General features: G+C 38.5%; 1 protein-coding gene and 1 long non-coding RNA gene across 2 annotated transcripts; both read left to right on the top strand.

The window, feature by feature from the left end:
- The first annotated feature begins 24,671 nt into the window (after positions 1 to 24,671).
- LOC144990470 (uncharacterized) lies at positions 24,672 to 60,594 on the top strand. Its single transcript, XR_013654462.1, has 2 exons — positions 24,672 to 25,239; positions 57,853 to 60,594. It is a non-coding gene; the product is annotated as an uncharacterized LOC144990470 (long non-coding RNA).
- Positions 35,572 to 45,137, top strand: LOC111946307 (general vesicular transport factor p115-like). Its single transcript, XM_023953823.2, has 8 exons — positions 35,572 to 35,912; positions 36,100 to 36,218; positions 36,301 to 36,482; positions 36,555 to 36,676; positions 36,770 to 36,908; positions 38,168 to 38,322; positions 38,597 to 38,659; positions 45,114 to 45,137. The coding sequence occupies exons 1-8, from the start codon at positions 35,835 to 35,837 to the stop codon at positions 45,135 to 45,137; spliced, it is 882 nt and encodes a 293-aa protein (XP_023809591.2). The 5' UTR covers positions 35,572 to 35,834.
- Positions 60,595 to 72,089: the final 11,495 nt, after the last annotated feature.

The raw sequence follows: 72,089 nt of genomic DNA, 5'->3' as shown, positions 1-72,089 counted from the left end.
TTATATCTATTGTAATGATCCGGCCGGACCGTCACTTTAGTGGGGTAGCGAAAGCCAACTGCTCATTTGGATGGCTTCGTTGGAGAGCTGTCCGTGCCCCATACACCGCATGACCCCGGACAGTCTCAAGCAGAATAAACAGGAGGAGAGACAATGTTAGCTTTTAAGCAACAAGCAGTAAGCAGTAAGCAGTAATACCCCCCAACACAAAATCCTCCGGCGGGCGGCCGTGTCGCGCACTCAAGAATGCACGCAGCTTGTAATGGAAATGAATACAATGGAAATGAATAATTAGAACGCAGCAAATTTGTCGTATTTCCTCGCAAGACACAAACTTATGTAGAATGAGGACATGTGTGTTTCTGAAACAGCGCACGTGCCGCGTGCTTCTGAGACAGTGACAGCCGCGGGCGCGCGCAGGCGGGTGCGACGAGGAGAGAAGAAGAGTGATAAAAGGTTTCCCATATAGAAACTATGGAAGCGATTATGTAGCATATATAAAAAGCAAAGTCAAAACCAGAAATGCTTTTTAATTTTCAAAATGAAGCTGCATTTTTTGACTCAAAAATAAAATGAAAAAGCAATATTTCAAAATGCTTTTTCATTTCTTTCCTCAACACAGCTTATTCTGTCACTTAATTAAAATTAAAATGAAAATGGTATTTGACATTTCATTTTCAAGACGTTCTCTGGTAAATGTGTAGCATAATTTATTTAGAAATGTCTAATTTGACAGTTAAAATGGACCTCATTTTGATGACCTCATCACCGCATTGATGCGGTTATCGTCACAGCCCTAGATCTAACATAACTTTTTTAAGCAAAAAATGACAAATGTTTCTATTCAAAAAAATGAAAAATGTTTCTATTTGTACATAAACTCAATTAAAAAGGTGTTCAAATCAGAAATATACATTTCTAATTATTACTGAAACGTCCACATGCAAATTTGTTTTTTAAAAATGAGACAAAAATGTGTGTTTTTGAGTAAATAATAGGAATTCGTTGATTTGAAAAGCCTAGTTTTTCTATTTTTTTCAAATGTGTAATAATTACTGGTGATGGTTTTCTCATGCGTTTATTAATAAATTGTATGAGTATTTGGCAAAAACCTTAAGTTGGTTTCAGGCTTGAAGTATCCAGTAGAAACAAGAAAATCTATCGTTTTTTGACTTAAATAAAATGTTGATTTCTTTAAATGAGCTAATAATATCATAAAAGAGAACAAAAACTGTAGGTCAATCTTTTCTTTGAATTATTATTTAATTATTTTCTATTTTGTTTTTGTTTTGTTTTTAGATTTCTTTTTTTTTAATGCACATTTGATTGAAAAATAACATCACCGACTCATCTGTTCACACAACAAGCAGGAGTCAAACTTACAATTTTAGTTGGAACCGTAAATTCTCAGGAGGCGGCGCCTCTCCTCCTCGTTCCGCGCCAATGGGAGCAGCCTCCTCAGAAGAACCTGACGACAGAATAAAAAACAATATTTGACTTCACAAGGAAAAACTTCAATCTGCGTGTATAAAATTGTTTAAATAAGAAAATGACGTGAAATTTTAAACGTTGGGCCTACACAAAGCATTTCTACATAGGTCAGTGTAATAGACGGGAAAAGTTTAATGATGAAAACTCTAAAAAGGCTAAAATGTGTCTGTTTTCATTTGAAATCAATTTCAAAAGAGTATTTGTAACTATAAATTGTACTTCTTTGAAAAAAAATCGTGGAGAAATGAGGTGTGTCGTATGTGAGAAAGATGACATGTTTTTGAGCAAACACTTTCAACTCACCTGATTTTCCCACGCGATTCTTTGGTCGCGCCTCGCCCGAAGTATGGCGGAGTGCCAGACTAGGGGCCTGGGGACAGGGTTGGGGGCAGGTTGGGGGTTCCTTGGAGGGGGTGAGGGTGGGGGGTTATCTTCCTGGGGGGGTGGGGGTGGTGGTGGGGATTTTGATGTTCCATTTCTTTCTGTTATTCTGCAAAAATGCATGAAACGGTTAACGTTGAAGTATCTACAAGCTGAGTGGTTAGCTTACATTTTATTGTACAATGGGCAAAGAAAAAAAACACTGAAAGCATATTTATCTAACAAACAATGTATCTAACTATAGTTTGTTTCCACACACAACAAATTGTAATATCAAGACAAATGTCTCACCTTGACGGGGTTCTCTTCTGTGATTTGCGTCCGTTAGTTTGAAAAGAAAACAAATATATTGTTAGCATTGTCGTTATTAATTGTAACTATGGATGTCACATCCAGCAAAATTATATCTATTGTAATGATCCGGCCGGACCGTCACTTTAGTGGGGTAGCGAAAGCCAACTGCTCATTTGGATGGCTTCGTTGGAGAGCTGTCCGTGCCCCATACACCGCACGACCCCGGACAGTCTCAAGCAGAATAAACAGGAGGAGAGACAATGTTAGCTTTTAAGCAACACGCAGTAACCAGTAAGCAGTAATACCCCCCAACACAAAATCCTCCGGCGGGCGGCCGTGTCGCGCACTCAAGAATGCACGCAGCTTGTAATGGAAATGAATACAATGGAAATGAATAATTAGAACGCAGCAAATTTGTCGTATTTCCTCGCAAGACACAAACTTATGTAGAATGAGGACATGTGTGTTTCTGAAACAGCGCACGTGCCGCGTGCTTCTGAGACAGTGACAGCCGCGGGCGCGCGCAGGCGGGTGCGACGAGGAGAGAAGAAGAGTGATAAAAGGTTTCCCATATAGAAACTATGGAAGCGATTATGTAGCATATATAAAAAGCAAAGTCAAAACCAGAAATGCTTTTTAATTTTCAAAATGAAGCTGCATTTTTTGACTCAAAAATAAAATGAAAAAGCAATATTTCAAAATGCTTTTTCATTTCTTTCCTCAACACAGCTTATTCTGTCACTTAATTAAAATTAAAATGAAAATGGTATTTGACATTTCATTTTCAAGACGTTCTCTGGTAAATGTGTAGCATAATTTATTTAGAAATGTCTAATTTGACAGTTAAAATGGACCTCATTTTGATGACCTCATCACCGCATTGATGCGGTTATCGTCACAGCCCTAGATCTAACATAACTTTTTTAAGCAAAAAATGACAAATGTTTCTATTCAAAAAAATGAAAAATGTTTCTATTTGTACATAAACTCAATTAAAAAGGTGTTCAAATCAGAAATATACATTTCTAATTATTACTGAAACGTCCACATGCAAATTTGTTTTTTAAAAATGAGACAAAAATGTGTGTTTTTGAGTAAATAATAGGAATTCGTTGATTTGAAAAGCCTAGTTTTTCTATTTTTTTCAAATGTGTAATAATTACTGGTGATGGTTTTCTCATGCGTTTATTAATAAATTGTATGAGTATTTGGCAAAAACCTTAAGTTGGTTTCAGGCTTGAAGTATCCAGTAGAAACAAGAAAATCTATCGTTTTTTGACTTAAATAAAATGTTGATTTCTTTAAATGAGCTAATAATATCATAAAAGAGAACAAAAACTGTAGGTCAATCTTTTCTTTGAATTATTATTTAATTATTTTCTATTTTGTTTTTGTTTTGTTTTTAGATTTCTTTTTTTTTAATGCACATTTGATTGAAAAATAACATCACCGACTCATCTGTTCACACAACAAGCAGGAGTCAAACTTACAATTTTAGTTGGAACCGTAAATTCTCAGGAGGCGGCGCCTCTCCTCCTCGTTCCGCGCCAATGGGAGCAGCCTCCTCAGAAGAACCTGACGACAGAATAAAAAACAATATTTGACTTCACAAGGAAAAACTTCAATCTGCGTGTATAAAATTGTTTAAATAAGAAAATGACGTGAAATTTTAAACGTTGGGCCTACACAAAGCATTTCTACATAGGTCAGTGTAATAGACGGGAAAAGTTTAATGATGAAAACTCTAAAAAGGCTAAAATGTGTCTGTTTTCATTTGAAATCAATTTCAAAAGAGTATTTGTAACTATAAATTGTACTTCTTTGAAAAAAAATCGTGGAGAAATGAGGTGTGTCGTATGTGAGAAAGATGACATGTTTTTGAGCAAACACTTTCAACTCACCTGATTTTCCCACGCGATTCTTTGGTCGCGCCTCGCCCGAAGTATGGCGGAGTGCCAGACTAGGGGCCTGGGGACAGGGTTGGGGGCAGGTTGGGGGTTCCTTGGAGGGGGTGAGGGTGGGGGGTTATCTTCCTGGGGGGGTGGGGGTGGTGGTGGGGATTTTGATGTTCCATTTCTTTCTGTTATTCTGCAAAAATGCATGAAACGGTTAACGTTGAAGTATCTACAAGCTGAGTGGTTAGCTTACATTTTATTGTACAATGGGCAAAGAAAAAAAACACTGAAAGCATATTTATCTAACAAACAATGTATCTAACTATAGTTTGTTTCCACACACAACAAATTGTAATATCAAGACAAATGTCTCACCTTGACGGGGTTCTCTTCTGTGATTTGCGTCCGTTAGTTTGAAAAGAAAACAAATATATTGTTAGCATTGTCGTTATTAATTGTAACTATGGATGTCACATCCAGCAAAATTATATCTATTGTAATGATCCGGCCGGACCGTCACTTTAGTGGGGTAGCGAAAGCCAACTGCTCATTTGGATGGCTTCGTTGGAGAGCTGTCCGTGCCCCATACACCGCACAACCCCGGACAGTCTCAAGCAGAATAAACAGGAGGAGAGACAATGTTAGCTTTTAAGCAACAAGCAGTAAGCAGTAAGCAGTAATACCCCCCAACACAAAATCCTCCGGCGGGCGGCCGTGTCGCGCACTCAAGAATGCACGCAGCTTGTAATGGAAATGAATACAATGGAAATGAATAATTAGAACGCAGCAAATTTGTCGTATTTCCTCGCAAGACACAAACTTATGTAGAATGAGGACATGTGTGTTTCTGAAACAGCGCACGTGCCGCGTGCTTCTGAGACAGTGACAGCCGCGGGCGCGCGCAGGCGGGTGCGACGAGGAGAGAAGAAGAGTGATAAAAGGTTTCCCATATAGAAACTATGGAAGCGATTATGTAGCATATATAAAAAGCAAAGTCAAAACCAGAAATGCTTTTTAATTTTCAAAATGAAGCTGCATTTTTTGACTCAAAAATAAAATGAAAAAGCAATATTTCAAAATGCTTTTTCATTTCTTTCCTCAACACAGCTTATTCTGTCACTTAATTAAAATTAAAATGAAAATGGTATTTGACATTTCATTTTCAAGACGTTCTCTGGTAAATGTGTAGCATAATTTATTTAGAAATGTCTAATTTGACAGTTAAAATGGACCTCATTTTGATGACCTCATCACCGCATTGATGCGGTTATCGTCACAGCCCTAGATCTAACATAACTTTTTTAAGCAAAAAATGACAAATGTTTCTATTCAAAAAAATGAAAAATGTTTCTATTTGTACATAAACTCAATTAAAAAGGTGTTCAAATCAGAAATATACATTTCTAATTATTACTGAAACGTCCACATGCAAATTTGTTTTTTAAAAATGAGACAAAAATGTGTGTTTTTGAGTAAATAATAGGAATTCGTTGATTTGAAAAGCCTAGTTTTTCTATTTTTTTCAAATGTGTAATAATTACTGGTGATGGTTTTCTCATGCGTTTATTAATAAATTGTATGAGTATTTGGCAAAAACCTTAAGTTGGTTTCAGGCTTGAAGTATCCAGTAGAAACAAGAAAATCTATCGTTTTTTGACTTAAATAAAATGTTGATTTCTTTAAATGAGCTAATAATATCATAAAAGAGAACAAAAACTGTAGGTCAATCTTTTCTTTGAATTATTATTTAATTATTTTCTATTTTGTTTTTGTTTTGTTTTTAGATTTCTTTTTTTTTAATGCACATTTGATTGAAAAATAACATCACCGACTCATCTGTTCACACAACAAGCAGGAGTCAAACTTACAATTTTAGTTGGAACCGTAAATTCTCAGGAGGCGGCGCCTCTCCTCCTCGTTCCGCGCCAATGGGAGCAGCCTCCTCAGAAGAACCTGACGACAGAATAAAAAACAATATTTGACTTCACAAGGAAAAACTTCAATCTGCGTGTATAAAATTGTTTAAATAAGAAAATGACGTGAAATTTTAAACGTTGGGCCTACACAAAGCATTTCTACATAGGTCAGTGTAATAGACGGGAAAAGTTTAATGATGAAAACTCTAAAAAGGCTAAAATGTGTCTGTTTTCATTTGAAATCAATTTCAAAAGAGTATTTGTAACTATAAATTGTACTTCTTTGAAAAAAAATCGTGGAGAAATGAGGTGTGTCGTATGTGAGAAAGATGACATGTTTTTGAGCAAACACTTTCAACTCACCTGATTTTCCCACGCGATTCTTTGGTCGCGCCTCGCCCGAAGTATGGCGGAGTGCCAGACTAGGGGCCTGGGGACAGGGTTGGGGGCAGGTTGGGGGTTCCTTGGAGGGGGTGAGGGTGGGGGGTTATCTTCCTGGGGGGGTGGGGGTGGTGGTGGGGATTTTGATGTTCCATTTCTTTCTGTTATTCTGCAAAAATGCATGAAACGGTTAACGTTGAAGTATCTACAAGCTGAGTGGTTAGCTTACATTTTATTGTACAATGGGCAAAGAAAAAAAACACTGAAAGCATATTTATCTAACAAACAATGTATCTAACTATAGTTTGTTTCCACACACAACAAATTGTAATATCAAGACAAATGTCTCACCTTGACGGGGTTCTCTTCTGTGATTTGCGTCCGTTAGTTTGAAAAGAAAACAAATATATTGTTAGCATTGTCGTTATTAATTGTAACTATGGATGTCACATCCAGCAAAATTATATCTATTGTAATGATCCGGCCGGACCGTCACTTTAGTGGGGTAGCGAAAGCCAACTGCTCATTTGGATGGCTTCGTTGGAGAGCTGTCCGTGCCCCATACACCGCACGACCCCGGACAGTCTCAAGCAGAATAAACAGGAGGAGAGACAATGTTAGCTTTTAAGCAACAAGCAGTAAGCAGTAAGCAGTAATACCCCCCAACACAAAATCCTCCGGCGGGCGGCCGTGTCGCGCACTCAAGAATGCACGCAGCTTGTAATGGAAATGAATACAATGGAAATGAATAATTAGAACGCAGCAAATTTGTCGTATTTCCTCGCAAGACACAAACTTATGTAGAATGAGGACATGTGTGTTTCTGAAACAGCGCACGTGCCGCGTGCTTCTGAGACAGTGACAGCCGCGGGCGCGCGCAGGCGGGTGCGACGAGGAGAGAAGAAGAGTGATAAAAGGTTTCCCATATAGAAACTATGGAAGCGATTATGTAGCATATATAAAAAGCAAAGTCAAAACCAGAAATGCTTTTTAATTTTCAAAATGAAGCTGCATTTTTTGACTCAAAAATAAAATGAAAAAGCAATATTTCAAAATGCTTTTTCATTTCTTTCCTCAACACAGCTTATTCTGTCACTTAATTAAAATTAAAATGAAAATGGTATTTGACATTTCATTTTCAAGACGTTCTCTGGTAAATGTGTAGCATAATTTATTTAGAAATGTCTAATTTGACAGTTAAAATGGACCTCATTTTGATGACCTCATCACCGCATTGATGCGGTTATCGTCACAGCCCTAGATCTAACATAACTTTTTTAAGCAAAAAATGACAAATGTTTCTATTCAAAAAAATGAAAAATGTTTCTATTCGTACATAAACTCAATTAAAAAGGTGTTCAAATCAGAAATATACATTTCTAATTATTACTGAAACGTCCACATGCAAATTTGTTTTTTAAAAATGAGACAAAAATGTGTGTTTTTGAGTAAATAATAGGAATTCGTTGATTTGAAAAGCCTAGTTTTTCTATTTTTTTCAAATGTGTAATAATTACTGGTGATGGTTTTCTCATGCGTTTATTAATAAATTGTATGAGTATTTGGCAAAAACCTTAAGTTGGTTTCAGGCTTGAAGTATCCAGTAGAAACAAGAAAATCTATCGTTTTTTGACTTAAATAAAATGTTGATTTCTTTAAATGAGCTAATAATATCATAAAAGAGAACAAAAACTGTAGGTCAATCTTTTCTTTGAATTATTATTTAATTATTTTCTATTTTGTTTTTGTTTTGTTTTTAGATTTCTTTTTTTTTAATGCACATTTGATTGAAAAATAACATCACCGACTCATCTGTTCACACAACAAGCAGGAGTCAAACTTACAATTTTAGTTGGAACCGTAAATTCTCAGGAGGCGGCGCCTCTCCTCCTCGTTCCGCGCCAATGGGAGCAGCCTCCTCAGAAGAACCTGACGACAGAATAAAAAACAATATTTGACTTCACAAGGAAAAACTTCAATCTGCGTGTATAAAATTGTTTAAATAAGAAAATGACGTGAAATTTTAAACGTTGGGCCTACACAAAGCATTTCTACATAGGTCAGTGTAATAGACGGGAAAAGTTTAATGATGAAAACTCTAAAAAGGCTAAAATGTGTCTGTTTTCATTTGAAATCAATTTCAAAAGAGTATTTGTAACTATAAATTGTACTTCTTTGAAAAAAAATCGTGGAGAAATGAGGTGTGTCGTATGTGAGAAAGATGACATGTTTTTGAGCAAACACTTTCAACTCACCTGATTTTCCCACGCGATTCTTTGGTCGCGCCTCGCCCGAAGTATGGCGGAGTGCCAGACTAGGGGCCTGGGGACAGGGTTGGGGGCAGGTTGGGGGTTCCTTGGAGGGGGTGAGGGTGGGGGGTTATCTTCCTGGGGGGGTGGGGGTGGTGGTGGGGATTTTGATGTTCCATTTCTTTCTGTTATTCTGCAAAAATGCATGAAACGGTTAACGTTGAAGTATCTACAAGCTGAGTGGTTAGCTTACATTTTATTGCACAATGGGCAAAGAAAAAAAACACTGAAAGCATATTTATCTAACAAACAATGTATCTAACTATAGTTTGTTTCCACACACAACAAATTGTAATATCAAGACAAATGTCTCACCTTGACGGGGTTCTCTTCTGTGATTTGCGTCCGTTAGTTTGAAAAGAAAACAAATATATTGTTAGCATTGTCGTTATTAATTGTAACTATGGATGTCACATCCAGCAAAATTATATCTATTGTAATGATCCGGCCGGACCGTCACTTTAGTGGGGTAGCGAAAGCCAACTGCTCATTTGGATGGCTTCGTTGGAGAGCTGTCCGTGCCCCATACACCGCACGACCCCGGACAGTCTCAAGCAGAATAAACAGGAGGAGAGACAATGTTAGCTTTTAAGCAACAAGCAGTAAGCAGTAAGCAGTAATACCCCCCAACACAAAATCCTCCGGCGGGCGGCCGTGTCGCGCACTCAAGAATGCACGCAGCTTGTAATGGAAATGAATACAATGGAAATGAATAATTAGAACGCAGCAAATTTGTCGTATTTCCTCGCAAGACACAAACTTATGTAGAATGAGGACATGTGTGTTTCTGAAACAGCGCACGTGCCGCGTGCTTCTGAGACAGTGACAGCCGCGGGCGCGCGCAGGCGGGTGCGACGAGGAGAGAAGAAGAGTGATAAAAGGTTTCCCATATAGAAACTATGGAAGCGATTATGTAGCATATATAAAAAGCAAAGTCAAAACCAGAAATGCTTTTTAATTTTCAAAATGAAGCTGCATTTTTTGACTCAAAAATAAAATGAAAAAGCAATATTTCAAAATGCTTTTTCATTTCTTTCCTCAACACAGCTTATTCTGTCACTTAATTAAAATTAAAATGAAAATGGTATTTGACATTTCATTTTCAAGACGTTCTCTGGTAAATGTGTAGCATAATTTATTTAGAAATGTCTAATTTGACAGTTAAAATGGACCTCATTTTGATGACCTCATCACCGCATTGATGCGGTTATCGTCACAGCCCTAGATCTAACATAACTTTTTTAAGCAAAAAATGACAAATGTTTCTATTCAAAAAAATGAAAAATGTTTCTATTTGTACATAAACTCAATTAAAAAGGTGTTCAAATCAGAAATATACATTTCTAATTATTACTGAAACGTCCACATGCAAATTTGTTTTTTAAAAATGAGACAAAAATGTGTGTTTTTGAGTAAATAATAGGAATTCGTTGATTTGAAAAGCCTAGTTTTTCTATTTTTTTCAAATGTGTAATAATTACTGGTGATGGTTTTCTCATGCGTTTATTAATAAATTGTATGAGTATTTGGCAAAAACCTTAAGTTGGTTTCAGGCTTGAAGTATCCAGTAGAAACAAGAAAATCTATCGTTTTTTGACTTAAATAAAATGTTGATTTCTTTAAATGAGCTAATAATATCATAAAAGAGAACAAAAACTGTAGGTCAATCTTTTCTTTGAATTATTATTTAATTATTTTCTATTTTGTTTTTGTTTTGTTTTTAGATTTCTTTTTTTTTAATGCACATTTGATTGAAAAATAACATCACCGACTCATCTGTTCACACAACAAGCAGGAGTCAAACTTACAATTTTAGTTGGAACCGTAAATTCTCAGGAGGCGGCGCCTCTCCTCCTCGTTCCGCGCCAATGGGAGCAGCCTCCTCAGAAGAACCTGACGACAGAATAAAAAACAATATTTGACTTCACAAGGAAAAACTTCAATCTGCGTGTATAAAATTGTTTAAATAAGAAAATGACGTGAAATTTTAAACGTTGGGCCTACACAAAGCATTTCTACATAGGTCAGTGTAATAGACGGGAAAAGTTTAATGATGAAAACTCTAAAAAGGCTAAAATGTGTCTGTTTTCATTTGAAATCAATTTCAAAAGAGTATTTGTAACTATAAATTGTACTTCTTTGAAAAAAAATCGTGGAGAAATGAGGTGTGTCGTATGTGAGAAAGATGACATGTTTTTGAGCAAACACTTTCAACTCACCTGATTTTCCCACGCGATTCTTTGGTCGCGCCTCGCCCGAAGTATGGCGGAGTGCCAGACTAGGGGCCTGGGGACAGGGTTGGGGGCAGGTTGGGGGTTCCTTGGAGGGGGTGAGGGTGGGGGGTTATCTTCCTGGGGGGGTGGGGGTGGTGGTGGGGATTTTGATGTTCCATTTCTTTCTGTTATTCTGCAAAAATGCATGAAACGGTTAACGTTGAAGTATCTACAAGCTGAGTGGTTAGCTTACATTTTATTGTACAATGGGCAAAGAAAAAAAACACTGAAAGCATATTTATCTAACAAACAATGTATCTAACTATAGTTTGTTTCCACACACAACAAATTGTAATATCAAGACAAATGTCTCACCTTGACGGGGTTCTCTTCTGTGATTTGCGTCCGTTAGTTTGAAAAGAAAACAAATATATTGTTAGCATTGTCGTTATTAATTGTAACTATGGATGTCACATCCAGCAAAATTATATCTATTGTAATGATCCGGCCGGACCGTCACTTTAGTGGGGTAGCGAAAGCCAACTGCTCATTTGGATGGCTTCGTTGGAGAGCTGTCCGTGCCCCATACACCGCACAACCCCGGACAGTCTCAAGCAGAATAAACAGGAGGAGAGACAATGTTAGCTTTTAAGCAACAAGCAGTAAGCAGTAAGCAGTAATACCCCCCAACACAAAATCCTCCGGCGGGCGGCCGTGTCGCGCACTCAAGAATGCACGCAGCTTGTAATGGAAATGAATACAATGGAAATGAATAATTAGAACGCAGCAAATTTGTCGTATTTCCTCGCAAGACACAAACTTATGTAGAATGAGGACATGTGTGTTTCTGAAACAGCGCACGTGCCGCGTGCTTCTGAGACAGTGACAGCCGCGGGCGCGCGCAGGCGGGTGCGACGAGGAGAGAAGAAGAGTGATAAAAGGTTTCCCATATAGAAACTATGGAAGCGATTATGTAGCATATATAAAAAGCAAAGTCAAAACCAGAAATGCTTTTTAATTTTCAAAATGAAGCTGCATTTTTTGACTCAAAAATAAAATGAAAAAGCAATATTTCAAAATGCTTTTTCATTTCTTTCCTCAACACAGCTTATTCTGTCACTTAATTAAAATTAAAATGAAAATGGTATTTGACATTTCATTTTCAAGACGTTCTCTGGTAAATGTGTAGCATAATTTATTTAGAAATGTCTAATTTGACAGTTAAAATGGACCTCATTTTGATGACCTCATCACCGCATTGATGCGGTTATCGTCACAGCCCTAGATCTAACATAACTTTTTTAAGCAAAAAATGACAAATGTTTCTATTCAAAAAAATGAAAAATGTTTCTATTCGTACATAAACTCAATTAAAAAGGTGTTCAAATCAGAAATATACATTTCTAATTATTACTGAAACGTCCACATGCAAATTTGTTTTTTAAAAATGAGACAAAAATGTGTGTTTTTGAGTAAATAATAGGAATTCGTTGATTTGAAAAGCCTAGTTTTTCTATTTTTTTCAAATGTGTAATAATTACTGGTGATGGTTTTCTCATGCGTTTATTAATAAATTGTATGAGTATTTGGCAAAAACCTTAAGTTGGTTTCAGGCTTGAAGTATCCAGTAGAAACAAGAAAATCTATCGTTTTTTGACTTAAATAAAATGTTGATTTCTTTAAATGAGCTAATAATATCATAAAAGAGAACAAAAACTGTAGGTCAATCTTTTCTTTGAATTATTATTTAATTATTTTCTATTTTGTTTTTGTTTTGTTTTTAGATTTCTTTTTTTTTAATGCACATTTGATTGAAAAATAACATCACCGACTCATCTGTTCACACAACAAGCAGGAGTCAAACTTACAATTTTAGTTGGAACCGTAAATTCTCAGGAGGCGGCGCCTCTCCTCCTCGTTCCGCGCCAATGGGAGCAGCCTCCTCAGAAGAACCTGACGACAGAATAAAAAACAATATTTGACTTCACAAGGAAAAACTTCAATCTGCGTGTATAAAATTGTTTAAATAAGAAAATGACGTGAAATTTTAAACGTTGGGCCTACACAAAGCATTTCTACATAGGTCAGTGTAATAGACGGGAAAAGTTTAATGATGAAAACTCTAAAAAGGCTAAAATGTGTCTGTTTTCATTTGAAATCAATTTCAAAAGAGTATTTGTAACTATAAATTGTACTTCTTTGAAAAAAAATCGTGGAGAAATGAGGTGTGTCGTATGTGAGAAAGATGACATGTTTTTGAGCAAACACTTTCAACTCACCTGATTTTCCCACGCGATTCTTTGGTCGCGCCTCGCCCGAAGTATGGCGGAGTGCCAGACTAGGGGCCTGGGGACAGGGTTGGGGGCAGGTTGGGGGTTCCTTGGAGGGGGTGAGGGTGGGGGGTTATCTTCCTGGGGGGGTGGGGGTGGTGGTGGGGATTTTGATGTTCCATTTCTTTCTGTTATTCTGCAAAAATGCATGAAACGGTTAACGTTGAAGTATCTACAAGCTGAGTGGTTAGCTTACATTTTATTGCACAATGGGCAAAGAAAAAAAACACTGAAAGCATATTTATCTAACAAACAATGTATCTAACTATAGTTTGTTTCCACACACAACAAATTGTAATATCAAGACAAATGTCTCACCTTGACGGGGTTCTCTTCTGTGATTTGCGTCCGTTAGTTTGAAAAGAAAACAAATATATTGTTAGCATTGTCGTTATTAATTGTAACTATGGATGTCACATCCAGCAAAATTATATCTATTGTAATGATCCGGCCGGACCGTCACTTTAGTGGGGTAGCGAAAGCCAACTGCTCATTTGGATGGCTTCGTTGGAGAGCTGTCCGTGCCCCATACACCGCACGACCCCGGACAGTCTCAAGCAGAATAAACAGGAGGAGAGACAATGTTAGCTTTTAAGCAACAAGCAGTAAGCAGTAAGCAGTAATACCCCCCAACACAAAATCCTCCGGCGGGCGGCCGTGTCGCGCACTCAAGAATGCACGCAGCTTGTAATGGAAATGAATACAATGGAAATGAATAATTAGAACGCAGCAAATTTGTCGTATTTCCTCGCAAGACACAAACTTATGTAGAATGAGGACATGTGTGTTTCTGAAACAGCGCACGTGCCGCGTGCTTCTGAGACAGTGACAGCCGCGGGCGCGCGCAGGCGGGTGCGACGAGGAGAGAAGAAGAGTGATAAAAGGTTTCCCATATAGAAACTATGGAAGCGATTATGTAGCATATATAAAAAGCAAAGTCAAAACCAGAAATGCTTTTTAATTTTCAAAATGAAGCTGCATTTTTTGACTCAAAAATAAAATGAAAAAGCAATATTTCAAAATGCTTTTTCATTTCTTTCCTCAACACAGCTTATTCTGTCACTTAATTAAAATTAAAATGAAAATGGTATTTGACATTTCATTTTCAAGACGTTCTCTGGTAAATGTGTAGCATAATTTATTTAGAAATGTCTAATTTGACAGTTAAAATGGACCTCATTTTGATGACCTCATCACCGCATTGATGCGGTTATCGTCACAGCCCTAGATCTAACATAACTTTTTTAAGCAAAAAATGACAAATGTTTCTATTCAAAAAAATGAAAAATGTTTCTATTTGTACATAAACTCAATTAAAAAGGTGTTCAAATCAGAAATATACATTTCTAATTATTACTGAAACGTCCACATGCAAATTTGTTTTTTAAAAATGAGACAAAAATGTGTGTTTTTGAGTAAATAATAGGAATTCGTTGATTTGAAAAGCCTAGTTTTTCTATTTTTTTCAAATGTGTAATAATTACTGGTGATGGTTTTCTCATGCGTTTATTAATAAATTGTATGAGTATTTGGCAAAAACCTTAAGTTGGTTTCAGGCTTGAAGTATCCAGTAGAAACAAGAAAATCTATCGTTTTTTGACTTAAATAAAATGTTGATTTCTTTAAATGAGCTAATAATATCATAAAAGAGAACAAAAACTGTAGGTCAATCTTTTCTTTGAATTATTATTTAATTATTTTCTATTTTGTTTTTGTTTTGTTTTTAGATTTCTTTTTTTTTAATGCACATTTGATTGAAAAATAACATCACCGACTCATCTGTTCACACAACAAGCAGGAGTCAAACTTACAATTTTAGTTGGAACCGTAAATTCTCAGGAGGCGGCGCCTCTCCTCCTCGTTCCGCGCCAATGGGAGCAGCCTCCTCAGAAGAACCTGACGACAGAATAAAAAACAATATTTGACTTCACAAGGAAAAACTTCAATCTGCGTGTATAAAATTGTTTAAATAAGAAAATGACGTGAAATTTTAAACGTTGGGCCTACACAAAGCATTTCTACATAGGTCAGTGTAATAGGCGGGAAAAGTTTAATGATGAAAACTCTAAAAAGGCTAAAATGTGTCTGTTTTCATTTGAAATCAATTTCAAAAGAGTATTTGTAACTATAAATTGTACTTCTTTGAAAAAAAATCGTGGAGAAATGAGGTGTGTCGTATGTGAGAAAGATGACATGTTTTTGAGCAAACACTTTCAACTCACCTGATTTTCCCACGCGATTCTTTGGTCGCGCCTCGCCCGAAGTATGGCGGAGTGCCAGACTAGGGGCCTGGGGACAGGGTTGGGGGCAGGTTGGGGGTTCCTTGGAGGGGGTGAGGGTGGGGGGTTATCTTCCTGGGGGGGTGGGGGTGGTGGTGGGGATTTTGATGTTCCATTTCTTTCTGTTATTCTGCAAAAATGCATGAAACGGTTAACGTTGAAGTATCTACAAGCTGAGTGGTTAGCTTACATTTTATTGTACAATGGGCAAAGAAAAAAAACACTGAAAGCATATTTATCTAACAAACAATGTATCTAACTATAGTTTGTTTCCACACACAACAAATTGTAATATCAAGACAAATGTCTCACCTTGACGGGGTTCTCTTCTGTGATTTGCGTCCGTTAGTTTGAAAAGAAAACAAATATATTGTTAGCATTGTCGTTATTAATTGTAACTATGGATGTCACATCCAGCAAAATTATATCTATTGTAATGATCCGGCCGGACCGTCACTTTAGTGGGGTAGCGAAAGCCAACTGCTCATTTGGATGGCTTCGTTGGAGAGCTGTCCGTGCCCCATACACCGCACAACCCCGGACAGTCTCAAGCAGAATAAACAGGAGGAGAGACAATGTTAGCTTTTAAGCAACAAGCAGTAAGCAGTAAGCAGTAATACCCCCCAACACAAAATCCTCCGGCGGGCGGCCGTGTCGCGCACTCAAGAATGCACGCAGCTTGTAATGGAAATGAATACAATGGAAATGAATAATTAGAACGCAGCAAATTTGTCGTATTTCCTCGCAAGACACAAACTTATGTAGAATGAGGACATGTGTGTTTCTGAAACAGCGCACGTGCCGCGTGCTTCTGAGACAGTGACAGCCGCGGGCGCGCGCAGGCGGGTGCGACGAGGAGAGAAGAAGAGTGATAAAAGGTTTCCCATATAGAAACTATGGAAGCGATTATGTAGCATATATAAAAAGCAAAGTCAAAACCAGAAATGCTTTTTAATTTTCAAAATGAAGCTGCATTTTTTGACTCAAAAATAAAATGAAAAAGCAATATTTCAAAATGCTTTTTCATTTCTTTCCTCAACACAGCTTATTCTGTCACTTAATTAAAATTAAAATGAAAATGGTATTTGACATTTCATTTTCAAGACGTTCTCTGGTAAATGTGTAGCATAATTTATTTAGAAATGTCTAATTTGACAGTTAAAATGGACCTCATTTTGATGACCTCATCACCGCATTGATGCGGTTATCGTCACAGCCCTAGATCTAACATAACTTTTTTAAGCAAAAAATGACAAATGTTTCTATTCAAAAAAATGAAAAATGTTTCTATTTGTACATAAACTCAATTAAAAAGGTGTTCAAATCAGAAATATACATTTCTAATTATTACTGAAACGTCCACATGCAAATTTGTTTTTTAAAAATGAGACAAAAATGTGTGTTTTTGAGTAAATAATAGGAATTCGTTGATTTGAAAAGCCTAGTTTTTCTATTTTTTTCAAATGTGTAATAATTACTGGTGATGGTTTTCTCATGCGTTTATTAATAAATTGTATGAGTATTTGGCAAAAACCTTAAGTTGGTTTCAGGCTTGAAGTATCCAGTAGAAACAAGAAAATCTATCGTTTTTTGACTTAAATAAAATGTTGATTTCTTTAAATGAGCTAATAATATCATAAAAGAGAACAAAAACTGTAGGTCAATCTTTTCTTTGAATTATTATTTAATTATTTTCTATTTTGTTTTTGTTTTGTTTTTAGATTTCTTTTTTTTTAATGCACATTTGATTGAAAAATAACATCACCGACTCATCTGTTCACACAACAAGCAGGAGTCAAACTTACAATTTTAGTTGGAACCGTAAATTCTCAGGAGGCGGCGCCTCTCCTCCTCGTTCCGCGCCAATGGGAGCAGCCTCCTCAGAAGAACCTGACGACAGAATAAAAAACAATATTTGACTTCACAAGGAAAAACTTCAATCTGCGTGTATAAAATTGTTTAAATAAGAAAATGACGTGAAATTTTAAACGTTGGGCCTACACAAAGCATTTCTACATAGGTCAGTGTAATAGACGGGAAAAGTTTAATGATGAAAACTCTAAAAAGGCTAAAATGTGTCTGTTTTCATTTGAAATCAATTTCAAAAGAGTATTTGTAACTATAAATTGTACTTCTTTGAAAAAAAATCGTGGAGAAATGAGGTGTGTCGTATGTGAGAAAGATGACATGTTTTTGAGCAAACACTTTCAACTCACCTGATTTTCCCACGCGATTCTTTGGTCGCGCCTCGCCCGAAGTATGGCGGAGTGCCAGACTAGGGGCCTGGGGACAGGGTTGGGGGCAGGTTGGGGGTTCCTTGGAGGGGGTGAGGGGTTATCTTCCTGGGGGGGTGGGGGTGGTGGGGGGGATTTTGATGTTCCATTTCTTTCTGTTATTCTGCAAAAATGCATGAAACGGTTAACGTTGAAGTATCTACAAGCTGAGTGGTTAGCTTACATTTTATTGTACAATGGGCAAAGAAAAAAAACACTGAAAGCATATTTATCTAACAAACAATGTATCTAACTATAGTTTGTTTCCACACACAACAAATTGTAATATCAAGACAAATGTCTCACCTTGACGGGGTTCTCTTCTGTGATTTGCGTCCGTTAGTTTGAAAAGAAAACAAATATATTGTTAGCATTGTCGTTATTAATTGTAACTATGGATGTCACATCCAGCAAAATTATATCTATTGTAATGATCCGGCCGGACCGTCACTTTAGTGGGGTAGCGAAAGCCAACTGCTCATTTGGATGGCTTCGTTGGAGAGCTGTCCGTGCCCCATACACCGCATGACCCCGGACAGTCTCAAGCAGAATAAACAGGAGGAGAGACAATGTTAGCTTTTAAGCAACAAGCAGTAAGCAGTAAGCAGTAATACCCCCCAACACAAAATCCTCCGGCGGGCGGCCGTGTCGCGCACTCAAGAATGCACGCAGCTTGTAATGGAAATGAATACAATGGAAATGAATAATTAGAACGCAGCAAATTTGTCGTATTTCCTCGCAAGACACAAACTTATGTAGAATGAGGACATGTGTGTTTCTGAAACAGCGCACGTGCCGCGTGCTTCTGAGACAGTGACAGCCGCGGGCGCGCGCAGGCGGGTGCGACGAGGAGAGAAGAAGAGTGATAAAAGGTTTCCCATATAGAAACTATGGAAGCGATTATGTAGCATATATAAAAAGCAAAGTCAAAACCAGAAATGCTTTTTAATTTTCAAAATGAAGCTGCATTTTTTGACTCAAAAATAAAATGAAAAAGCAATATTTCAAAATGCTTTTTCATTTCTTTCCTCAACACAGCTTATTCTGTCACTTAATTAAAATTAAAATGAAAATGGTATTTGACATTTCATTTTCAAGACGTTCTCTGGTAAATGTGTAGCATAATTTATTTAGAAATGTCTAATTTGACAGTTAAAATGGACCTCATTTTGATGACCTCATCACCGCATTGATGCGGTTATCGTCACAGCCCTAGATCTAACATAACTTTTTTAAGCAAAAAATGACAAATGTTTCTATTCAAAAAAATGAAAAATGTTTCTATTCGTACATAAACTCAATTAAAAAGGTGTTCAAATCAGAAATATACATTTCTAATTATTACTGAAACGTCCACATGCAAATTTGTTTTTTAAAAATGAGACAAAAATGTGTGTTTTTGAGTAAATAATAGGAATTCGTTGATTTGAAAAGCCTAGTTTTTCTATTTTTTTCAAATGTGTAATAATTACTGGTGATGGTTTTCTCATGCGTTTATTAATAAATTGTATGAGTATTTGGCAAAAACCTTAAGTTGGTTTCAGGCTTGAAGTATCCAGTAGAAACAAGAAAATCTATCGTTTTTTGACTTAAATAAAATGTTGATTTCTTTAAATGAGCTAATAATATCATAAAAGAGAACAAAAACTGTAGGTCAATCTTTTCTTTGAATTATTATTTAATTATTTTCTATTTTGTTTTTGTTTTGTTTTTAGATTTCTTTTTTTTTAATGCACATTTGATTGAAAAATAACATCACCGACTCATCTGTTCACACAACAAGCAGGAGTCAAACTTACAATTTTAGTTGGAACCGTAAATTCTCAGGAGGCGGCGCCTCTCCTCCTCGTTCCGCGCCAATGGGAGCAGCCTCCTCAGAAGAACCTGACGACAGAATAAAAAACAATATTTGACTTCACAAGGAAAAACTTCAATCTGCGTGTATAAAATTGTTTAAATAAGAAAATGACGTGAAATTTTAAACGTTGGGCCTACACAAAGCATTTCTACATAGGTCAGTGTAATAGACGGGAAAAGTTTAATGATGAAAACTCTAAAAAGGCTAAAATGTGTCTGTTTTCATTTGAAATCAATTTCAAAAGAGTATTTGTAACTATAAATTGTACTTCTTTGAAAAAAAATCGTGGAGAAATGAGGTGTGTCGTATGTGAGAAAGATGACATGTTTTTGAGCAAACACTTTCAACTCACCTGATTTTCCCACGCGATTCTTTGGTCGCGCCTCGCCCGAAGTATGGCGGAGTGCCAGACTAGGGGCCTGGGGACAGGGTTGGGGGCAGGTTGGGGGTTCCTTGGAGGGGGTGAGGGTGGGGGGTTATCTTCCTGGGGGGGTGGGGGTGGTGGTGGGGATTTTGATGTTCCATTTCTTTCTGTTATTCTGCAAAAATGCATGAAACGGTTAACGTTGAAGTATCTACAAGCTGAGTGGTTAGCTTACATTTTATTGCACAATGGGCAAAGAAAAAAAACACTGAAAGCATATTTATCTAACAAACAATGTATCTAACTATAGTTTGTTTCCACACACAACAAATTGTAATATCAAGACAAATGTCTCACCTTGACGGGGTTCTCTTCTGTGATTTGCGTCCGTTAGTTTGAAAAGAAAACAAATATATTGTTAGCATTGTCGTTATTAATTGTAACTATGGATGTCACATCCAGCAAAATTATATCTATTGTAATGATCCGGCCGGACCGTCACTTTAGTGGGGTAGCGAAAGCCAACTGCTCATTTGGATGGCTTCGTTGGAGAGCTGTCCGTGCCCCATACACCGCACGACCCCGGACAGTCTCAAGCAGAATAAACAGGAGGAGAGACAATGTTAGCTTTTAAGCAACAAGCAGTAAGCAGTAAGCAGTAATACCCCCCAACACAAAATCCTCCGGCGGGCGGCCGTGTCGCGCACTCAAGAATGCACGCAGCTTGTAATGGAAATGAATACAATGGAAATGAATAATTAGAACGCAGCAAATTTGTCGTATTTCCTCGCAAGACACAAACTTATGTAGAATGAGGACATGTGTGTTTCTGAAACAGCGCACGTGCCGCGTGCTTCTGAGACAGTGACAGCCGCGGGCGCGCGCAGGCGGGTGCGACGAGGAGAGAAGAAGAGTGATAAAAGGTTTCCCATATAGAAACTATGGAAGCGATTATGTAGCATATATAAAAAGCAAAGTCAAAACCAGAAATGCTTTTTAATTTTCAAAATGAAGCTGCATTTTTTGACTCAAAAATAAAATGAAAAAGCAATATTTCAAAATGCTTTTTCATTTCTTTCCTCAACACAGCTTATTCTGTCACTTAATTAAAATTAAAATGAAAATGGTATTTGACATTTCATTTTCAAGACGTTCTCTGGTAAATGTGTAGCATAATTTATTTAGAAATGTCTAATTTGACAGTTAAAATGGACCTCATTTTGATGACCTCATCACCGCATTGATGCGGTTATCGTCACAGCCCTAGATCTAACATAACTTTTTTAAGCAAAAAATGACAAATGTTTCTATTCAAAAAAATGAAAAATGTTTCTATTTGTACATAAACTCAATTAAAAAGGTGTTCAAATCAGAAATATACATTTCTAATTATTACTGAAACGTCCACATGCAAATTTGTTTTTTAAAAATGAGACAAAAATGTGTGTTTTTGAGTAAATAATAGGAATTCGTTGATTTGAAAAGCCTAGTTTTTCTATTTTTTTCAAATGTGTAATAATTACTGGTGATGGTTTTCTCATGCGTTTATTAATAAATTGTATGAGTATTTGGCAAAAACCTTAAGTTGGTTTCAGGCTTGAAGTATCCAGTAGAAACAAGAAAATCTATCGTTTTTTGACTTAAATAAAATGTTGATTTCTTTAAATGAGCTAATAATATCATAAAAGAGAACAAAAACTGTAGGTCAATCTTTTCTTTGAATTATTATTTAATTATTTTCTATTTTGTTTTTGTTTTGTTTTTAGATTTCTTTTTTTTTAATGCACATTTGATTGAAAAATAACATCACCGACTCATCTGTTCACACACAACAAGCAGGAGTCAAACTTACAATTTTAGTTGGAACCGTAAATTCTCAGGAGGCGGCGCCTCTCCTCCTCGTTCCGCGCCAATGGGAGCAGCCTCCTCAGAAGAACCTGACGACAGAATAAAAAACAATATTTGACTTCACAAGGAAAAACTTCAATCTGCGTGTATAAAATTGTTTAAATAAGAAAATGACGTGAAATTTTAAACGTTGGGCCTACACAAAGCATTTCTACATAGGTCAGTGTAATAGACGGGAAAAGTTTAATGATGAAAACTCTAAAAAGGCTAAAATGTGTCTGTTTTCATTTGAAATCAATTTCAAAAGAGTATTTGTAACTATAAATTGTACTTCTTTGAAAAAAAATCGTGGAGAAATGAGGTGTGTCGTATGTGAGAAAGATGACATGTTTTTGAGCAAACACTTTCAACTCACCTGATTTTCCCACGCGATTCTTTGGTCGCGCCTCGCCCGAAGTATGGCGGAGTGCCAGACTAGGGGCCTGGGGACAGGGTTGGGGGCAGGTTGGGGGTTCCTTGGAGGGGGTGAGGGTGGGGGGTTATCTTCCTGGGGGGGTGGGGGTGGTGGTGGGGATTTTGATGTTCCATTTCTTTCTGTTATTCTGCAAAAATGCATGAAACGGTTAACGTTGAAGTATCTACAAGCTGAGTGGTTAGCTTACATTTTATTGTACAATGGGCAAAGAAAAAAAACACTGAAAGCATATTTATCTAACAAACAATGTATCTAACTATAGTTTGTTTCCACACACAACAAATTGTAATATCAAGACAAATGTCTCACCTTGACGGGGTTCTCTTCTGTGATTTGCGTCCGTTAGTTTGAAAAGAAAACAAATATATTGTTAGCATTGTCGTTATTAATTGTAACTATGGATGTCACATCCAGCAAAATTATATCTATTGTAATGATCCGGCCGGACCGTCACTTTAGTGGGGTAGCGAAAGCCAACTGCTCATTTGGATGGCTTCGTTGGAGAGCTGTCCGTGCCCCATACACCGCACGACCCCGGACAGTCTCAAGCAGAATAAACAGGAGGAGAGACAATGTTAGCTTTTAAGCAACAAGCAGTAAGCAGTAAGCAGTAATACCCCCTAACACAAAATCCTCCGGCGGGCGGCCGTGTCGCGCACTCAAGAATGCATGCAGCTTGTAATGGAAATGAATACAATGGAAATGAATAATTAGAACGCAGCAAATTTGTCGTATTTCCTCGCAAGACACAAACTTATGTAGAATGAGGACATGTGTGTTTCTGAAACAGCGCACGTGCCGCGTGCTTCTGAGACAGTGACAGCCGCGGGCGCGCGCAGGCGGGTGCGACGAGGAGAGAAGAAGAGTGATAAAAGGTTTCCCATATAGAAACTATGGAAGCGATTATGTAGCATATATAAAAAGCAAAGTCAAAACCAGAAATGCTTTTTAATTTTCAAAATGAAGCTGCATTTTTTGACTCAAAAATAAAATGAAAAAGCAATATTTCAAAATGCTTTTTCATTTCTTTCCTCAACACAGCTTATTCTGTCACTTAATTAAAATTAAAATGAAAATGGTATTTGACATTTCATTTTCAAGACGTTCTCTGGTAAATGTGTAGCATAATTTATTTAGAAATGTCTAATTTGACAGTTAAAATGGACCTCATTTTGATGACCTCATCACCGCATTGATGCGGTTATCGTCACAGCCCTAGATCTAACATAACTTTTTTAAGCAAAAAATGACAAATGTTTCTATTCAAAAAAATGAAAAATGTTTCTATTTGTACATAAACTCAATTAAAAAGGTGTTCAAATCAGAAATATACATTTCTAATTATTACTGAAACGTCCACATGCAAATTTGTTTTTTAAAAATGAGACAAAAATGTGTTTTTGAGTAAATAATAGGAATTCGTTGATTTGAAAAGCCTAGTTTTTCTATTTTTTTCAAATGTGTAATAATTACTGGTGATGGTTTTCTCATGCGTTTATTAATAAATTGTATGAGTATTTGGCAAAAACCTTAAGTTGGTTTCAGGCTTGAAGTATCCAGTAGAAACAAGAAAATCTATCGTTTTTTGACTTAAATAAAATGTTGATTTCTTTAAATGAGCTAATAATATCATAAAAGAGAACAAAAACTGTAGGTCAATCTTTTCTTTGAATTATTATTTAATTATTTTCTATTTTGTTTTTGTTTTGTTTTTAGATTTCTTTTTTTTTAATGCACATTTGATTGAAAAATAACATCACCGACTCATCTGTTCACACAACAAGCAGGAGTCAAACTTACAATTTTAGTTGGAACCGTAAATTCTCAGGAGGCGGCGCCTCTCCTCCTCGTTCCGCGCCAATGGGAGCAGCCTCCTCAGAAGAACCTGACGACAGAATAAAAAACAATATTTGACTTCACAAGGAAAAACTTCAATCTGCGTGTATAAAATTGTTTAAATAAGAAAATGACGTGAAATTTTAAACGTTGGGCCTACACAAAGCATTTCTACATAGGTCAGTGTAATAGACGGGAAAAGTTTAATGATGAAAACTCTAAAAAGGCTAAAATGTGTCTGTTTTCATTTGAAATCAATTTCAAAAGAGTATTTGTAACTATAAATTGTACTTCTTTGAAAAAAAATCGTGGAGAAATGAGGTGTGTCGTATGTGAGAAAGATGACATGTTTTTGAGCAAACACTTTCAACTCACCTGATTTTCCCACGCGATTCTTTGGTCGCGCCTCGCCCGAAGTATGGCGGAGTGCCAGACTAGGGGCCTGGGGACAGGGTTGGGGGCAGGTTGAGGGTTCCTTGGAGGGGGTGGGGGGTTATCTTCCTGGGGGGGTGGGGGTGGTGGTGGGGATTTTGATGTTCCATTTCTTTCTGTTATTCTGCAAAAATGCATGAAACGGTTAACGTTGAAGTACCTACAAGCTGAGTGGTTAGCTTACATTTTATTGTACAATGGGCAAAGAAAAAAAACACTGAAAGCATATTTATCTAACAAACAATGTATCTAACTATAGTTTGTTTCCACACACAACAAATTGTAATATCAAGACAAATGTCTCACCTTGACGGGGTTCTCTTCTGTGATTTGCGTCCGTTAGTTTGAAAAGAAAACAAATATATTGTTAGCATTGTCGTTATTAATTGTAACTATGGATGTCACATCCAGCAAAATTATATCTATTGTAATGATCCGGCCGGACCGTCACTTTAGTGGGGTAGCGAAAGCCAACTGCTCATTTGGATGGCTTCGTTGGAGAGCTGTCCGTGCCCCATACACCGCACGACCCCGGACAGTCTCAAGCAGAATAAACTGGAGGAGAGACAATGTTAGCTTTTAGGCAACAAGCCTGTTTATTCCAGCACACATACATCCCAAACAGCATGGACGGTCACTTCAGCTTCCAGCCCTCTGACTCAAGGTTTCACCCTTAAGGCCCGTACACACCGGGACGAATATTCGCCAGGCGTTATTCGCCAGCGTTTTTCGCCACGTTTTTTGTGTTCACACCCAGGCGATTTTCGCTGACGATGAGTGGAGTGAACATGCAATTTCATTCCCTGACATTAGATGGCGCTTAATGTAAAACAGAAATACTCCTGTACACAAGGTGGCGCTGCGCAACTTTACGCTTCTGAAAGTCGCTTTTCACTCAGAAGAAGAGAGCAAGTATTTACACGCTTGTCAGAATCAAACAAAGAAAACATGAATATTTCAAGCACCAGTAGCTCCAACTGGTGCTTGGTTCGGGGATATTTTAGAATGTCCGTCATTATTGCTTCGCGGCTGTGTGTAGACGCTACTTGGCGCCTTATCCTTCGCTGGTATGTGTGCTCAGCAAGGCAGTTTTGTGTTTGAGCGCCCCCAAGTTGTGTTTTACTGTAACTTCAGAAGCTCCAGACACGTGAGCAAAAGCGCCATTCTCATTGGTCGAGTAGATTTCGACGCGATGCGTCGAAAAAAAAAAACGAACCCGAGGCGTTTTTTTTTTTTGACGCTTTAACGCCTGGCGTTTTTTCGCGTCGGTGTGCACACTCTCGTTGGTGCCCTTTGTTTAGTCACGAGGCGTTAAACGTCGGCGAAAATCGCCGGCGAAATTCGTCCCGGTGTGAACAGGCCTTTAAGCTCCCCACTTCCCATGAGCCTTTGGGGCTGAAGGCAGCGCTAACCCCCGGGTCGCTACACTATCTATATTTATTAGGGGTGTAACAATAAGCTAAAATTCTCAATAATTTGGTTGGATTCAGAGTTCGGTTCCATGCGGTTCGGTACAGGCCACGGCTGTTAACAAATCCGCTTGATAGAAGTTACTATTTGGGAACCATAAATCTTAACTCTTTCTATTTTCCATCTAACAATCTAAGCATAGTTTACACACACAAAAAATTGTAATCAATGAAACAGAAAAATATAGCTCACCAACTGTATGCCTGGGATGTCAGTCTGACTCTGAATCGTTTTTTCAGCCGTTGGTATTTTATATATAACTGACAAAATACCCGCGTGCCGTTGATTCGGAACATACCATCTGCACGGATATGACTGCTTTGTAACTGTATCTGAAGGATTACAAATCCCGGGTAACATTTCAAATAGTTTAGTTGAAAATTATTACGGAAAACTAATTTGGAATTTGTTGCCCTCTAGTGATAAAAGTCATTAGTAACAGGAAGATTTGTTTTAACCCTTGTGCTATCTTAGATGACCCCACCCTTACATTGACCTGTTCTCCCTACCATGACAAAGGTGGATAAAGGTGGAAAGATTTCATGTAATTCATGGACACCAGTGAAGATCACAAATCATTGAAGAAAAAAGGTTCAGAGCACTGTCCAGTGGGTCTAGAGGCCCACTCCCGATGGTAAAGTGATAGCACAAGGGTACCAAAAACAACTATTTTATTTTTAATTAAATCCAGCTTTCTAGTTTAGCATTACTTTGCCTTTTTTAAGTTCTTGCTGTTTGTTATGCAACAATTGTGATCAAATTAAAGATGTTTTACTTTTCTTGATAGTCAGAGCGCTTCTAGACACACCTGTCCACACTGGAAGTTATGAAAGAAGTCCGACGACCCTGGACTTCTTTTTTTAAACACTGCAGAAGAGAAGAAAATTAAAACGTTTTTGCTATGGAACCGTCCTACATAAATGAATCTTCATAGATAAGCTGCAGTAGAGGTTTCCCCTGGAGGAAGACATTTATTTGAACTTGTTTTAAAAATAAAATACTGTTTATCAGGCCTGACCTTAGTAGATTAATATATTCTTGAATATACCGGTAGTCAGATTCAAGAAAGGCTCTTCAGAAGCATCATAGCTAGAACAAAAGTCTTTTAATGGCGTTTCTCAAAACCTATTACTGGGCCCCCTTTGTATTCATCTACAAACTCATGTAGGTGCTTCAAGTAAGAACTGAAACATTAAACCAATAAAATATTATTTGTTTTATACATAACCCCTTAAAAGAAGACTGGGGCTGGGGGTTAATTTAGACAAAAATGTTTTTACTAAATTAATCAAATCAGATGGAAAAATACCATTATAAAACATGAATGATGTATTAGACATTTTTTAAGTAATCCTTTGAAATACAAATAAAAAATGGAGAGAAAAAACAAACATAAGATGTTCTATTAGATGTATGAACTGCTTTGATAATCTTAAATCAAGATACAGTCAATATAAGTCTCACTTTGGATTTATTAAAATTTAATAAACAAATAATCCTCCATAGGGCCCACATTTAGATTATTTTATTCATTTCAAGGTGGCTCGTAGATTGATAAGTTACACAATATCATACAGAAGCTGGATACCAGTACTGAACAAGAACGCTGCAAAAAGAATCCATTTCTCTGACTGGTGGGTGTTTGCAGCATGTTGCAGAGCGGCTGGCCTGAGCTATGAAGGGGGATTGCAACTCTATGCTTGGAATGCCGACGTCACCCCGACAACGAGGGCGGAGCAATCCAGGATGCAGAGGCGTGGCGTGTCGCAGGTAATCCTCACCGGCGCATCCGTCACTTTTCTAATCTGGGCTCATAAATTGGGCATCATGACGACCCTTCTGTGTTAAAATGAACACTTCTGCTCATTTACTTGATTTTATAATGAACAAAAAACATAATGAATAAAGTCGATGAGATGAAAGCACTGAAATTGCTAAACGGCACAGAAAGTGGAACTGTTGGCAAACTTTAACAGAAAAAACAAGTGCATGTAATGCGCCAAGACAAAGGAAAATGAAGACAGCGCGGCAGCTGGGAAAGAAACTGCTTCCATGACTAGTGTTGAGTTTCTTCTGATGCGTTTCTGCAAAGTCTTTTCTCCCTCCATTCTTTGTTATTAATCATCTTCATCCTCCTCCTCGTCATCATCATCTGACGTCTGGTCCTTGGTGTCGAGGTCGTCTTCATCTTCCACCTGGAAGGAGAGAGTCACGGTCTAACTACAGCAGAGACGACACAAAGCTGAGTGACATCTTTCACCAGCTGAAACAGCTCACTGAAAGTCAGAAGAAAACCTTCAATGGCGCTGCTGAACACTGACGCCGACCTAAAACCACCATGTGCCTTGCCCAAGGGAACTTCGACAGATGGGATGGCAGACCGGGAACTGAACCTGAGGCTCTCCAATCAGAGGTCGACCACTACAAACCGTTTTCAGGAGAAATGATCCGAAGCGACGTTTAAGTTTGGTTTACTGCTCGAGTTAACCAGGAAGTCGACAGAAAAACCGCTGAGTGTGACTTTGTTTCAAGTGACAGATATCTTTATTGTATTTTAAAATCTTTGTGTTTTGCTGATTCTGATCTCCTGTTTTACATTAAGCTATAAATGTTGGTGATTAAATGCTTATTTGCATGAATAATAAAATTCATTTATTTTATTATTTGCATTTATTTTTATTATTATTACATTCTTTTTACTTTGTTTATTATTTTAACCAATATAATATATATATATATATATATATATATATATATATATATATATATATATATATATATATATATATATATATATATATATATATATATATATATATATATATATATATATATATATATATATATATAAATAATCCCAGTGAGAAATTTTGGTGGAGGAGGAATTATGGTGTGGGCCTGTTTTTGCAGGACTACTTAGACTACTTTCCTTCCTCTTTATTGTTTTTTGTCAGAACGGGACGTTTCATCTGGAGGAGGAGGCGTATGTGACAGTCTTTACTTCCGCATTGGTGTTTGGATGACAGGTTCACGACGTAAGGTGACAAGGGTGTGTGAATGAAAAGGAGAATAAAGGCTACACCCAAACACAATGAGTTATATCGCCAGAGGAGACCACGTGGCTCCTCATGGGAGGAGAGCACCGTCATCTTGGAGTTACTGCTGCAGTGCATGCATGGGAACATTGCTCCACCACCTTCAGCCAGGCTTCCCAAGTGGGCGTTTCTCCTCTAGCTCAGTGTTTTTCATCCTTTTTTGAGCCAAGGCACACTTTATCCTTGACAAAAATCCCGTGACACACCAGCATCCAAAAATTAAAAAAGGAGAAACTCTATGGTCTGTATTGATCTAATGTCCCTCCACAATCTCACTTGCATTTTTGTGATAATTGTGGCAGAAAAAACTGGAAGTTTCAGCTGTTTTTTTCTAAAAGATGTAATAAAAGTTAAGTTGGTTTTCAGTAATAATTTTCAACTAAATTATTTGAAATTTTACCCTCTTCCCCGTTCGAACGGTAAAAAACTGAGGGTTCGAACAGGGAAGTGAAACCTGAAGGAAGATCCGCCTTCCACGGTCAGAAAGGTCATTTCAGTTCATGTTCAACTGCTGTTAGGTGACGGAGGTGACAGTGCGTATGTCCACAGAATCAGCATGCCTAAGGCAGACATGAGGTTCCCCCCAGCCCCCCATCTCCTTACGCTCTTTGGATTTGTTGTCATCATCAATGAAGGGAAAAGAGAATTGGATAAGTCGAATGCTGCGTGTCGACATTGTTACACAAAGATAGCGAATGCCACATTAATTTTTTTTCAGGCCAGTGTTAAGTTTTTGATTTCTGGCAGCTAATAGGTTTTCTTATTTTATGAAGCAGATCACCTGAATAAGTCAGTTTTATTCATTTTTATATAAAACCAATAAATGCATTTTGCAAGTAATTTTTTACTGCCTTTTTTGTACTGAAAAATAAAACAAAAATAGATAGAAAAAAGCTTTATTAATCTCCCAAGGGAGAAATTCAGGCGTCCGACAGCAAAACACAGACAATAAATAACAATAAAATAATAGTTCATAAATAGTAGTTCATATCAGATTTGTTAAACAGCCGTACCGAACTAATTACACCCAAATTTGTATACATACATACATACATACATACATACACACACACAATCTATATTAACAGGCTATCATTCTAACGGCAGAAAGATGATAAATTTGTTATTCTGGGAAATGTATATAACTCTGCAGCAAAAACAAAATCACGTTTTCAGACTTTACAAGCTCTGTTAAGGAACTTAACCAAAGATATCCTAACAGTAATCTCATCATTGGAGGTGATTTCAATATGGTGGAAGATGAATACCTTGACAGATTTCCTTCAGCATTTCAAAACCATCATTATAATCCTCTTCTTCATTTATGTAGAGATTTCAATGTTTCTGATGTCTGGCGCCGTGATAATCCTGATGTTCAAGCGTTCCCCTGGTTTAAACCAGACGGATCTGCTAAATCTAGGTTGGATTTTTGGTTGACATGAAAATCAACAGAATTTTACATCAATAGCTAAAACTTCAGCTGCACCATTAACAGACCATTCTATGATCAAGCTCATTATTCAATCTCGCAATAATCCTAAAAGCAAAGGTTACTGGAAGTTCAACGCTAGTCTATTAGAGGAGGAATTTTATTCTCAGGCGATTATAAATGAAATCCAAAGGATAACTAACGACTGACAGTTCACCACTCAGAGGGAGAAATGGGAATTTTTCAAATTCAAAGCAAGACAGATTTCAAAAACTCATAGCAAAAGATTGAGCACAGATGGTAAACAAAAAGAAATGGAAATGATCAGAGATATGAACTCTATTTGTTGTAAATCTCTATTGAGTGAAGTTGAGAAACAGAGAGTTGCATTCCTGCAAACCTCTCTGGATAATATGAACATCTCTAAAGCCAAAGGAGCTTTTATTAGATCCATAGCTAAATCGGTTGAAGAGGGAGAGAAAAGTTCAGCTTACTTTTGTAGACTGGAAAAAAGGGGACAAGAGAAAAATGCTGTTATCAGATTGCTAATTAATGGCAGAGAAAGTACAAATATGGAAAACATGAAGAGAGATATTTTCCAGTTTTACAGTGGGTTGTACTCTTCTTCTTATTCATTTCAGGATGCTGATCGCTTCTTCAACCACATCAAGGGTTTGGCTCCGAAAGTGGATGAAAATTTTAAACAAGTGTGTGAAGCAGAAATCACTATGGAAGAAGCAGAAAAAGCCATGAGAAGTTTAGCTGTAGATAAATCTCCAGGATCTGATGGGCTTATCATGAACTTTTACAGACATTTTTGGGAACACTTGAAAGAGCAGTTTTTGTTGGTCATAAGTTGAGTTGAACATCCTTCCAACTACCATGAAGCAGGGTGTCAGTACCCTGATTCCTAAACCTGGGAAAGACGCCAGACTAATTGATCATTTGAGATCAATATCCCTCCTCAACAGTGATTATAAAATTCTAACCAACATTTATGCATCTAGATTAAAAACAGGACTGAATCAGATCATCGCAGACACACAATCAGGGTTTTTAAAAGGACGTTCAATTCACAATAATAGTTCTTGATTTGATTGACTATAATCAATTAATTGAAGATGATGGCTTCATTTTATTTTTAAATTTCTTTAAAGCCTTTGACACGGTTGAAAATGTTATCAATACTTATAAAAAAAGCTCTGGTTTCTGTAAACTCAATGTCCCGGGAGAACAGTTAGCCATCACTCAGCTGGCAGACGACACGGCCACATTCATGAAGGACAGTCATCAAATACCAGAGATCATTCAGACTGTAGATTTCTTCTCTAAAGCATCTGGTTAAAACTAAATCTCAGCAAATATGAATTGTTGCCAGTTCACTATTCTGATCAGTCAGTTCTTCATAACACAGCTGTTAGGACTGTTGTGAAATATCTTGGTGTTCATATTACCAAAGATAGTCAAACAATGGAGGAAATGAACTTATGGAAAACTTTAGAGGAATGTAATGTCAATTTAAACATGTGGTCACAGCGTGACATTTCTATTTTGGGCAGAGTGTTTCTCACTAAATTAGAATGTTTATCCAGATTCATTTATCCAGCATATTCACTCCCAATTCCCTAAATCTGCAAAGAAAGCAATAAACCAGGCCAAGTTCAACTTAATCTGGAAAAATAAAAGTTATTACAAAAAAAGGAACTATAATTCAGGATTACAGTGAAGGTGGATTTAAAGCCATAGACTTTGAAAGTTTGGATGGTATGATTAAGATAAATTGGCTTAGGTCTTTTCTGCAAAATGGAAGAAATATTTGTTTTCATATTCCTTCAAACATTTTCTCTCATCTAGGGGCCACTGAGTTCCATCTAAAATGTGAAAAAACTTCCTATTAAACTTTCTACTTCTCATCAGCAAGTGTTACTGTACGGCAAACTCACATACAAACATAACTTTAGTCCACATAAAACTCCCACATGGAAGTGTCGGTTTAATTAATGTAGGAACAAATCAACATTTTACAAAAACTGGATTGATAACGGTATTTGGTCAATACTACATATTATGAATGATAATGGAAACATTATCTCATTGGAAACTCTTTCCAGTAACTTTAAAATAAATGATAGAAAACAATAGAACAACGTGATCAAAGCAATCCTTCAGACTTTGATCAAAATGTCCTCAAGTTTGGTTCAAAATGTTCAAGTTCTGCTTTTATCTCTGCTGTTCGATGGTCGACCGCTTAATTCAAAACTTCGAAGCTCATTTATACGATCTTTGTTTGTTAGATAATTGTTTCCAACATCTTACAAAAATCTTTCTATATCACGGCGTTACACAAGAGAGGAAATAAGCAAGTAAAGATCTCAGTTTATTAAATATCGAATTTTCCCAAAATACAAAGAAATCCATTTTAAAATAATGAATGCAGTCTATCCATGCAAGGAACTGCTACACATAAGTTTTGGTTTTCCTGAAAATAACTGTTCTTTCTGTGACATAAATAATAAAACACTTGATAATCTGTTTTTTGAATGTATGCATTTTTACAGTTTTTGGGAGGATTTCTTTTTTTGGTGCTCCTCAAAGTTTCCCTTTGTCAAAGAGATCATGTATTTTTTTGTCTTTCAAGTATGTGTATACAGCTGGCAATGACATGAAGAAAACTGCAGTGTCAATATAAACTACATCTCTATCCTTCCACTAATGAAATAAAGAAAGAAAAAAGACTACATACAAACATTATGTTGTTAACCAGCATAGATGAAGTGGGATTGCCACCAGTTTCTGGTTGATCTATAATCAGGCTTTTCAATTTAAAATATCACCAGGCTGCAAGGTTTGTTGGTTCTCTTTTCCTTCAAGGCTTTGAAATTCTGCAGCGACTGATGAGAAGTCAACACTACATGTTCCTGTTGAACCTTCACACTTGCAGAGCTTTTTTGAGGGAGGCTTAGCACCTTGAAGCTCTCCACTCTTTAGTAAAAGTGAAACCTTTGGGTGAAGTCAAGACATGTTTGTCAAAACATACAACTTCAGCCAATCCCCACCACCAAGTTATACACAGAGATTTCTTATCTAACACAAGTTTATTATCTATGAATTGAGGGGTTTTTTAACCCCGAAGGCAGCACACCTTCAGGAAGCCTTTATTTGCAATACCTCTTTGTGCCACGAGAGGTCCCTCTAACACCAACTACTCAACCTGTTTACAGAATGAAAGGATGTAAGAGCTCCAACATTTTTTCCCCAAAAGTTTTCTTTATTCAGATTCCTTTTTGGGTTTCCCATTTTATTGCAGCAGTAATTTAATCCAGCCATGGGGTTCCTTTGAATAAAACTCCTCTTCTAATCTTGAAAAAGTGTTCAAAAGAACACCCAGACAGACAGAATTCATTCATTCATTTTTCTTAACCGTTTTTTTCCCTCACAGGGTCACGGGTCTGCCGGAGCCCATCCCGGCCACTTGTATATGATATGGCTTTTGTGTATTGTTATGCCATTGGTTAAACATAATTCTGTTAAAGAACTACAGGGTCGCATTGTTATGACGTCACAGCGGTGCGGGGGGCAGCAGGAAGGAGATGCTAAATGTGTTGACAGGGTGCACAAAAGCAGCAGAAAGTTTAAAACCAAATCACATCCAGTCGTCAAACAGAGCAAATCGTGGAGGCCTCAACACAGTAAACCAAATGCACAGTGTCATAAGTGCGGCAGCTCATCACCCCATCCAAAACGTGAGTGTCCAGCTAATGAAACAGTATGTCATGCATGTGGAAAAAAGGGACATTACATGAGAGTGTGTAAAAATAGGAAGACTTTGAGTGAAGTGGAGGAAGATGTCAATGCCTTATTCCTTGGCAGTGTTACCAGCAACGGAGAGCCGCGGATGGTAAACATAATCATAAACAACAAAAGCGTGTCATTCAAAATAGACACAGGAGCTGATGTCACAGTATTGCCACTTCAGGTGTTCAAAGAAATCTTCAGAGACAGTTGCCCACCCACTCTTCAAAAACCAACCAAGCCTCTGTTTGGACCTGGAAGAAAGCCGTTGGAAGTCCTCGGGTTCACAGAGATGAGACTAAGGAAATGAGCTAAAGAAGCAAGAGAGGATGTGTACATCCTGAAACACCTGCACACAGCATTGCTGGGGAGACCTGCTATTCACAAGTTGGAGTTAGTTACTCGAATAGACACTCTCAGCATCGAAACACTAAAAGTCAGCTATCCCAAAGCTGTGCAGCGGTCTTGGTGAAGTGAAGCAGCCATACAACATCAAGTTAAGACCAGATGCTCAGCCCTTCTCATTAAAGACACCTCGGAGAGTTCCATTGCCGCTCATGGACAAAGTGAAGCAGGAACTGTCCCGCATGGAAGACTTAGGTGTGATAACCAAAATAGAGGAGCCAACAGACTGGTGTTGTGGCATGGTGGTGGTACCCAAAAAGAAAACAGACAAGGTGCGTATTTGTGTTGATCTCACACACCTCAACCTTTCTGTGTGTCGAGAAAAATACATCCTGCCATCAGTGGAAGAGACACTAGGCAAATTGGCTGGAGCCAGGATTTTCAGCAAATTGGATGCTAATATGGGATTTTGGCAAATTCCCCTTACAGAAGAGTCAGCCAAATACACCACCTCTATTACACCTTTTGGCCGTTACTATTTTAGGCAGCTACCTTTTGGTATTGCTTCTGCTCCTGAACATTTCCAGAACAGAATATGAAATGTTTTTTTTTTTTGCATGTTTGGTTTTGTTTTATTCTTTAAAACATCCAAACTGTTTGGTGTTGGCTGTAATGGATACTAACACTTGGCATCATTTGACTGCCATAACGATGATTTCAAAACATTTGTTTACATTTATTATTTATAGGTGTGTTTATTATTTTTTGTTTGTTTGTTTGGCCTTCAGATGCTTATTAAGGCTAATTTCTTTCAAATATTTCCTTTTTCTGCTTGTTTTAGGGTTAGTTGTTAGTTGTTTTGTGCTTGAGCGCTTTAAAAAACCGTGGAGTTCATTTTGGGGTGTTCTGTGGTTGTGATTCGGTTGAGGTTTAGATGAACTCTGAACCCGATCGATTTTAACCCTTCTAACTTCCACTCCTGTGTTTAGTTCTTTGGGTCTGAAGTCTCTTTGTGTGAGCTGTCTAACATGCTTTTGATGCCTCTGCTCGCGTGTCAGAAGCTCCTCGTCAGACTCACTCTTTGGTTTTCTGCAGGGCAGCAAAGTCCAGACCAGGGTGGGCCTCCTCATGCTGCTGTGCACATGGATCAGCAACTGTCCCATTGCTGTCACGCACTTCCTGCACAACCAGGATAACGTTCCCTTTGTATCCTTCATCACGACCTTTTTACCTTCTCCCCCCTTTGACCTCTGAGTCTACATTTCTGCTTAAATGCATCTTCACATCAAATCTGACCTCTGAGTGTAAAGAGGACCCATGTGTTTATTGCTGGGGAGGGAGCCCCTGTCCTCCACTGGCTTCTCTGCATGAGCCTTGACTCTGAGTCCTGCAGCTGACGGCTCAGATCTCTGAGAACCTGGGAGAAGACGAGAGGCTGGTGCAGGGCCTTTGTGCGCTGCTGCTCGGCATCTGTATCTATCATAACGATAACTCACTGGAAAACTACACCAAGTACGTGTCTTTGAGTCACTTTAACATTCTGTTAGACTCGATGTTTGAATGAAAACACAGATTTTCTTCCCGTCGTCTTCAGGGAGAAGCTAAAGCAGCTGATTGAGAAGCGCATCGGAAAGGAGAACTTTGTGGAGAAGCTGGGCTTCATCACCAAACATGAACTGTATTCGCGGGCGGCCCTAAAGCCGCAGCCCGTCTTCCCGTCGCCGGAACAGATGCTGTTCGACCACGAGTTCACCAAGCTGGTCAAAGACCTGGAAGGTCAGGGAGGCCGCCGTCCTCATGTGCAAGTGATGGTTTGAGTCCCAGTTGACGTAACGCTGCTCATCACAGGGGTGATCACCAAAGCGGTTCACAAGTCCAGCGAGGAGGACAAAAAGGAGGAAGAGGTGAAGAAGACGTTGGAGCAGCACGACAACATCGTAACTCGATACAAGGAGCTGATCAGAGAACAGGTTTGTCGAACTTGGCTTCTAAAAATGTTGCCCATTAGTCGTGGATTTGCTGTAGTCTCCAGATAACATCAGAGTTTGGACTGTGTGACTCAGGATGCTCAGATCCAGGAGCTGAAGGAGCAGGTAGCAGCTCTGTCCTCCCAGCACGAGCAGATGCAGGCCACTGTCGCACAGCAGCTATCCCAGATCCAGCAGCACAAAGACCAGTACAACATCCTGAAGCTGAAACTAGGTCAGTCCTCGTCCAACACGCAAAAGCTCACTCTGACACTTTTACAGTTTCTATAACCTTTTTGTTGGTTTAGAAATGATGGAGACATTCATGTCTGATCCTTTTTGCGCTAAAGAGCAGCTTATGTTATTAAAGGAAATTCATTTTCTTGTCTCTTATCTGCCTTTGAGGGAAAAGCTTCCACTGTAGCTGAAGACTGGATTTGTAGGGTTTTTATTTACACTTTGAAAGGTTTGAGTCACACGTCCCACAGAAAAAGTCACTTTTCCCTGAGCTTTTTCAGATTTTTAGTTTTTGATGATGGCTTTTGGTATGAAACGTTGCTGATTATTGTAGTCCTTTTTTTCCTGTTTTCCAGAAATGTAAAAGAAAGTCACTTCTTGGTTTTCAAAGCTTAACTTTGTTCCGTCTGTCGTGTTGCAGCAGAAGCTTTTTATTGCAGTTAAGACACAAACATGAATAACAACACAATTTGCCATCAACTCCTGTGACCAATCACCTGCTTCCTGGCCCTTCTAGGCATTCTGGGTAGTGTAGTCATATCACATTACATGATATTTGTTACTGTGCCTGATTGAAAAAAAAAACAGCCAGTAATCTTAAAATATTTTCTTGATTTCCTTTGATGGTAAATAATATTTTCAGTCTGTAAATTCTCCCAATTGTCTTAATGGTGGTGTAGTGGTTAGCACTCTCGCCTCACAGGAGAAGGTTTGAATCCTGGCCGGGTTCTTTCTGTGTGGAGTTGGCATGTTCTCCCATGCATGTGAGGGTTTTGTGGCTTCCTCCCACAGTCCAAAAAGCGTCTTCATAGGTTCACTGATGACTCTAAAATGTCCCCAGGTGTGCTTGTGTGAGTTTGTGTACCTGCAACAGACCGGCGACATGTTCAGGGTTTTAACCGCGCCTTTGGCTTGTGACCCAAAAAAAGGTTTAGCAGCTTCTGATGATGGAAGAAAATTCTCCAAATCAAAGTCTTGTTTAGCCTTTTAGAGTTCAATGAGACAATTTTGAGCAGACATTTTGATTTGAGAGATAAATCTTCATGTCTGCGAACCACAGCAGGTCTATAGTGCTGAATCAGCAGCTTCTATCTGACTCTCCTGTTTGTTTAAACAGAAACGGTGTTCCCGTCAGCCCTCTATAGAAATGAGACTCGTTTTACCTCAGAATTTAATCGATGCTTTAAGAACAGGTGTGTGGTATGTCTGAAGGATTGGAGTGTTTTGGTATGTAATCATGTGTATTGTCATCTTCAGGTAAGGAGAGTCCGAGTCAGGGGGACGGCTCCCAGCAGAACGGACTGCAGACCGAGGAGCTCTCTCAGCTCAGAGAGGAGCTGGACGAGCTCCGCAAGCAGCACGCAGTCCTGCAGACGCAACTCGCCGAGCGAGACGCACTAATCACCACCCTGGTTAGTAGATCAAGAAGATTGAGTGAGTGTGTGAGTGAGTGAGTGAGTGTTTGTATGTGTGCTGGGATGAGGAGGATTCTAAAAACGTCATGAAATAAACCAGTAAATAAAATAATTTCTGCTGATTTGAAAAGTGACATTTTTGTTCAGATCTGAAGAAAAACCATTGCATCCGTTTTTGTCACCAGCTGTAATCTACTTCAATTTGAAGGTTTAAATGTCTTGAAATGTGATTCCTGGTATTTAATGTTTATTTATTTCATTGTAACTGTAGCAGTCGAGCTCCCAGACGACAGAGAGCCCGGCAGGAGGATCAGACAACACAGAGCTGCTGCAGGTGAACTGGGACTTTTTTATGTGCTGATACGAGTTTGCTCCAGTTAGTACATGAGAACAACGCCAAACTGTAAAAAGATCTGGTTCATGTCATGTCTGTCATGGAGACTTTAAAAAAGCACGAATACAGATACGCCACAGGGCAGTGTGCTGAGCCCTCATCTTCTTCACTTTGCTCCCTGTTTTTACTTTGAAAGTCCTAATGGATGTGGACCATCAGAGCAAGTGGTGCTCGGACACAAACCTCATGGAAAAAGCTTTCAAAAGCAGACCTGAAGGATCTCCTGGTTCAGATCATTGCAGATCCAGTCTTGATGGTAGAAAGAAGAGTTTGCTGACTATCACCAGCTGGTTAAGACTTTTCTGCAATCAAGGTGTAAAAAAACACAAACAAACCCCAAACTGCCTCCCTCCATCCTGTGAACATCTGCAGGAGCTCAGTTCCTCTTGACTGTTTGTCTGTCCGCTGCTGAAAGACCAGATCTTTCCCTAGAATTGTTGGAGTTGAGCATTTCAAACAATCTAAAAAGAGACGATCAGAACAGATGAACAGTTTGAACCGTTTCCATCTGGCAAACCGTTCAGAGCGCTAAAGTCTGGGACTAATGCTTTCTAAAGTCATGCATTTTAACATAACTAAAATACTGCAATATTTTTCTCAAGTGATCGTTTTTTGTTAAGTCGCAAAGTCGGTTTGGTGAGATTTTTTTATCATTCTCACTGATCAGCTATCAGCTCAGTTTCAGTTTAGCTGTGTGGGACTTTGATCTCAGAGCTATTTAATACCCCGCCTGTGGTTTTTACACAAACCACCTGGGGCCTGTTTCAGAAAAGAGGCTAAGTGTAAACTCTGAGTGCATTAACCCTGAAATCAGGGAAACCCTGGGTTTTCTGTTTCAGAATGGGAGGTTTGTTAAACCAGAGAAAGCAGATTAAGTCAAACCCGTTTCTGAAAGAGAGGTAACTTATACTCGGAGTCAGTGTCCATGGTTACTTATGCTGTGAACCTAACCTGGTCGGGAGCAGGTTTTACTCTGTAAACTCAAGGTTTCTGCCGGTCCCCTCCCCTTTTTAAAGACGAAGCGGTATGTTTCGCTTTAACCTTCATTGCCCAAATGTCCGTCACACAGAGACGGTCTAAGTGACAAGAATGGCTTGTTCTTTCTTGGAGGACCCAATAGACGAGGAGGCTGCATTAATTCGTAGAGAATTATATTTACCTCGTACGAGGATTTTGAGAAGACTCGATTTTTTGTCATTTCCCCATACGTTTTTGTTTGAGCGTTACCGTTTTTCGTTGCAGTCAATTACATATATACAATGAAAACAACATTAGATATGTATTGCTATGTAGATGTTTCATATGTCAAATATAGTCAACAAAGCCTACATCCATGACATGCTCAAATTTGACCTGATTGAATTATGTTTTTATACTTCATTTTTAGCTGCTGCCATGTTCTTTTAATTCCTGCAGGATTGCATCTACATGAAAATGAAATCAGGGACATTGAATTAGATTAATGTAACAATTACTTTTTGGAAACACAATTTGCTAGTACTACTTACTTTCTTATTCCCATATAAACCTATACCACTTGATCAATACAAGGGTAGTGTTGCAGCGTGTGTGTGCTGAGCGGGGTGCGATCCACGAGAGAGAAGGGGAGGGGCGATTGCAGGTGCAGATGGGGGGGGGGGGGGGGCGTGAGCACGGAGCGGAGGTGTGTGCGTGGTATATATTGTGTGTTCGGAGGACGGAGCACTTAGTTAAATAAAGAGAAGGTGTCATTCCCAGAATAACTGTTTTGGAGTCATTCTTAATCCGCTCTGGAGGTTGAGGGTTTCGAACGGGAAGTGAACCCCGAAGGAGAATTCCCTTCGGCCCTGAAGGAAATCTCCCCTGCGCTTCTGACCACGGTCGGTCGGAAAGACGAGAGAAAAGAAAGGAGAAGTTTTCGCGCAGCGAAAGGTTCAACAGTAGACAACAGTTCACTTTTAAAAACACAATTGCATGTATTAATATTAAACTGACCAACGTTTGCAAGAGGGGAAGGTTAACAAAAAAGTCCTCTAAACATTACCGACGTTAAATGCATTTTCCCCCCAGATTGATTCTGTACACTATGCAGCATTTCATGCATTTACAACAGGAATGACACTTCAAAAGTACACCTAAATATCACCCTTTTTTATTTCACTCCTTACGCTATTTAAAAAGTTATTACAGCCAATATTTTTTAACAATGATTTAAATGCAAACTTAGGCATTAACTTGAGCAGCTATGTTTTCCCACGCTAACTGTCTCTGTTTTGCAGATGCAGCGGTGTTGCTTTTCTTCTGGAATATATGCTCATATTCACTGTAACTCTGCAGCAGCACGTCAAGTTCAGCTGGAGAAAAATACGCAGACCTCTTTTTTTCACGGTTGCCATGGTGACTCGTGATATCTGCGCTCCATTGATAATGGCTTCTTATAGTCGCGGTGCGCACGCTCAACTCCGAATCAGTCCACTCAGAGTTGATTGACCTAACGTGGATCAGCTTCTCTGAAACAGAAAACTCAGAGTTGTTAATCTCCCGATTGACCAACTCAGAGTTCAAGTTCAACCTCAGAGTTGGTTGAACCTCCTTTCTGAAACAGGCCCCTGGTCTGAGAAAGTCTGTAGTTGTTCCAGCAGGAGGAGTAAACTCACCGCCTGTGAGGCATGACTTACAGAGGTACCTTTGGTGCTGAACCTTTATTTAACTCTCAGGAGTCTAAGGTGGAATTCAAAGTTTTTGTCTCCTTTGGAGTTTGATGTTTTCACCTTAAAAACTGTTGGTCATTTTTTTTCAGTACGACTTTACCAGGGTGTTTTAGTTGTCATTTTGCTGTATGGTATTAACGCATTTGACCTGAAATCATACTAAAAGAAACCCAAACTCATGCAGATTTATTTTTTTAGCTTGAAAATACAAATGTTTTGTATAATTTATGATTAACTATGTAGACATTGGGCAAAGCGTTCAATGCAAACAAACTGTCAGACCTTTCAGTACAGATATGGGTTCAACCAACTCTGAGGTTGAACTTGAACTCTGAGTTGGTCAATCGGGAGATTAACAACTCTGAGTTTTCTGTTTCAGAGAAGCTGATCCACGTTAGGTCAATCAACTCAGAGTGGACTGATTCGGAGGTGAGCGTGTGCACCGCGACTATAAGAAGCCATTATCAATGGAGCGCAGATATCACGAGTCACCATGGCAACCGTGAAAAAAAGAGGTCTGCGTATTTTTCTCCAGCTGAACTTGACGTGCTGCTGCAGAGTTACAGTGAATATGAGCACATATTCCAGAAGAAAAGCAACACCGCTGCATCTGCAAAACAGAGACAGTTAGCGTGGGAAAACATAGCTGCTCAAGTTAATGCGAAAGTTTGCATTTAAATCATTGTTATGAAATATTGACTGTAATAACTTTTTAAACAGCGTAAGGAGTGAAATAAAAAATGGCGGTATTTAGGTGTACTTTTGAAGTGTCATTCCTGGTGTAAATGCATGAAATGCTGCATAGTGTACAGAATCAATCTGGGGGGAAAATGCATTTAACGTCGGTAATGTTTAGAGGACTTTTTTGTTAACCTTCCCCTCTTGCAAACGTTGGTCAGTTTAATATTAATACATGCAATTGTGTTTTTAAAAGTGAACTTTTGTCTACTGTTGAACCTTTCGCTGCGCGAAGACTTCTCCTTTCTTTTCTCTCGTCTTTCCGACCGTGGTCAGAAGCGCAGGGGAGATTTCCTTCAGGGACGAAGGGAATTCTCCTTCGGGGTTCACTTCCGTTCGAAACCCTCAACCTCCAGAGCGGATTAAGAATGACTCCAAAACAGATATTCTGGGAATGACACCTTCTCTTTATTTAACTAAGTGCTCCGTCCTCCGAACACACAATATATACCACGCACACACCTCCGCTCCGTGCTCACCCCCCACCCCCCCACCCATCTGCACCTGCAATCGCCCCTCCCCTTCTCTCTCGTGGATCGCACCCCGCTCAGCACACACACGCTGCAACACTACCCTTGTATTGATCAAGTGGTATAGGTTTATATGGGATTAAGAAAGTAAGCAGTACTAGCAAATTGTGTTTCCAAAAAGTAATTGTTACATTAATCTAATTCAATGTCCCTGATTTCATTTTTATGTAGATGCAATCCTGCAGGAATTAAAAGAACATGGCAGCAGCTAAAAATGAAGTATAAAAACATAATTCAATCAGGTCAAATTTGAGCATGTCATGGATGTAGGCTTTGTTGACTATATTTGACATATGAAACATCTACATAGCAATACCCAATGTTGTTTTCATTGTATATATGTAATTGACTGCAACGAAAAACGGTAACGCTCAAACAAAAACGTAAGGGGAAATGACAAAAAATCGAGTCTTCTCAAAATCCTCGTACGAGGTAAATATAATTCTCTACGAATTAATGCAGCCTCCTCGTCTATTGGGTCCTCCAAAAAAGAACAAGCCATTCTTGTCACTTAGACCGTCTTTGTGTGACGGAAATGTGGGCAATGAAGGTTAAAGCGAAACATACCGCTTCGTTTTTAAAAAGGAGAGGGGACCGGCAGAAACTTTGAGTTTGGAGAATAAAACCTGCTCCCGACCAGGTTAGGTTCACAGCATAAGTAACCATGGACACTGACTCCGAGTATAAGTTACCTCTCTTTCAGAAATGGGTTTGACTTAATCTGCTTTCTCCGGTTTAACAAACCTCCCATTCTGAAACAGAAAACCCAGGGTTTCCCTGATTTCAGGGTTAACGCTTAGCCTAGCTAGCAGTGCTAATACGGAGATCGGTGCAGAGTCTCTGGTGCAGCAAATACATTCATTTCTCACATCTAAAGGAATTTCCCTGGATCTCAATACCATCGAGACCTGCCACCTGCTCCCCAGGATAAAGGAGACGGATAAACCAGCGATCCTCATCAGGTTTGTGAATCACAAACACAAGCTAGCTTTGATGAATCAACGCAAAAATCTCAGAGGATCTGCTGTTTATCTGAACGACTATCTGACTAGAAGGAATGCTGCAATCTCAAAACATGCACGGCTTCTCAGGAAGCGTAAGCAGATTGAGAACACTTGGGTTAAAGGCTGCAGGATTCATGTCAAACCACTCGGTCCACTGGACCGGGCCAAGGTTGTGGTTGTGAACATCATGAAGGACTTTGAAAAGTGCTTGATTACGGTTGTATGAAACAACGTGGAGTAATAAATCAAAGAGCCAAATAATTTCAAGAAATATGACGCCTGGATTCCTCACTTTCTCCATACGTCTGACGTCACCTGAATAACAGCAGAGTTCTGACCTGCAGACAACTTGACCTCAACTTTCACCGCAGCTGATATCAGCTGAAGGATATGGACCTGAATCTAATGTCTGCAGACATAGCATCGAAGAGAAATGTAAACTGTTTAAACCCAGAAGATCGGCTGTTATCAGTAAAAGAAGAAATGCCAACCTTGGACAATTCGACAGTTTATGGACCCTTTTTATTTTTTCCCCTACAGCATTACTTTATTATAAAAAAAAATAAAAAAAAACAAAAAAATATATAAAAAGAGTAAAACAAATGATTAATCACTTTTGAAAATTGTTAAATTGATTGACTTTTGATATTACTTCACTAGCTCCTAAAATTGATAAATTGATTCAAAAATCTTTCCTAATGTATCATAACTTTGCACGTTTTTAACTTTTGATACTTGATGAAATTTTGCTATGAAAATTCCTGAAACAGTGTTGTGTCTATTTTACTGATATAGTATTATGTTTTAAAGCATATGAATGACTTTTAAAAGTAACATAATTTGCATATATTTCAGATGACTGATCTGCATTTGTCATGTTGATTTCTAAAATAGTTATTTTTGACGTAGTACTTAAGTAATTCATCTTTGGCATGTGCTTTATTGATACCTTATGATTGTTAATTCTGTCTGATAAAACCTAGGAACCGGATATTGATAAATCATGTAATGAAATGGTTATAGTATAACGGGGTGGGATTATATAAGTTCGCTTCCTTCCACTCCCTTTCAAGCAATATTTATTAATTATGTTTAATTATCCTAAGTTTGATTAGTTACTGTATGAATGTATAACTGATGATTAAATTGCTTTTGTGTATTACTTCTATTTGATTGCTTGAAATAAACCATTTCAAATCAAAAATCTAATCAAAATATTTGGCGAACATTAAAGCCATTTTTAAGCAGCCAGAAATGCCTTCTCAAATTCTCTGAAATTCACAGACTTTTACCCATAATCCTTTCATCAATCCCTTTCCAAGAAAAGACTGGTTAATGCTAGACGTGTCAGGTTTTAGACACAAATAGTTGTATTTCTTTACAGTCACCAAGGCGCTAATGGGAGTTCCTTGTTTGTCTTCTGTTGCTGCAGGAGCTGGAGGCTATTTTTGTTTAAAAGGAGAAATTGTTTTTTTGTCGATAAAGTTTAAGTTTTTTCAAGAGCCCTCCCCAACCTGTGCGGCGCGTAGCGGAGAGATAGGCCTGTTTAGGGCAGAGACAGCAAGCACGCGCAGCAAAGTAGCCATTAGCTGAAAAACTACGGTGAAAAACTAAAATAACGGTGCAAACCTGTTGTCGAGCCAGACCGGAAGAGGGGTGTGAGCCAAATAAGATTTTATGCCATTACGAGACGAGTTTTGGTGAGTTTTGTTTTGTATTTTGCCTACTTTTGTGGCGTGGGTTTTGCCGTGATGAGGCGAGCCCAGTTGAGACCAATTTAAGTTGTGAAAAGACGACAAAACAGTACTTTTGAGTTATTTATAATTTTTTTTGACACTTCGAAACATGAATGTATTTTATTTGATGTATTTTGGGTATATTTTGTGTGAAAAGAAGCTAATTTTGCAAGTAGAGTTGGATGTATGAAAAAGAAAAAAGAGCAGCCGCCATTTTAAGTTCTAAAGAGTCACGTAGCCTTCTAGTGCGGCTCCGCTTTCATTTTGGAGTGGTTTTATTTTGCATATGGACTAAAATTATTTTTATGGCCTGTCCTGCAGGCCAGGTTTTTGATTCCCCCCCGAGAGTAATTGGGAGATGGTTCCGGACCGGATCGTTCTGGACTTCTCCTGATCCATGGATGGCGAGCCTACCCAAGGAGCACAATAATCCGGACTGCCTGTAGAGCATCACGTGGTCCTTTACTTTTCCTCACTACTACAAAATCTCTGCCAAGGTCGCGGTAGGAGATTGAACACTAACTGTGGATCCAATACACTTTAAAGGAGCACTACCAAAAACTGGATACATCTGCTAACAAACTTTAAAGGGTTTTGCTAAGCAATTGGACATTTAGAAAAACAGTTCTTTGTTTGCTTTGCATATTGAATTGTCTTTTGTTTGATATCTGATATTTTGTAACTTTAAAGGATACTTTTGGTGTAAATTTAAAGTGACAAAACTGATTTTAAAAAAAGTGAAAAGGGTAAATACAGTGAACTCAAAAGAAAGCTTAAAACTAAATTTAAGTTAAATAAATTTAGTTCTGTAACTAAAATCCCTTTAAACTAAATGACCGGTCATCTTTAATTAAAATAGATTGAAACTGAAATTAACTTGAACAAAACCTTTTATTTGAACTTTAACTGAAAAAGTAAAGGAACAAAACAACATAAAGGGTGTTTAAGAGGTGTCTTAACATTACTTAAGAACCATATTTGTATGTTTATTGTTGTTTGTCAATTGTTCAGTAAACTGCCGGCTTTTTCTTTTCCATTCTACCTTTTATATTGATTCTTGGCTCTTTTATTCAATACACACCACTCCGTGCGAACCTATATCTGGTCCAGTAGCTTGACTACCTCTGCCTAATAGCATAGGTGCTACAAGTACTTGGCGAGCCAGCCAGGAGTGGTTCGTATATAATTTTCAGAGCTCAAATTTGACTAAGAACTGAACAAAAAAATGGAAGCCGTGCAACGAAGTAATGTTAAGATGCCAAACTCACTTCTTATTACTGGTTTAACTGACACTGAATCTGATGAAGAGCTTTTTGACTTCCTCAAACAATATGGGTCCATTCAGACAATGGTACCTGTAGATCCCCCGTGTCCAGAAAAGGGCAAGCAGTCCTTTCTTGAGTACGCGTCCAGTGCACCAGTGCAGGCATTATCTAGCTTACTGCCATACAGATTCTCACCCAAGAACAAACCTGACATACTTTACCTTGTCGAGGCATTAAGCTCAGTTTACAGCCCCGTAGTTAGCAAGGCAGCTACTCAGACTTACCTGACTGAACTGAGAGACATTGCAAGACTGACAGGTAAAGACTTTGCAGACTTACTGAGAGACGAACTTTCCTCTATAAGCCAAGTAGTTAACCCTGACGAAAATGACTCAGGTGACCGCCAGGACTCACCCCAAGTCCCTGACACGAATGCTCCTCTCAGTCCTCTGCAAGAGAACCCACCAACTCTTGAACCAGTCCACCCACTGATCCAAGCTCCAGTTGAGAATCTCCCACAAGTGCAGGTCAATGTTAAGACACCCACTCTCAAACCTTCTGAAGTAAACCCACCAGAGCTTCAGAAAGTAATAGTGGAACATGTGCTGAGAACTGAAGACTTCAATGCTCAGATGAACACTCCTTTCAGATTGAGACCCTTTTCAGGGCGCTGTCCCCACCCAAACAACGAAGTCGACTATGAGAGCTGGCGCTCGAGTGTGGAACTCCTTTTAAAAGACCCCAGACAGCCTGATTCATGCAAGTCCAGGAGGCTCTACGAAAGTCTCTCTTCACCTGCTGTCGATCTGGTAAAGCACATACCTACCGAGTCACCTCCTTCCACCTACTTGAAAATACTCGACTCTGCCTTCGGTACGGTTGAAGATGGAGACGACCTCTTTGCCAAATACTTGAACACTGTGCAGAATAATGGTGAGGCACCATCGTCTTACCTCCAGCGTCTTCAAGTCATGCTGAACACCACGTTCATAAGAGGTGGTGTTCCTGCTGGTGAACTGGACAAGCAGAAAAGGCAAATTCCACCTAACTTTTCCGAACTTCTTCTCATGCTCCGGACTGCTGAGAAACAGCATGAATTGAATACAACAAAACCAAAAGTGTTTTCCAACTACCAAGGCGCTCAGTCCCAAAGTCCAGAGCGAGATACATCAAAAACTGTTGACCCCCTTTGTGAAATACAAGACCTCAAGAAGCAGATCGCCAATCTGCAGTCCCATCTTGCATCTCTAAAGAACAAAAAAGACTCAAACAGTAAAGTAAAGTCAAAATCCACAAACTCGACCAAGACAAAAGTCCCCCCTGAAAGCCTTAAAACTCCAAAGCCACAGCCTTCAGAACAAAAATCAGAACCTCATCCAAGAAATCGTCCAAAGCCCTGGTACTGCTTCAGATGTGGGGAGGACGGGCACATCAAGCCCCAGTGTGAAAATGAGCCAAACTCTCCCCTAGTTGCTGAAAAAAAGAAACTCTTAAGAGATAAGCAGATAGCATGGGACAAAGTGAATGGACAAGAACCTACTTTTTTAAACTAAAGAGGGCTCCAGTTGTGGGACAAATTGGAGCTGAACCAAAGACAAAGAAAAAGAGAACTTCCACACACAAGCTGAAATGTCACTTTCTCTTCCAAAAGGTCTTGTTGGAGCACTGCCCAACAAGACTGCCCAAGTAGCCATTGACGATCAAATGTGCAGCTGTCAATTTTTTTTTTCAAATTCAACGACAAACGAACAACAAAGATTTTTTTCTTTACATTTTTTTCCGGTTTCAACAACAAAGTTTTTTTTTTTTGTTTTTTCAAAAATAAAAATTTTAATTTCAACAACAAAAGTTTGTTTTTTCAAAACTTTTTTTTTTTTCAAATTCAACAACAAAGATTTTTTTTTCCAATTTTTTTTTTTTCAACTTTAACGACAAACAAAGATTTGTTTTTCAAATGTTTTTTTTCAAATTCAACAACAAACAAACAACAAAGATTTTTTTCTTAACATTTTTTTCCGGTTTCAATAACAAAGATTTGTTTTGTTTTTTCAAAACAATTTTTTTTTCAAATTCAACAACAAACGAACAACAAAGATTTTTTTCTTTACATTTTTTTCCGGTTTCAACAACAATTTTTTTTTCGTTTTTTCAAAAATAAAAATTTTAATTTCAACAAAAAAAGTTTGTTTTTTCAAAACATTTTTTTTTTCAAATTCAACAACAAAGATTTTTTTTGTCCAATTTTTTTCTTAAAGCGGGCTGTGTATTCAAATCGGCGGCGCCTCTCCTTGTTGCTTGTGGCTAAGGCCAGGAGCCTTCGAAGGAGAGCCTGACGACAGAATAAAAAACAAATGACTTCACAAGGAAAAACTGGAAACAATCTGCGTGTATAAAATTGTTTAAATAAGAAAATGACTAGAATTTTTTTGGGGCTTCACACAAAGCATTTCCATTGTATTGATTTCTATCATTCAATTCAAACTTACAGGAAAAAAGTTTCCAATGAGATTATGTTTCCATTATCATTCATAATATGTAATAATGACCAAATACCATTATCGATCTAATTTTTGTAAAAATGTTGATTTGTTCCTACATAAATTATACCGGCAGCTCCATATGGGAGTGTTATGTGGACTAAAGTTATGTTTGAATATGAGTTTGCCGTACAGTAACACCTGCTGATGAGAAGTAGAAAGTTTAATAGGAAGTTTTCTGTAATCAAAATCACATTTTAAAAGGAACTCAGTGGCCCCTAGATGAGAGAAAATGTTGGAACAAATAAGAAACCAAATATTTCTTTCATTTTGCAGAAAGACCTAAGTCAGTTTATCTTAATCATACCATCCAAACTTTCAAAGACTATTAAGTCCACCTTCACTGTAATCCTGAATTATTGTTCCTTTTTTAATATAATGAGTTTTGTTTTTCCAGATGAAGTTAAAATTGGCCTGGTTTATCGCTTCCCTTGCAGATTTAGGAATTGGGAGTAGAACTGTGACTGTGTCTGCGCGTTGCGTCTTGTGTAGGACTAGGAGAAAGAAGCGCGCACACGTGTGTTGGGGGGTGCGTGTTGATTCTTCTGCCCTCTGGCTGCATGTGAGGCTTCGCCTGTGCTCTCTGGTACAGACATCTTCCCAGAATATTAGATATTGCCCAGTAATAAACAGACTGCAGACACTTTGTCACCTCTCCGGTAGTCGTGAAGCCTGACACCCATGAAGAACGCGGGGCAGGAGGCTCCGCCGTTGTTTATTCAAACACGTAACTTTGCTGCAAACAAAATAGTTCCCAACAAGAAAATGAAGTGATATTCACGCAAATCTAACAGCGCGCGTTCATGTTTGGTGTTACAGAGTGACTGAGAACAGTAATGCCCCCCCCCAACACAAAATCCTCCGTTGGGCGGCCGTGTCGCGCACTCAAGAATGCACGCAGCTTGTAATGGAAATGAATACAATGGAAATGAATAATTAGAACGCAGCAAATATGTCGTATTTCCTCGCAAGACACAAACTTATGTAGGATGAGGACATGTGTGTTTCTGAAACAGCGCACGTGCCGCGTGCTTCTCTGAGACAGTGACAGCCGCGGGCGCGCGCAGGCGGGTGCGACGAGGAGAGAAGAAGAGTGATAAAAGGTTTCCCATATAGAAACTATGGAAGCGATTATGTAGCATATATAAAAAGCAAAGTCAAAACCAGAAATGCTTTATAATTTTCAAAATGAAGCTGCATTTTTTGACTCAAAAATAAAATGAAAAAGCAATATTTCAAAATGCTTTTTCATTTCTTTCCTCAACACAGCTTATTCTGTCACTTAATTAAAATTAAAATGAAAATGGTATTTGACATTTCATTTTCAAGACGTTCTCTGGTAAATGTGTAGCATAATTCATTGGACCTCATTTTGATGACCTCATCACCGCGTTGATGCGGTTATCGTCACAGCCCTAGATCTAACATAACTTTTTTTAAGCAAAAAATGACAAATGTTTCTATTTGTACATAAACTCAATTAAAAAGGTGTTCAAATCAGAAATATACATTTCTAATTATTACTGAAACGTCCACATGCAAATTTGTTTTTTAAAAATGAGACAAAAATGTGTTTTTGAGTAAATAATAGGAATTCGTTGATTTGAAAAACCTAGTTTTTCTATTTTTTTCAAATGTGTAATAATTACTGGTGATGGTTTTCTCATGCGTTTATTAATAAATTGTATGAGTATTTGGCAAAAACCTTAAGTTGGTTTCAGGCTTGAAGTATCCAGTAGAAACAAGAAAATCTATCGTTTTTTGACTTAAATAAAATGTTGATTTCTTTAAATGAGCTAATAATATCATAAAAGAGAACAAAAACTGTAGGTCAATCTTTTCTTTGAATTATTATTTAATTATTTTCTATTTTGTTTTTGTTTTGTTTTTAGATTTCTTTTTTTTAATGCACATTTGATTGAAAAATAACATCACCGACTCATCTGTTCACACACAACAAGCAGGAGTCAAACTTACAATTTTAGTTGGAACCGTAAGTTCTCAGGAGGCGGCGCCTCTCCTCCTCGTTCCGCGCCAATGGGAGCAGCCTCCTCAGAAGAACCTGACGACAGAATAAAAAACAATATTTGACTTCACAAGGAAAAACTTCAGACAATCTGCGTGTATAAAATTGTTTAAATAAGAAAATGACGTGAAATTTTAAACGTTGGGCTTACACAAAGCATTTCTACATAGGTCAGTGTAATAGACGGGAAAAGTTTAATGATGAAAACTCTAAAAAGGCTAAAATGTGTCTGTTTTCATTTGAAATCAATTTTAAAAGAGTATTTGTAACTATAAATTGTACTTCTTTGAAAAAAAATCGTGGAGAAATGAGGTGTGTCGTATGTGAGAAAGATGACATGTTTTTGAGCAAACACTTTGAACTCACCCGATTTTCCCACGCGATTCTTTGGTCGCGCCTCGCCCGAAGTATGGCGGAGTGCCAGAATAGGGGCCTGGGGACAGGGTTGGGGGAAGGTTGGGGGTTATCTTCCTGGGGGGGTCGGGGTGGTGGTGGGGGATTTTGATTTTCCATTTCTTCGTTTATTCTGCAAAAATGCATGAAACGGTTAACGTTGAAGTATCTACAAGCTGAGTGGTTAGCTTACATTTTATTGTACAATGGGCAAAGAAAAAAAAACACTGAAAGCATATTTATCTAACAAACAATGTATCTAACTATAGTTTGTTTCCACACACAACAAATTGTAATATCAAGACAAATGTCTCACCTTGACGGGGTTCTCTTCTGTGATTTGCGTCCGTTAGTTTGAAAAGAAAACAAATATATTGTTAGCATTGTCGTTATTAATTGTAACTATGGATGTCACATCCAGCAAAATTATATCTATTGTAATGATCCGGCCGGACCGTCACTTTAGTGGGGTAGCGAAAGCCAACTGCTCATTTGGATGGCTTCGTTGGAGAGCTGTCCGTTCCCCATACACCGCACGACCCCGGACAGTCTCAAGCAGAATAAACAGGAGGAGAGACAATGTTAGCTTTTAAGCAACAAGCCGTAAGCAGTAATACCCCCCCAACACAAAATCCTCCGGCGGGCGGCCGTGTCGCCCACTCAAGAATGCACGCAGCTTGTAATGGAAATGAATACAATGGAAATGAATAATTAGAACACAGCAAATTTGTCGTATTTCCTTGCAAGACACAAACTTATGTAGAATGAGGACATGTGTGTTTCTGAAACAGCGCACGTGCCGCATGCTTCTGAGACAGTGACAGCCGCGGGCGCGCGCAGGCGGGTGCGACGAGGAGAGAAGAAGAGTGATAAAAGGTTTCCCATATAGAAACTATGGAAGCGATTATGTATCATATATAAAACGCAAAGTCAAAACCAGAAATGCTTTTTAATTTTCAAAATGAAGCTGCATTTTTTGACTCAAAAATTAAGTGAAAAAGCAATCCACCAAAATGCTTTTTCATTTCTTTCCTCAACACAGCTTCTGTCACTTAATTAAATTGAAAATGGTATTTGACATTTCATTTTAAAAAAGGTCCATGGTAAATGTGTACCAAAATTCATTTAGAAATGTCTAATTTGACAGTTAAAATGGACCTCATTTTGATGACCTCATCACCGCGGTGATGCGGTTATCGTCACAGCCCTAGATCTAACATAACTTTTTTAAGCAAAAAATGACAAATGTTTCTATTCAAAAAAATGAAAAATGTTTCTATTTGTACATAAACTCAATTAAAAAGGTGTTCAAATCAGAAGTATACATTTCTAATTATTACTGAAACGTCCACATGCATATTTGTTTTTTAAAAATGAGACAAAAATGTGTTTTTGAGTAAATAATAGGAATTCGTTGATTTGAAAAGCCTAGTTTTTCTATTTTTTTCAAATGTGTAATAATTACTGGTGATGGTTTTCTCATGCGTTTATTAATAAACTTACCATTTTAGTTAGGACCGTAAATTCTCAGGAGGCGGCGCCTCTCCTCATTTCTCGCTAAAGGTAACAGCCTCCTTAACAGAAACTGACGACAGAATAAAAAACAATATTTGACTTCACAAGGAAAAACTTCAGACAATCTGCGTGTATCTTCTTCCACTTTCGGCTTCTCCCATCAGGGGTCGCCACAGCGAACAAGTCGCATGGTAAATTTGGCAATGTTTTACGCCGGATGCCCTTCCTGACGCAACCTTCTCAAGCCGGGCTTGGAACCGGCAGAGGTAGAGAAGGGAACAGGGAGCAGCCCAGAGTCGAACCCGGGTTTCACGGACGGAAGGCGCCGCAAACCAGCACGAGCTAAACTGGCTCCCTAATCTGCGTGTATAAAATTGTTTAAATAAGAAAATGACGTGAAATTTTAAACGTTGGGCCTACACAAAGCATTTCTACATAGGTCAGTGTAATAGACGGGAAAAGTTTAATGATGAAAACTCTAAAAAGGCTAAAATGTGTCTGTTTTCATTTGAAATCAATTTTAAAAGAGTATTTGTAACTATAAATTGTACTTCTTTGAAAAAAAATCGTGGAGAAATGAGGTGTGTCGTATGTGAGAATCGTACCTGATTCTCCCAATTGACTCTACGGGCCTCCTTTGCTCTGGCATTTGCTGTGTGCCAGACCAATTGTCCGGGCCCACGATTTGCAGCAGGTTGGGGGTTCCTCTGCCGTGGTTGGGGGTTGTTTTGCTGGGGAGGGGGGGAGGGGGGGTTGTTTTCCTGGGGGGGGGGTTGCTGGGGGGGATTTTCATTGTCCATTTTTTTCTGTTAATTCGGCAAAAATACATGAAACGGTCAACGTTGAAGTACCTACAAGCTGAGTGGTTAGATTACATTTTATTGTACAATGGGCAAAGAAAAAAAACACTGAAAGCATATTTATCTAACAAACAATTTATCTAACTATAGTTTGTTTCCACACACAACAAATTGTAATAATAAAACAAATAGTACCTCACCTGGATGGTTTTCTTCTGTGATTTGCGTCCGTTAGTTTGAAAAGAAAACAAATCTATTGTTAGCATAGCATTGTGGTTATTAATTGTAACTATGGATGTCACATCCAGCAAAATTATATCTATCTATATTTATTAGGGGTGTAACAATAAGCTAAAAATCTCAATAATTTGGTTGGATTCACTTCAGAGTTCGGTTCCATACGGTTCGGTCGGTACGGGCCACGGCTGTTAACAAATCCGCTTGATATAGAAGTTACTATTTGTGAACCATAAATCTTAACTATTTCTATTTTCCATCTAACAATGGTGGAGAAATGAGGTGTGTCGTATGTGAGAAAGATGTGTTTTAAAGCAAACACTTTCAACTGACCTGATTGTCGCTGGCGATTCTGCGGTCCCGCGATTCACATCGGCGTGCCAGACCAGGGGCCTGGGCCCACGGCTGGGTGCAGGTTGGGGGTTCCTTGGGTGGGGTGGGGGTGGGGGATTTTGATTTTCCATTTCTTTGTTAATTCTGCAAAAATACATGAAACGGTTAACGTTGAAGTACCTACAAGCTGAGTGGTTAGCTTACATTTTATTGTACAATGGGCAAAGAAAAAAAACACTGAAAGCATATTTATCTAACAAACAATGTATCTAACTATAGTTTGTTTCCACACACAACAAATTGTAATATCAAGACAAATGTCTCACCTTGACGGGGTTCTCTTCTGTGATTTGCGTCCGTTAGTTTGAAAAGAAAACAAATATATTGTTAGCATTGTCGTTATTAATTGTAACTATGGATGTCACATCCAGCAAAATTATATCTATTTTAATGATCCGGCCGGACCGTCACTTTAGTGGGGTAGCGAAAGCCAACTGCTCATTTGGATGGCTTCGTTGGAGAGCTGTCCGTTCCCCATACACCGCACGACCCCGGACAGTCTCAAGCAGAATAAACAGGAGGAGAGACAATGTTAGCTTTTAAGCAACAAGCCGTAAGCAGTAATACCCCCCCAACACAAAATCCTCCGGCGGGCGGCCGTGTCGCGCACTCAAGAATGCACGCAGCTTGTAATGGAAATGAATACAATGGAAATGAATAATTAGAACGCAGCAAATTTGTCGTATTTCCTTGCAAGACACAAACTTATGTAGAATGAGGACATGTGTGTTTCTGAAACAGCGCACGTGCCGCATGCTTCTGAGACAGTGACAGCCGCGGGCGCGCGCAGGCGGGTGCGACGAGGAGAGAAGAAGAGTGATAAAAGGTTTCCCATATAGAAACTATGGAAGCGATTATGTATCATATATAAAACACAAAGTCAAAACCAGAAATGCTTTTTAATTTTCAAAATGAAGCTGCATTTTTTGACTCAAAAATTAAGTGAAAAAGCAATCCACCAAAATGCTTTTTCATTTCTTTCCTCAACACAGCTTCAGTCACTTAATTAAATTGAAAATGGTATTTGACATTTCATTTTAAAAAAGGTCCATGGTAAATGTGTACCAAAATTCATTTAGAAATGTCTAATTTGACAGTTAAAATGGACCTCATTTTGATGACCTCATCACCGCGGTGATGCGGTTATCGTCACAGCCCTAGATCTAACATAACTTTTTTAAGCAAAAAATGACAAATGTTTCTATTCAAAAAAATGAAAAATGTTTCTATTTGTACATAAACTCAATTAAAAAGGTGTTCAAATCAGAAGTATACATTTCTAATTATTACTGAAACGTCCACATGCATATTTGTTTTTTAAAAATGAGACAAAAATGTGTTTTTGAGTAAATAATAGGAATTCGTTGATTTGAAAAGCCTAGTTTTTCTATTTTTTTCAAATGTGTAATAATTACTGGTGATGGTTTTCTCATGCGTTTATTAATAAACTTACCATTTTAGTTAGGACCGTAAATTCTCAGGAGGCGGCGCCTCTCCTCATTTCTCGCTAAAGGTAACAGCCTCCTTAACAGAAACTGACGACAGAATAAAAAACAATATTTGACTTCACAAGGAAAAACTTCAGACAATCTGCGTGTATAAAATTGTTTAAATAAGAAAATGACGTGAAATTTTAAACGTTGGGCCTACACAAAGCATTTCTACATAGGTCAGTGTAATAGACGGGAAAAGTTTAATGATGAAAACTCTAAAAAGGCTAAAATGTGTCTGTTTTCATTTGAAATCAATTTTAAAAGAGTATTTGTAACTATAAATTGTACTTCTTTGAAAAAAAATCGTGGAGAAATGAGGTGTGTCGTATGTGAGAATCGTACCTGATTCTCCCAATTGACTCTACGGGCCTCCTTTGCTCTGGCATTTGCTGTGTGCCAGACCAATTGTCCGGGCCCACGATTTGCAGCAGGTTGGGGGTTCCTCTGCCGTGGTTGGGGGTTGTTTTGCTGGGGAGGGGGGGAGGGGGGGTTGTTTTGCTGGGGGGGATTTTCATTGTCCATTTTTTTCTGTTAATTCGGCAAAAATACATGAAACGGTCAACGTTGAAGTACCTACAAGCTGAGTGGTTAGATTACATTTTATTGTACAATGGGCAAAGAAAAAAAACACTGAAAGCATATTTATCTAACAAACAATTTATCTAACTATAGTTTGTTTCCACACACAACAAATTGTAATAATAAAACAAATAGTACCTCACCTGGATGGTTTTCTTCTGTGATTTGCGTCCGTTAGTTTGAAAAGAAAACAAATCTATTGTTAGCATAGCATTGTGGTTATTAATTGTAACTATGGATGTCACATCCAGCAAAATTATATCTATCTATATTTATTAGGGGTGTAACAATAAGCTAAAAATCTCAATAATTTGGTTGGATTCACTTCAGAGTTCGGTTCCATACGGTTTGGTCGGTACGGGCCACGGCTGTTAACAAATCCGCTTGATATAGAAGTTACTATTTGTGAACCATAAATCTTAACTATTTCTATTTTCCATCTAACAATGGTGGAGAAATGAGGTGTGTCGTATGTGAGAAAGATGTGTTTTAGAGCAAACACTTTCAACTGACCTGATTGTCGCTGGCGATTCTGCGGTCCCGCGATTCACATCGGCGTGCCAGACCAGGGGCCTGGGCCCACGGCTGGGTGCAGGTTGGGGGTTCCTTGGGTGGGGTGGGGGTGGGGGATTTTGATTTTCCATTTCTTTGTTAATTCTGCAAAAATACATGAAACGGTTAACGTTGAAGTACCTACAAGCTGAGTGGTTAGCTTACATTTTATTGTACAATGGGCAAAGAAAAAAAACACTGAAAGCATATTTATCTAACAAACAATGTATCTAACTACAGTTTGTTTCCACACACAACAAATTGTAATATCAAGACAAATGTATCACCTTGACGGGGTTCTCTTCTGTGATTTGCGTCCGTTAGTTTGAAAAGAAAACAAATATATTGTTAGCTTTGTCGTTATTAATTGTAACTATGGATGTCACATCCAGCAAAATTATATCTGTTGTAGTGATCCGGCCGGACCGTCACTTTAGTGGGGTAGCGACAGCCAACTGCTCATTTGGATGGCTTCGTTGGAGAGCTGTCCGTGCCCCATACACCGCACGACCCCGGACAGTCATAAGCAGAATAAACAGGAGGAGCGACAATGTTAGCGTCTAAGCAACAAGCCTGTTTATTCCAGCACACATATGTTCCAAACAGCATGGAGGGTTACTTCAGCTTCCAGCCCTCTGACTCAAGGTTTCACCCTTAAGCTCCCCACTTCCCATTAGCCTTTGGGGCTGAAGGCAGCGCTAACCCCCGGGTCGCTACACTATCTATATTTATTAGGGGTGTAACAATCAGCTAAAAATCTCAATAATTTGGTTGGATTCAGAGTTCGGTTCCATACGGTTCGGTACAGGCCACGGCTGTTAACAAATCCGCTTGATAGAAGTTACTATTTGGGAACCATAAATCTTAACTATTTCTATTTTCCATCTAACAATCTAAGCATAGTTTCCACACACAAAAAATTGTAATCAATGAAACAGAAAAATATAGCTCACCAACTGTATGCCTGGGATGTCAATCTGACTGAATCGTTTTTTCAGCCGTTGGTATTTTATATATAACTGACAAAATACCCGCGTGCCGTTGATTCGGAACATCCCATCTGCACGGACATGACTGCTTTGTAACTGTATCTGAAGGATTACAAATCCCGGGTAACATTTCAAATAGTTTAGTTGAAAATTATTACGGAAAACTAATTTGGAATTTGTTGCCCTCTAGTGATAAAAGTAATTAGTAACAGGAAGATTTGTTTTAACCCTTGTGCTATCTTAGATGACCTCACCCTTACATTGACCTGTTCTCCCTACCATGACAAAGGTGGATAAAGGTGGAAAGATTTCATGTAATTCATGGACACCAGTGAAGATCACAAATCATTGAAGAAAAAAGATTCAGCGCACTGTCCAGTGGGTCTAGAGGCCCAATCCCGATGGTAAAGTGATAGCACAAGGGTACCAAAAACAACTATTTTATTTTTAATTAAATCCAGCTTTCTAGTTTAGCATTACCTTGCCTTTTTTAAGTTCTTGCTGTTGGTTATGCAACAATTGTGATCAAATTAAAGATGTTTTACTTTTCTTGATAGTCAGAGCGCTTCTAGACACACCTGTCCACATTGGAGGTTATGAAAGAAGTCCGACGACCCTGGACTTCTTTTTTTAAACACTGCAGAAGAGAAGAAAATTAAAACATTTTTGCTATGGAACCGTCCTACATAAATGAATCTTCATAGATAAGCTGCAGTAGAGGTTTGCCCTGGAGGAAGACATTTATTTGAACTTCTTTTAAAAATAAAATACTGTTTATCAGGCCTGACCTTAGTAGATTAATATATTCTTGAATATACCGGTAGTCAGATTCAAGAAAGGCTCTTCAGAAGCATCATAGCTAGAACAAATGTCTTTTAATGGCGTTCTTCAAAACCTATTACTGGGCCCCCTTTGTATTCATCTACAAACTCATGTAGGTGCTTCAAGTAAGAACTGAAACATTAAACCAATAAAATATTATTTGTTTTATACATAACCCATTAAAAGAAGACTGGGGCTGGGGGTTAATTTAGACAAAAATGTTTTTACTAAATTAATCAAATCAGATGGAAAAATACCATTATAAAACATGAATGATGTATTAGACATTTTTTAAGTAATCCTTTGAAATACAAATAAAAAATGGAGAGAAAAAACAAACATAAGATGTTCTATTAGATGTATGAACTGCTTTGATAATCTTAAATCAAGATACAGTCAATATAAGTCTCACTTTGGATTTATTAAAATTTAATAAACAAATAATCCTCCATACGGCCCACATTTAGATTATTTTATTCATTTCAAGGTGGCTCGTAGATTGAAGCTGGATACCAGTACTGAACAAGAACGCTGCAAAAAGAATCCATTTCTCTGACTGGTGGATGTTTGCAGCATGTTGCAGAGCGGCTGGCCTGAGCTGTGAAGGGGGAACGCAACTCTATGCTTGGAATGCTGACGTCACTCCGACAACGAGGGCGGAGCAATCCAGGATGCAGAGGCGTGGCGTGTCGCAGGTAATCCTCACCGGCGCATCCGTCACTTTTCTAATCTGGGCTCATAAATTGGGCATCATGACGACCCCTCTGTGTTAAAATGAACACTTCTGCTCATTTACTTGATTTTATAATGAACAAAAAACATAATGAATAAAGTCGATGAGATGAAAGCACTGAAATTGCTAAACGGCACAGAAAGTGGAACTGTTGGCAAACTTTAACAGAAAAAACAAGTGCATGTAATGCGCCAAGACAAAGGAAAATGAAGACAGCGCGGCAGCTGGGAAAGAAACTGCTTCCATGTCTAGTGTTGAGTTTCTTCTGATGCGTTTCTGCAAAGTCTTTTCTCCCTCCATTCTTTGTTATTAATCATCTTCATCCTCCTCCTCGTCATCATCATCTGACGTCTGGTCCTTGGTGTCGAGGTCGTCTTCATCTTCCACCTGGAAGGAGAGAGCCAGAGTCTAACTACAGCAGAGACGACACAAAGCTGAGTGACATCTTTCACCAGCTGAAACAGCTCACTGAAAGTCAGAAGAAAACCGTCAATGCCGCTGCCGAACACTGACGCCGACCTAAAACCACCATGTGCCTTGCCCAAGGGCACTTCGACAGATGGGATGGCAGACCGGGAACTGAACCTGAGGCTCTCCAATCAACATACAAAACGTTTTCAGAAGAAATGATCCGAAGCGACGTTTAAGTTTGGTTTACTGCTTGAGTTAACCAGGAAGTCGACAGAAAAACCGCTGAGTGTGACTTTGTTTCAAGTGACAGATATCGTTATTGTATTTTAAAATCTTTGTGTTTTGCTGATTCTGATCTCCTGTTTTACATTAAGCTATAAATGTTGGTGATTAAATGCTTATTTGCATGAATAATAAAATTCATTTATTTTATTATTATTTGCATTTATTTTTATTATTATTACATTCTTTTTACTTTGTTTATTATTTTAACCAATATAATATATATATATATATATATAATATTATCTTATTAGTTTTATTCTTTCTTTGGGAAGCACTTTGAGATGCTATGAAGCATGAAAAGCGCTATATAAATAAAGTTGAAATAAAGTTGAATTAAATGTTAAAGGACATTTGTTTTAGGCTTATCCTGTTATATTAGTGCCTACACTATATTACCAAAATATTGGCTCAGCCATCCAAATGATCAGAATCAGTTATTAATCACTTTGTCCAGCCACAGGTGCATAAAATCAAACACTTTGGCATGCAGACTGTTTTTACAAACATCTGTGAAAGAATGGGCCGCTCTCAGGAGCTCTGTGTATTCCAGAGTGGAACTGTCATAGGACTCCACCTGTGCAACAAATCCCAGTGAGAAATTTTGGTGGAGGAGGAATTATGGTGTGGGCCTGTTTTTGCAGGACTACTTAGACTACTTTCCTTCCTCTTTATTGTTTTATGTCGGAACGGGACGTTTCATCTGGAGGAGGGGGCGTATGTGACAGTCTTTACTTCCGCATTGGTGTTTGGATGACAGGTTCATGACGTAAGGTGACAAGGGTGTGTGAATGAAAAGGAGAATAAAGGCTACACCCAAACACAATGAGTTATATCGCCAGAGGAGACCACGTGGCTCCTCATGGGAGGAGAGCACCGTCATCTTGGAGTTACTGCTGCAGTGCATGCATGGGAACATTGCTCCACCACCTTCAGCCAGGCTTCCCAAGTGGGCGTTTCTCCTCTAGCTCAGTGTTTTTCATCCTTTTTTGAGCCAAGGCACACTTTATCCTTGACAAAAATCCCTTGACACACCAGCATCCAAAAATTAAAAAAGGAGAAACTCTATGGTCTGTATTGATCTAATGTCCCTCCACAATCTCACTTGCATTTTTGTGATAATTGTGGCAGAAAAAACTGGAAGTTGCAGCTGTTTTTTTCTAAAAGATGTAATAAAAGTTAAGTTGGTTTTCAGTAATAATTTTCAACTAAATTATTTGAAATTTTACCCTCTTCCCCGTTCGAACGGTAAAAAACTGAGGGTTCGAACAGGGAAGTGAAACCTGAAGGAAGATCCGCCTTCCACGGTCAGAAAGGTCATTTCAGTTCATGTTCAACTGCTGTTAGGTGACGGAGGTGACAGTGCGTATGTCCACAGAATCAGCATGCCTAAGGCAGATATGAGGTTCCCCCCAGCCCCCCATCTCCTTACGCTCTTTGGATTTGTTGTCATCATCAATGAAGGGAAAAGAGAATTGGATAAGTCGAATGCTGCGTGTCGACATTGTTACACAAAGATAGCGAATGCCACATTAATTTTTTTTCAGGCCAGTGTTAAGTTTTTGGTTTCTGGCAGCTAATAGGTTTTCTTATTATCAGATTTGTTAAACAGCCGTACTGAACTAATTACACCCAAATTTGTATACATACATACATACATACATACATACATACAATCTATATTAACAGGCTATCATTCTAACGGCAGAAAGATGATAAATTTGTTATTCTGGGAAATGTATATAACTCTGCAGCAAAAACAAAATCACGTTTTCAGACTTTACAAGCTCTGTTAAGGAACTTAACCAAAGATATCCTAACAGTAATTTAATCATTGGAGGTGATTTCAATATGGTGGAAGATGAATACCTTGACAGATTTCCTTCAGCATTTCAAAACCATCATTATAATCCTCTTCTTCATTTATGTAGAGATTTCAATGTTTCTGATGTCTGGCGCCGTGATAATCCTGATGTTCAAGCGTTCCCCTGGTTTAAACCAGATGGATCTGTTAAATCTAGGTTGGATTTTTGGTTCACATGAAAATCAACAGAATTTTACATCAATAGCTAAAACTTCAGCTGCACCATTAACAGACCATTCTATGATCAAGCTCATTATTCAATCTCGCAATAATCCTAAAAGCAAAGGTTACTGGAAGTTCAACGCTAGTCTATTAGAGGAGGAATTTTATTCTCAGGCGATTATAAATGAAATCCAAAGGATAACTAACGACTGACAGTTCACCACTCAGAGGGAGAAATGGGAATTTTTCAAATTCAAAGCAAGACAGATTTCAAAAACTCATAGCAAAAGATTGAGCAGAGATGGTAAACAAAAAGAAATGGAAATGATCAGAGATATGAACTCTATTTGTTGTAAATCTCTATTGAGTGAAGGTGAGAAACAGAGAGTTGCATTCCTGCAAACCTCTCTGGATAATATGAACATCTCTAAAGCCAAAGGTGCTTTTATTAGATCCATAGCTAAATGGGTTGAAGAGGGAGAGAAAAGTTCAGCTTACTTTTGTAGACTGGAAAAAAGGGGACAAGAGAAAAATGCTGTTATCAGATTGCTAATTAATGGCAGAGAAAGTACAAATATGGAAAACATGAAGAGAGAAATTTTCCAGTTTTCCAGTGGGTTGTACTCTTCTTCTTATTCATTTCAGGATGCTGATCGCTTCTTCAACCACATCAAGGGTTTGGCTCCTAAAGTGGATGAAAATTTTAAACAAGTGTGTGAAGCAGAAATCACTATGGAAGAAGCAGAAAAAGCCATGAGAAGTTTAGCTGTAGATAAATCTCCAGGATCTGATGGGCTTATCATGAACTTTTACAGACATTTTTGGGAACACTTGAAAGAGCAGTTTTTGTTGGTCATAAGTTGAGTTGAACATCCTTTTACCATGAAGCAGGGTGTCAGTACCCTGATTCCTAAACCTGGGAAAGACGCCAGACTAATTGATCATTTGAGATCAATATCCCTCCTCAACAGTGATTATAAAATTCTAACCAACATTTATGCATCTAGATTAAAAACAGGACTGAATCAGATCATCGCAGACACACAATCAGGGTTTTTAAAAGGACGTTCAATTCACAATAATAGTTCTTGATTTGATTGACTATATCAATAAATTGAAGATGATGGCTTCATTTTATTTTTAAATTTCTTTAAAGCCTTTGACACGGTTGAAAATGTTATCAATACTTATAAAAAAGCTCTGGTTTCTGTAAACTCAATGTCCCGGGAGAACAGTTAGCCATCACTCAGCTGGCAGACGACACGGCCACATTCAAGAAAGACAGTCATCAAATACCAGAGATCATTCAGACTGTGGATTTCTTCTCTAAAGCATCTGGTTTAAAACTAAATCTCAGCAAATATGAATTGTTGCCAGTTCACTATTCTGATCAGTCAGTTCTTCATAACACAGCTGTTAGGACTGTTGTGAAATATCTTGGTGTTCATATTACCAAAGATAGTCAAATAATGGAGGAAATGAACTTATGGAAAACTTTAGAGGAATGTAATGTCAATTTAAACATGTGGTCACATTTCTTTTTTGGGCAGAGTGTTTCTCACTAAATTAGAATGTTTATCCAGATTCATTTATCCAGCATATTCACTCCCAATTCCTAAATCTGCAAAGAAAGCAATAAACCAGGCCAAGTTCAACTTAATCTGGAAAAATAAAAGTTATTACTAAAAAAGGAACTATAATTCAGGATTACAGTGAAGGTGGATTTAAAGCCATAGACTTTGAAAGTTTGGATGGTATGATTAAGATAAATTGGCTTAGGTCTTTTCTGCAAAATGGAAGAAATATTTGTTTTCAGATTCCTTCAAACATTTTCTCTCATCTAGGGGCCACTGAGTTCCATCTAAAATGTGAAAAAACTTCCTATTAAACTTTCTACTTCTCATCAGCAGGTGTTACTGTACGGCAAACTCACATACAAACATAACTTTAGTCCACATAACACTCCCACATGGAAGTGTCGGTTTAATTAATGTAGGAACAAATCAATATTTTACAAAAACTGGATTGATAACGGTATTTGTTCATTACTACATATTATGAATGATAATGGAAACATTATCATTCTCTTTCCAGTAACTTTAAAATAAATGATAGAAAACAATAGAACAACGTGATCAAAGCAATCCTTCAGACTTTGATCAAAATGTCCTCCAGTTTGGTTCAAAATGTTCAAGTTCTGCTTTTCTCTCTGCTGTTCGATGGTCGACCGTTTAATTCAAAACTTCGAAGCTCATTTATACGATCTTTGTTTGTTAGATAATTGTTTCCAACATCTTACAAAAATCTTTCTATATCACGGCGTTACACAAGAGAGGAAATAAGCAAGTAAAGATCTCAGTTTATTAAATATTCAATTTTCCCAAAATACAAAGAAATCCATTTTAAAATAATGAATGCAGTCTATCCATGCAAGGAACTGCTACACATAAGTTTTGGTTTTCCTGAAAATAACTGTTCTTTCTGTGACATAAATAATAAAACACTTGATAATCTGTTTTTTGAATGTATGTATTTTTACTGTTTTTGGGAGGATTTCTTTTTTTGGTGCTCCTCAAAGTTTCCCTTTGTCAAAGAGATCATGTATTTTTTTGTCTTTCAAGTATGTGTATACAGCTGGCAATGACATGAAGAAGACTGCAGTGTCAATATAAACTACATCTCTATCCTTCCACTGATGAAATAAAGAAAGAAAAAAAGACTACATACAAACATTATGTTGTTAACCAGCATAGATGAAGTGGGATTGCCACCAGTTTCTGGTTGATCTATAATCAGGCTTTTCAATTTAAAATATCACCAGGCTGCAAGGTTTGTTGGTTCTCTTTTCTTTCAAGGCTTTGAAATTCTGCGGCGACTGATGAGAAGTCAACACTACATGTTCCTGTTGAACCTTCACACTTGCAGAGCTTTTTTGAGGGAGGCTTAGCACCTTGAAGCTCTCCACTCTTTAGTAAAAGTGAAACCTTTGGGTGAAGTCAAGACATGTTTGTCAAAACATACAACTTCAGCCAATCCCCACCACCAACTTATACACAGAGATTTCTTATCTAACACAAGTTTATTATCTATGAATTGAGGGTTTTTTTTAACCCCGAAGGCAGCACACCTTCAGGAAGCCTTTATTTGCAATACCTCTTTGTGCCACGAGAGGTCCCTCTACACCAACTACTCAACCTGTTTACAGAATGACAGGATGTAAGAGCTCCAACATTTTTTCCCCAAAAGTTTTCTTTATTCAGAATCCTTTTTGGGTTTCCCATTTTATTGCAGCAATAATCAAATCCAGCCATGGGGTTCCTTTGAATAAAACTCCTCTTCTAATCTTGAGAAAAGTGTTCAAAAGAACACCCAGACAGAATTCATTCATTCATTTTTCTTAACCGTTTTTTTCCCTCACAGGGTCACGGGTCTGCCGGAGCCCATCCCGGCCACTTGTATATGATATGGCTGTTGTGGTGTTATGCCATTGGTTAAACATAATTCTGTTAAATAACTACAGGGTCGCATTGTTATGACGTCACAGTGGTGCGGGGGGCAGCAGGAAGGAAATGCTAAATGTGTTGACAGGGTGCACAAAAGCAGCAGAAAGTTTAAAGCCAAATCACATCCAGACGTCAAACAGAGCAAATCGTGGAGGCCTCAACACAGTAAACCAAATGCACAGTGTCATAAGTGCGGCAGCTCATCACCCCATCCAAAACGTGAGTGTCCAGCTAATGAAACAGTATGTCATGCATGTGGAAAAAAGGGACATTACATGAGAGTGTGTAAAAATAGGAAGACTTTGAGTGAAGTGGAGGAAGATGTCAATGCCTTATTCCTTGGCAGTGTTACCAGCAATGGAGAGCCGTGGATGGTAAACATAATCATAAACAACAAAAGCGTGTCATTCAAAACAGACACAGGAGCTGATGTCACAGTATTGCCACTTCAGGTGTTCAAAGAAATCTTCAGAGACAGTTGCCCACCCACTCTTCAAAAACCAACCAAGCCTCTGTTTGGACCTGGAAGAAAGCCGTTGGAAGTCCTCGGGTTCACAGAGATGAGATTAAGGAAATGAGCTAAAGAAGCAAGAGAGGATGTGTACATCCTGAAACACCTGCACACAGCATTGCTGGGGAGACCTGCTATTCACAAGTTGGAGTTAGTTACTCGAATAGACACTCTCAGCATCGAAACACTAAAAGTCAGCTACCCAAAGCTGTGCAGCGGTCTTGGTGAAGTGAAGCAGCCATACAACATCAAGTTAAGACCAGATGCTCAGCCCTTCTCATTAAAGACACCTCAGAGAGTTCCATTGCCGCTCATGGACAAAGTGAAGCAGGAACTGTCCCGCATGGAAGACTTAGGTGTGATAACCAAAATAGAGGAGCCAACAGACTGGTGTTCTGGCATGGTGGTGGTACCCAAAAAGAAAACAGACAAGGTGCCTATTTGTGTTGATCTCACACACCTCAACCTTTCTGTGTGTCGAGAAAAATACATCCTGCCATCAGTGGAAGAGACACTAGGCAAATTGGCTGGAGCCAGGATTTTCAGCAAATTGGATGCTAATATGGGATTTTGGCAAATTCCCCTTACAGAAGAGTCAGCCAAATACACCACCTTTATTACACCTTTTGGCCGTTACTATTTTAGGCAGCTACCTTTTGGCATTGCTTCTTCTCCTGAACATTTCCAGAACAGAATGTCAGAAGTCATAAACAGTCTGGAAGGTGTGGTTTGCCACATGGATGATGTGTTGGTTTGGGGCAGAACACAGGAAGAACATGACACTCGCCTACATGTTGTGCTTAAAAGGCTGCAGGAGGCAGGCATTTCACTGAATGTGGAAAAATGTGAGCTGTCAAAGCAGGAAGTGATCTTCTTAGGACATGTCATCTCAGCCAATGGCATTAGTCCTGATCCAAGCAAGACAGAAGCGGTGAAAAAAATGAGAGAACCAACAAATGTTTCTGAACTGAGGAGTTTTCTTGGAACAGTTAATCAGCTTGGAAAATTCATCCCTCAGCTGGCAGAAAGAGACAAACCCCTGAGAGATCTTCTTTCTAAAAAGAACCACTGGGTGTGGGGGATTGACCAGGCTCAAGCATTTCAAGGTTTAAAAGACTCTTTGGCTTCACCTCCAGTGTTGGCCATGTATGATCCAAATCGGGACAGTAAAGTCTCAGCAGATGCATCGTCGTATGGACTAGGGAGCGTCCTACTCCAAAAATGGGGCAGCGATTGGCGTCCTGTGGCTTATATCTCACGCTCTCTCACGCCAACAGAGCAGAGATACGCACAAATAGAAAAAGAAGCCTTAGCACTCACTTGGGCTTGTGATAGGTTCAGAAACTTCCTCATAGGCAAGCACTTCCAGATGGAGACTGACCACAAACCTCTCCTGAGTTTGTTAGGGTCCCAGCAACTGGATGCCCTTCCTCCACGCATTCAACGGTTTAAAATGCGCCTTATGCGTTATTCCTACTCCAGGAAAGAGCTTGTGGACGGCAGACATGCTATCACGTGCTCCCCTGTTGAATAATGAAACACCAGATGACAAGGAGTTGCTGGAGGACACAAACATATATGTGGACAGGATAATGGAGAACTTACCAGCAAGCACCTTCTATTTGGATCACCTGAAACAAGAGCTGCAACAGGACAGTGTGTGTGCATGTGTGATGCAACTCTGTGAGCAAGGATGGCCGACTCACTACAACGGTGAACCAGCAATCAGACTCTACTGGGCGGAACGAGCATCACTCTCAGTACATGATGGACTGCTGCTTAAGGGTGACAGGGTTGTTATCCCTTCTTCACTGAGAAATGGGGTGCTCACAACACTGCATGAAGGTCACCAAAGAGTCGTGAAATGCAGGGAACGTGCACGGCAGTCGGTGTGGTGGCCTGGATTAAGCCAGCAGATAAATGAGTTAGTTCTCTACTGCTGGATCTGCATTAAAGAGAGGTATAATCCTGCAGAACCGTTGTTGCCAACCCAGTACCCAGGAAGACCGTGGCAAAAACTGGGAGCAGATTTGTTCATGCTGGGAGCTAAAACTTACCTGCTGGTAGTGGATTATGCATCCAGATTTGTGGAAATTGCTTTGCTTTCAACCACAAAGTCTGCAAACGTGATTCACCATTTAAAATCTATCTTTGCACGCCACGGCATTCCACAGCAGCTGGTGACGGACAACGGGCCTCAATTCTCTGGAGCTGTTTTTGCAGAGTTTGCACAATCGTATGGATTCCATCACATCACCAGCAGTCACAAACATCCTCAGAGTAATGGTGAGGCTGAGAGAGCAGTCAAGACCATAAAAGAACTCCTGAAGAAAGCTGCTGATCCCTATCTTGCACTGCTCGCATACAGAGCTACTCCACTGCAGAACGGATACAGCCCTGCTCAGCTTCTTATGGGGAGGAGGCTTCGCACCACAGTGCCGACATTTCCAGCTCTACTAAAACCTGCTCTTCCCGACATGGAGGCTGTTTCTCAAAAGGATAACAAGAAGAGGATGAAAGATGCACAGATGTTTAATCAGCGCCATCGAGCACGGGGTGGGATAAAGAGTGGGATACTATAAATATAGCTTTGCCAGTGTGGTTTCTTTTCTGAACTGATCAAAATGGCCAAAAGACACTCTGTCCAGAGGGCCCTGGAATTGATTTTAGAAGAGAGAGCGGTTTTTGATGATGATGTAGAGGGAGAGGATTCAGAAGAGGTTTCAGAATTAGAGGATCACATTTCTGAAAATTCCGAGTCTGACAGTGACTCTGAAGAAGATGATGAGATTGAGCATCAGCCAGTTCCAAAATGAAGCAACCATCCACAGGACCAGAACAAGACAGTCTCTGCCCCTCTGCAGTATATACCATCTAAACCTGCAAAGTATGGTATAAAGATCTGGGCTGCCTGTGATGCCACTTCCTCATATACTTGGAATTTACAAGTCTACACAGGGAAACCTGATGGAGGAGCCCCTGAGAAAAACCAAGGAATGAGAGTTGTCCTGGACATGTCTCAGGGACTGAGTGGACACAAAATCACATGCGACAACTTTTTTACCTCGCACAATCTGGGACAGGAGCTCCTAAAGAGGAAGCTGACCATGGTGGGAACAATACGGAAAAACAAGTCAGAAGTTGAAAATTTGTTCCCACTCATATCCTGATTTTAATGGATTTTCCTTATAATTTTTTAAATAATGATTTATGAATGTGATCTAACAAAGGTAAAGGGCAAATATTAACTAAATATACTGCTTGTAATTGGATGAGGTAAACATCTGTCGAGTATTTTAACATCAAAGTGTTTTATTGTGAGGCATTAGAAAACACAACATGCAACGGGCCCACCAGACCCACGAACACTGGCTGAGTAACAACAATATGAACACCACACAAGGGGTAAACTGCAACTTTTCTTTTGGAACAAATGGATTTAAAGTTTTTTTAAGGAATTAGTAGCAAGATTACTTTCATAAATCTTATAAAAACTGCCAGACAATTAGATTAGACTAAATGTTTTTTTTTTATTCTTTTAATTCTGTTTTAATATAAAAAATATGCTGTGAATAATGCACATTAAAGTTGAATACTCACTTCTTAGTGTCATGAAGGTTTATGTGAAAATTCTAAAGATATATATATATAAATTCACTTTGAAGCAAATTGTTATATAGTTTACTTACAATAAAAAACATGCTTCATAGGTTAATTGGCAACTCTAAATTGTCCATAGGTGTGAGTGTTGTGAGAGTGAATGGGTGTGTGATTGTGGACATTCTACCCTGCGACAGACTGGCGACCTGTCCAGGACGTCCCCTGCCTTCTCCCACAAGTGGGCAGGATAGGCTCCAGCGCCCCGTGACCCCAAAAGGGAAAAACGGAATAGAAAATGGATGGATGGATGAAAAATGGAATATTTATGTGATAACAAATTTAAATGCTGAAATAATTTAAGGATGTGATTTTGTTTTTGTGATTTCATGGAGAAGAATCCAATCAAAGACCCTTTGATTGTTTTTATTTTGTTGTGTTTTTTTTTGGTGTTTTGTTGATGTTCTATGTTTTAATAATTTCGTTCATAAATTATAAATTTAAACATTCACCTCACTACTCTTGCCTCTTCATTTCTGCAATTGGGTCATCCAGATACCCTCGAAACATTACACTGTGACCATGTCAGACCTTCACTCTGAGCTATTTGACGGGTCAAGCCAACAGCCAACAGTACAGATTTTGGGCATTTCTCACCAGAAGTAGACATGTACCGTTCTATATCAGGTGATTAAAGATTCCGATTGGCTATAAACACCTGGACATGAAAGGGCAGGGTGTTTTCTAAGACCAGACATAATTGTCGTTGATTACAGAATGACCTGGAGAAGGTGGCTGTCAGAAGGTCAGTGATTAAACTGATGGATACAGGGCTAGAGCTAAAGAAAAAAATGAAACCACTCCAGAAGCAGACATGCCAGCTGCTTCTGCCAACAACAAAAAGGTTCTTGGTTCCAAAAATGTTCATGTTCACAATACTTACAATATTGATTTGCATTCAGAGTTGCTCATCTGCTCAGAACAATTGCAAAAAGCTTTCAGCTCATATTCCATTTTTTAATACCTCCTTTTTTTGATAACCTTTTTGTTTCTTTATTAGAAATGAAATGCTGGAAAATCACATTGTACTTGAACTTTTTAACAAAGCAAATGAATCTCATAGGAACAAGTCTCCATTTGAAACTTTCATATAAATATATCTGTAAGCTTTCAGACCTGAATCTGCTCTGGCCTTCAGTTCACATGATCTGGAATTCATGAGAATGTCTGAACGGTTGCTGGATGAGCACTTTGATGGATGTACAACTAACTATGGAACTGCCAAAGTCAAAGCTATTTTTTTAAAACATATTCCAGTTTTCTTTTTAACGTAGATGTACGTAAGACTTGTGTTTGTCCTTCTGAAATAAAGTCAGTTATGTTCCTCCTAATTTTGCCTCACAGTAAATCCCTAAACTAAAATTCTAACCTAAGGTGACCCCAACAAAGACGTTTTTGCTGATGTTTATTAATGTTACAGAAAAACAAGTCTGAAAACAAAATAACTTTATTGGAAAAATGTTACTCAGAACAAATTTACAGCCTGTTAGAACACAAAAACAAACATTTCCTTCAGAAATAAAGAAGATTTTACTGCTCAACAGTCAAACATAATTCCCTGAGGCTTCAGCACAGAAAAGCTTTAGTTTAAAGCGCCTCGATCCACATGAGGATAAGCTGAAAACTCTCCCAGTTTGTTGCCGTCAGCATCGTAATGCAGCATCCGGAAGTATTTGTCACAAAAGAGACACGGGTCGCTGGGAGCAAACTGGTCACTAGTGGTGTACCATCTAGAAGTGTCAACAAGATCGAATTATTAGTTTAAGAAAAGACTAATATTACTGGGAATGTTTGTTTTTCCAAACCTGGCAATAAAGAGATGGCAGACGGCACACTTCTATGTGAGGACTTTGTGTTTGAGCATAGGGTACAGCTTCTTATCCAAGCAATCGTATTTGTGGACCAGCCTGTAATGAGTCAAGAAAGTTAGGATTTTGAGATGTTCACA

The sequence above is a fragment of the Oryzias latipes genome, assembly GCF_053564925.1.
Source record: "Oryzias latipes strain Hd-rR chromosome 1 unlocalized genomic scaffold, Olatipes_Hd-rR_3.1 chr1_Y".
Lineage (NCBI taxonomy): Eukaryota > Metazoa > Chordata > Actinopteri > Beloniformes > Adrianichthyidae > Oryzias > Oryzias latipes.
The sequence above is the reverse complement of the archived record's forward strand: the minus strand, read 5'-3'. Positions and strand labels throughout refer to the sequence as shown.

Excerpts from the sequence above, each read along its gene's own strand:
- LOC111946307 (XM_023953823.2), top strand. The coding sequence starts at position 35,835 with ATGCTGCTGTGCACATGGATCAGCAACTGTCCCATTGCTGTCACGCAC. Across the intron at positions 36,909-38,167 it reads CATCCTGAAGCTGAAACTAG|GTAAGGAGAGTCCGAGTCAG; the intron begins GTCAGTCCTCGT and ends TGTCATCTTCAG. Across the intron at positions 38,660-45,113 it reads ACAACACAGAGCTGCTGCAG|GAGCTGGAGGCTATTTTTGT; the intron begins GTGAACTGGGAC and ends CTGTTGCTGCAG.